Source organism: Gastrolobium bilobum, unplaced genomic scaffold, assembly GCF_033153095.1.
Source record: "Gastrolobium bilobum isolate Gb01-03AN ecotype WA unplaced genomic scaffold, APGP_CSIRO_Gbil_v1 utg8085, whole genome shotgun sequence".
In the NCBI taxonomy this organism is placed as follows: domain Eukaryota; kingdom Viridiplantae; phylum Streptophyta; class Magnoliopsida; order Fabales; family Fabaceae; genus Gastrolobium; species Gastrolobium bilobum.
The window spans coordinates 201,551-261,910 of record NW_026899665.1 but is presented as its reverse complement, the minus strand read 5'-3'; the positions used below and the strand labels follow the sequence as shown (position 1 = coordinate 261,910).

The 60,360-nt window shown below is 34.1% G+C and overlaps 7 protein-coding genes across 7 annotated transcripts in view; 4 read left to right on the top strand and 3 right to left on the bottom strand.

Annotated features, from left to right (window-relative positions):
* Nucleotides 1-4,254: 4,254 nt before the first annotated feature.
* Nucleotides 4,255-12,395, top strand: LOC133292447 (histone deacetylase 14, chloroplastic). Its single transcript, XM_061490854.1, has 9 exons — nt 4,255-4,375; nt 5,418-5,674; nt 6,938-7,012; nt 7,573-7,674; nt 8,322-8,393; nt 8,571-8,627; nt 9,707-9,958; nt 11,210-11,391; nt 11,626-12,395. Exons 1-9 carry the CDS (start codon nt 4,333-4,335, stop codon nt 11,924-11,926), a joined length of 1,341 nt encoding a protein of 446 aa, XP_061346838.1. The 5' UTR covers nt 4,255-4,332; the 3' UTR covers nt 11,927-12,395.
* A 2,790-nt stretch (nt 12,396-15,185) lies between these two features.
* LOC133292481 (NAC domain-containing protein 104-like) lies at nt 15,186-16,416 on the top strand. The gene is made up of 3 exons (XM_061490898.1): nt 15,186-15,392; nt 15,679-15,950; nt 16,063-16,416. The coding sequence occupies exons 1-3, from the start codon at nt 15,233-15,235 to the stop codon at nt 16,246-16,248; spliced, it is 618 nt and encodes a 205-aa protein (XP_061346882.1). The 5' UTR covers nt 15,186-15,232; the 3' UTR covers nt 16,249-16,416.
* Nucleotides 16,417-17,745: 1,329 nt separating this feature from the next.
* LOC133292435 (cation/H(+) antiporter 15-like) lies at nt 17,746-20,558 on the top strand. The gene is made up of 3 exons (XM_061490838.1): nt 17,746-17,955; nt 18,117-19,115; nt 19,251-20,558. Exons 1-3 carry the CDS (start codon nt 17,746-17,748, stop codon nt 20,556-20,558), a joined length of 2,517 nt encoding a protein of 838 aa, XP_061346822.1.
* An 18,537-nt stretch (nt 20,559-39,095) lies between these two features.
* LOC133292423 (U-box domain-containing protein 26-like) lies at nt 39,096-40,301 on the top strand. Its single transcript, XM_061490824.1, has one exon. The coding sequence runs from the start codon at nt 39,096-39,098 to the stop codon at nt 40,299-40,301; it is 1,206 nt and encodes a 401-aa protein (XP_061346808.1).
* A 3,163-nt stretch (nt 40,302-43,464) lies between these two features.
* On the bottom strand, nt 43,465-45,911 carry LOC133292478 (uncharacterized). Its single transcript, XM_061490891.1, has 3 exons — nt 45,411-45,911; nt 43,962-44,100; nt 43,465-43,877 (listed from the first exon to the last, which is right to left on the bottom strand). The coding sequence occupies exons 1-3, from the start codon at nt 45,786-45,788 to the stop codon at nt 43,693-43,695; spliced, it is 702 nt and encodes a 233-aa protein (XP_061346875.1). The 5' UTR covers nt 45,789-45,911; the 3' UTR covers nt 43,465-43,692.
* A 1,902-nt stretch (nt 45,912-47,813) lies between these two features.
* On the bottom strand, nt 47,814-52,655 carry LOC133292452 (ras-related protein RABC1-like). Its single transcript, XM_061490860.1, has 7 exons — nt 52,546-52,655; nt 52,262-52,406; nt 51,539-51,607; nt 51,314-51,379; nt 49,925-50,046; nt 48,534-48,662; nt 47,814-48,124 (listed from the first exon to the last, which is right to left on the bottom strand). Exons 2-7 carry the CDS (start codon nt 52,395-52,397, stop codon nt 48,017-48,019), a joined length of 630 nt encoding a protein of 209 aa, XP_061346844.1. The 5' UTR covers nt 52,398-52,406; nt 52,546-52,655; the 3' UTR covers nt 47,814-48,016.
* Nucleotides 52,656-55,857: 3,202 nt separating this feature from the next.
* Nucleotides 55,858-60,360, bottom strand: part of LOC133292470 (GDP-mannose transporter GONST1-like) — a 4,604-nt gene continuing 101 nt past the window's right edge. Inside the window, exons 1-9 of the mRNA XM_061490878.1 lie at nt 60,323-60,360; nt 59,837-60,189; nt 59,579-59,718; nt 58,886-59,015; nt 58,150-58,248; nt 57,248-57,402; nt 56,842-56,958; nt 56,541-56,638; nt 55,858-56,426 (exon numbers count right to left, since the gene is read on the bottom strand). The exon at nt 60,323-60,360 is cut by the window's right edge and continues 101 nt beyond it. Of these exons, the coding sequence (XP_061346862.1) occupies nt 56,368-56,426; nt 56,541-56,638; nt 56,842-56,958; nt 57,248-57,402; nt 58,150-58,248; nt 58,886-59,015; nt 59,579-59,718; nt 59,837-60,055 (1,017 nt within the window). The 5' untranslated portion in view covers nt 60,056-60,189; nt 60,323-60,360 and the 3' untranslated portion in view covers nt 55,858-56,367. The remainder of the gene's footprint in view (nt 56,427-56,540; nt 56,639-56,841; nt 56,959-57,247; nt 57,403-58,149; nt 58,249-58,885; nt 59,016-59,578; nt 59,719-59,836; nt 60,190-60,322) is intronic.

Sequence of the window (60,360 nt, the reverse complement as noted above, 5' to 3'; positions counted from 1 at the left end):
TCTTTACCGATTTTATATATTTGGACACAGAATGCTTGTATAATATACGTTACTAATATTACTTGTTAGTGAGTAAAATATACATTTAACAAGATTTCATAATATATTAATACTTATTCATTAATATACTGAAATGAATGAGTATACTAAATTTAGACATTCATATCTGGTTTAGACGTGGAACAAAGAATAAAAAACGTGGGTGCTACTGCTCACTGTTTTTGGTTTCTCATTGTTTAGTGGACAGCTACACATTTAACACAACTTCATGGTGGTTGCCAACAGTAACTGTAAAACAGTTGGACTTGTAAATGGTTTAAGTCTTTTGGAGCATAGTTAATACATGCATGAAGTTAGCATTCGCTGCTCATCAACCTGCTCGACAGAATATTATTTTTGTGTATTTTATGAAAATTGATTTGGTAGAGATCAGAAAAGAAAATAATAACTATGAAGGGCTAATGATGTAATTATTGAAAAACACAAAGGACACACCAGTAGCATTTTGGAGTCACATAAAAGGACACTAGGATTTGGGAATTAACAAAGTAGCGGTGGTCCCTTTTGGTCCTCAAGTTTGTGGCTGAAATTTCACAATGCTCCAGAACGAATCAAAACCTTCCAAAACCGTTTAATTTAAAAAGCTCATCAATTTTCATCTTTGTCTTGAAGTCCAAGCATTAAGTACATACAATTGCATATTCCTCAGGTTTCTTCTAATTTTATCTTGGGGACCTTGATAAAATCATTCACTCAATATATATATGATTATCTTATCCGTCTTGTTAATAAAACTAGAAGAAAAAAAAATCATTTCCAAAACCAACAAAATCTCCATATCGGTGAAATTTGACGGGGTCATGTATTTGCTTGAAAGAATTCGTAAAATATAATGTGATTATATCTTCTTTCTAAGATAAGTAACACTCCGTGAATTCACCTTGGAATTGGGCTAGAGTCTCTATACATCATTAGGAAACCAGAAAAACATTCTCAACAAACTATAGTCGAGCTTAATTAACCAAGAAAATAGTTGTTGGAACATCTTAAGAAAAAGGAATGAATTTGAAAATGATGGTCATAAGAATGGAAATCCACACAAAACGTTAGAAGAAATAATGAGTAGTGATCAAGTTTTGTGTGGTTGAAAGCAAGAGTTTTTTTTTTTTTTTTTCGTCAGTCTATACTCTATAGATCGTTATAATATCTTTGTTATTTCTTTATTTAAGGAGCTTGTCTGGATTCCAATATGTGATTCAGTGTCACAGAGTAGCAGTAGGAACCCGTGAACTCTTTGTGGTCAATTAGGTACATCCGAACCTCTCACTTGCCACTTGCCCCACCTACAACAACTCATTATCACGTATAGTAATATTTAGTAGGGATGTCGTTGAATCTCAGACAACACATAAAAAAATTACGAGATCCATTCAAGAGAAGAAAAAAATAAAATAAAATGAATCTCATTTATTTTTTATGTGTGCATGAGACAAAATTATCTCGTACAAAAAACATGTTTTTTATTTGGGTTATGAAAAAACAAAATGTAGCTAGAAAAACAAAATAAATTAAATTAAATTAAAAAAAAAACTTAGCTAGTCCGTGAACCTCTTCCTCTCTTTTGCTATTCAATTATTCAACGCACAATCCCTCACCACCAAACAAAATAAAGTTCTTCAACATCAAAGTCCAATCCATTCCAAGTGGCTTTAGAATATTGGATTTGAATGATTGGATTTTTATTAGATTAGGAAGTTGTCAAGTTTTAAGTTGATTATTATTTTTAATTACATGATCCTTTTTCCCTTCGCCTTCATTTATGAGATGTTACGGCCTCTTCTTTCATCTTTGCTGTGAACAGTTTTATACTTCGACATATTTACGATGTGGCCCTGCATATAGTGCACACAGGATCCGATCTAAATCTAGAGAACAAGCAAATGTTCCTGTTTAATGCATGTTGTCTTTTGTAGCTTAGCAAAGCATTAAGTTGTCCCAAAAAAGTGACATGTATAAGGGGAAAAACATACATACACCTTTCATAATCAACCCTCTACAATTACTACAATTTTTCATCTTAATTTTTGTTTAACACTAAGACCCCTCTTCGTGTTTGGCTAACGGTAAAAGTTATAGTTTCCATTAATTCAAACGGAGGGTAGCGATTCCTTACAGAAATTCACCATCTGTGGAGAGGTTAAAAGTTATATTTAACCGGAAGGTAAAATATATAATCCATTAATTAAAATTAATCCAAATTATTTAATCCATTAAAGAATATGAGTACGAATAATAAAAGAATGTGAAAAGTTCACAAATATTTTTGTGATTTGCTTCAAAATCACTTGTGCCCTTATGATTTTTTTGTTTATCACGTATCCTTATATGATTTGTAAAAAATAAAAATTCATATGGACATACATGATAAAAAATATATCCTTTTACAAATTATAGGAGCATATGTGATAAAAAAAGGATATAGATAATTCTGAAGTAAATCATACGTAAATTGGTAAAAGATATCCTAAACTCACGTGAAAGTATCTCTATGGAGCATGCTACTACTTACAATAGCAGCAATATTCACTAATATAAATGGGATATGTTATTTTTATATAAGTGTAATAATAAGAAATTTTATGTTTATTTTTGACATTTAATTTACTTGTATCTAATAACTCTTATTTTTTAAGAAATCAAGAGAGATAATTTGTCCTAGTTTGCATAGATTTAATGGCGGCAATTGATAAATCATTTATTTAATTAGATGATACAATTTTCAAGGAATTTATTTTGTATATTAAAATATGGAAAAAAAATTTAAATATTTCTTTTTAATTAATATTTACAAAAATAGTCATTTTAAATATAAAAACGACTCTATAACACTCAAACATGTCCACAGAGGACGCGACCTGATGGAGAGAGACGCCTCACAGGGAAACACATCTTTGGTGCTACTGGAGTATGTACTCCTTTACTAAAAGTAGAAAAGAGTGATAGTTTTGGAGAAAATAACCATACAAGGAAGGGTTAAATGGTAAAAAATATTATATTTTTCAAATTAAGTAAATGATGTATGGAGTCTTAATACTCTTGTAGTATTGGAGATATTTCTCTCACAGGGGGCATGTTTTAGGAGAGAGACATGCCCCATAAGGGGCGTGACTAACCAGGTGCTAACACGTGGCAGAAAAGTCAACAGTTTGACCGTAAAACTTTAGAAGGCCATAACTTTTGACTCGGATGTCCGAATTAGGTACTTTTTTTTATTATACACAACTTTTCGAGATCTACACAATTAGGTCTCATTGAAGGGGATTGGTAAATTTTTTTTCAAAATTTTGAATATTTTATCGTAAAACTTCGGAAGGCCATAATTTTGGCTTCAGGTGCTTGAATAAGTTTTTATTTTATTCCACATAATTTTTCGAGACGAACGTGTTGGTACGTTCTCGTGGTCATTTTTTTTTTTCCATAAAATGCTTCCTTGTGCTCTGTTTTACATATTTTATATTTGTGAGTGTTAACGATATTATTTAAGTTGAAGTTTTGTCTCCTATAAATATAATTTCAATTTGCAACAAAAGTACCATAATCATAAGGATCTTTATGAGGAATGTTTTTAATCATGAGGTTTTCTCTTTATTAATCTGGCTTTAAATATTTTTATAGAATCATTGTTGTAAATTCGAACTTTTTCGTGAAAGACAAAATATGCCAAATGAGGTGTCATTGTGTATATCTCAAAAAGTTGTGAGGAATTTGTAAAAAAGAAAACATGGCCTTCCAAAGTTTTACGATAAAATATTCAAAATTTTGAATTTTTTTTTTCCAAATCCCTTTCAATGAGACCTCATTGCGTAGATCTCAAATAGTTGTGTGGAATGAAAAAAATACCTAATTCGGACTCCTAAATCAAAAGTTATGGCCTTCCAAGTTTTACAATCAAACTGTTGACTTTTTGTGTCACGTGTCAGCATCTGATGAGTCACGTCCTTGTGAGATGTGTCTCTCTCCATCAGGTCACACCCCCTATGGAGCGTGTTTCAGTACTATAGATTTGTATTTATATTTAAAAAGATTATATTTTCATAATTTTTTATTAAAAAAATAATATATTAATTTTTTTGCCATTAAAATATATTTTTTAAGAGTAATTAAATTCTTTAATTTTTCTTTTCTTTTCTTTTCCTTGACACAAAATTTCCACGCGCTTTAGAAAATAATAAAATAAAATGGCGCTGCTTTGAAGTTTGGGATAATTGGTGAGTGTGAGTGAGGAGTAACGACCTCAAGTTCCTGTTGTAGTTACTTTGCAAACTCGTCTCCATGCACTTCCAGAAGCTTCCACGCTCTCCTCCTTCTTCGTCTGGTACTGTTTCTCTTTTCTCTACATAAGAAACAAATTAATTTCCATTCATTCTAACGCAAATCACATTTAGGAGAGATTGCTAAGACGAGGTGTTCTGTTTGATTGATAGAAGTGTCTAGTCAATGACTAGTAAATTTATATAAGATCCTGATACTCTCTCTAAGATATCTATAAATGAAAATATCTTGAGATATTAGATCACTGCGCGCGCACAGTTGAAAATGGGGATTGTCAAAAGGGTGATGTATGCGCACAACCTAATAGTATAGGAGAGAGATTTGTCGATACCTATAGCTTTTACTTATTTTTTATTTATAGAGTTTACTTTGGGTAATAGAATTATGAGCTTTTAATAGTATGTGGGCTCTATATGCCACTGTATTCATATCATGATAGGATTATCATTAATAAGGGGATTCTTTCCTGATGTGTATGATTATTGGACCTTCAAATATATGGGCCTTGTATAGGTCCTATGTAGCACCGATACCGACACAGGACACGATACGACACGATACTCCGACACGTTAATTCTAAAAATATTAGATTTCGACACGTCAGGACACGTTTTGATATTAAATATTTTTATTTTATGTAATGTATATTATATTTAATACTCAATAATTTAATAAAAAAATGAAGTTAAACTTCTAACACCCATCAATTTTGCAAAGAAACATAAGATATCCCAAATATTACATTAAATTCAATAAAATGGTAATCGTAATCCAACGAATCTAATAGTTGGAACTAAAAACGCAACGCAACGCAACCTACCTTTGAACCTTTTTTTGAGTTTTTACAATGCGTGATAGAGTGCCAGGGAGTGTCGGAGAGTGTCAGGAAGTATCGGACACGACACGTTAGAATCTTTGAAGTGTCGGTGCTTCATAGTCCATAAGACGAAGGTTTCTACTTTTCTTTACAGCAATTTTGCACTCTCTCTGTGTGTGATGCCAATTATGCTGTGGGATACGGATTTAGCATTATCAAAATTAAAATTAAAATGCTTCTTAAGGACCTAGAATTTTGCTTGTATCAGGGAATGTGTTCTTTCTTGTTGGTCATCATGTAAGCAACTGGAAGACTAGTAATGGATGTGACTTGGACGTGAGAGTCTTTGATAATAGATTATTCCGTAAGAATCAGAGAGGTGGCAAGAAATGTTTTGTGAAATTCTTAGGAGCATCCATATCCTGTTCTGCCGGTGCTAGGAATGATGCTCTTCTGCCTTCTATTGAGCAACTAAGTGATGCACGGGTGATATATTCGGTTGCTCCAGCTATGGGCCACAACCAGGTATATTCAGCTGCATTCTTCTTTATTCATTTATCTGCAATTGTTTTGAATTCGAAATCATTGAGTTGGTTTCCCATGTTCTTTTGGATAACTTGGATTTCTAAGTTATTTCATGTTCTTATTTCATTCTTTATAAGCTTGTTTATCAGGGGATTATATATTTGTATTCTAGCAAAAGAGAAGTTATCTGTGAAGGAAAGCACAGAGTTGGAGGATTAAGAACCCTCCTAATAGCAAAAGAAAGAAGAAGAATAAAAAAGAGAAGTAAAGAAAATCACAGCTTGAAAGAGCTCCCCAATCTCTCTGCAAATCTTGCTGTGATAACCCCCCCTTGAAAAAACCATGAACACAAAGCTACATAGAAGCAAGGAGTATCTTAACCTTTTCGTAATCATCTTTTGTGATCATGTATGTATTATGTAGATTACATTAACCATTAACTGTTACATAGGGCAATGTTATCTATAAGAAAGAAAATGTGCAGTATTTCCTAAGTTTCAAATGTATGTTCATGTATGTATGTATGTATGTATGTTTGGGATTCCTTTGTTATCCTTTGTTTTTACGAGGGCACCAATAACATTATCAATTAGTGGCTAGTATTTAGCTGTGTCTAATTTAATTGAAATATAAATACAGCAATAACTTGCTCTGTTTGTATGCCTGCGTGTGTATAGATAGGGCTGGAACACAATAAGAGTCTTGAGAATTTAGAACGATAAGTGATTATGTTATTGGTGAGAATTTAGAAGAGCCCCGAATTTGGAACGTTTATAGCATGCTGTTAATTCTGCCAGTCCAGTTAGTTAGACAGCAGTTTAGTTAGTTAGTCAGTTAGCATGTTGTTGTTAATAGGTGGCTTCCCCGTCATGTGTTTAAAGGGGGATCGTCCCCTGTTTTAAACTCCCTTTTAGTTCTATTCTTTTAGAGTTTTGTCGTAAGAATGAGGGTGCTTAATGAGAAAGGGAGAGTTCCCTTTGTGATGAGGTTCACCTCTTGTGTTCTTTCATCGTTTATCAATAATATTTCCTTTTTCCTTCATTTTCCTTCCTTTCCATTTCCCCTTATTCCCATTACATTAGTAGTTTCTTGCCTTAAAGAATCCAGAGCCCTAACCGATTAATTATGTTGGAATATTATCATAATCTTTTCTTCCCTAATTTTGGTTAGAAACCAGCAGAGATTGTATGTGTTGCCACTGGCCACTATGTCTGAACTTATCACATTATTGTGATTGTAATTTGGATATACCACTTCTAACAGGAGTCTCATCCAGAATCACATTTTAGAGTTCCTGCAATTGTGAATGCTCTAGAAGAAATGAAGCTCGCTTCAAAGGTACTAATAGCAATGGACATTGTGCTTCAGAATCTCCATCTTTGTCATCTGTATGTATCTTGGTGATATCTTCTTACAATGTATTTCTTTTAAAGGTTTGAAACTTTGAATATAAATTATAATATAGACATTGGTATTAGAGAACTTAATTGTTTCTAAAATTCATTAAAAAAAAAAAACTGCTGCATTCTGATGTCTAATCTTTGTTTCAAAGATGAAACCGTAAAAGAAAAAAAGTGTTCACTAGATAAACCACATTTTTTTCCTGGTATCAAAATAAGCTACATTTTATTATCTAGAATAGACCACCATCTTCTTTTGGTAATTTGCAATGATTCGCATTTGATTTAAAGACATACCAACTTCCCCAGGCAATCTATGACCATAGGTTTGTGAACGAGTCAGCTAGAGAAAGCTTGCCAACTTATGAGAAAAGACTGACTTAACTCTTAACTGGATGATAATGTGGAACTGCATTATGATTAGCCATACTTGTATAGTGGCATTGAATAGTAAAGTATTTTCATTTCCACAACAACTTCGTTTTATGTATGGTTCAGTTCCGTGGCTCTGATGTAATTGAACTTCAACATTTTGAGCCTGCTTCAGTAGATGACATTGCAAGTGTGCATGCAAGAACCTATGTTTCTGGCCTGGAAAAGGTAACATTTTTTTTAAAGTTGTCCTTTTCTTCATTTATTCCTTTAGTTAGAGGTTGTATTCTCTGAATTATAGTATTTTTAATTTTACATTATACTTTATATTTATTGCCTATGCTTTCTTTTATGCCTTCCATTTTCTTTCCAATTCTTGCTGTTGTATTTCCAGTAATACATGATGCATCACATGAATTTTTAGTTGTTAAATTTGCAGTGTGCTTTGGCATCAATTTACTTTCGCACAATGCATGCTTTACTTTAGATATATATATATTTTTGGATACAAGTGAGAATTGAACACATAACTTAATACAACTTACGCATATCCCTCACCACTAGATCAATCCTAGTGGCTTGCTTTACTTCTGATTTGGTGCACAGTGATGATAAAACATCAAATCAAGGATTGCTGCTGCGCACTAAATTGTTCATTGGGTATTTATGCTTAGATAGATGTCTTACTAATGTCTTCTGATTAGTCCATTCTCCATTGTCCTAGTTTTTAGGTCAAAATTTCACCATCACTTGCCATTGGCATAGTTTTTGTGATCCTTAAGCCTTTCATAATTTCCTATTTTATCTAAATTTACCATGGCACTGAAAATTCTTGTACTGAAGTTTGAGATATTTCCTCTTCTGAATTGTTACAGGTTATGGATCAAGCTTTGGAGAAAGGCCTTATTTTCATTGATGGTTCTGGACCAACATATGCTACTGCCACTGTAAGTGCTATGCTCAGAGCTTTATCTTCTTCCCCAGGCTCGTAGTGTTTGTGGAAAGTCATTCTATTCTAGACACTTTATATTTTAGTTCACTCTGGTACAAGATACATTTATCCAGTGAAAAAATTATGATGGTGGTTGTGTTTTTGCATTCTTATGGTAGTGTTAATGATGCAGACCTTCCAGGAGTCAATAGTTGCAGCTGGTGCGGGATTAGCCTTAATTGACTCAGTGGTGATCTCTCAACCTGGCATGTCCATCTCTTGGTGATAATCTGTGTGTTTGTGTGTGTTTTGGGGATGGGTAAGTCAGTGGATATGGATATATACATATCTGCTTCTTCTAGTGATGTGCATACTGGAAATGACTATTTCGTTCTTTGTTGGAAATTTGGATCTTTGCTTTATCAGAACTAGATATTGTCTGAAAATTTCATATATCTACCTTTCTGTTTCTCTTTCAATGTTTTGGGGAAGAGGGGAGTCACAAATATAACAAGTTTTGAAACTAAAATTGTGTGTTCCTGATTGGCCTTTTTAGTATCCAGTACATTTTAAGTTGTCAGAAATGTAAACATTATTCCTAGGTCTCCACCTAAGCTTAAGCTTTTAGAAACATGGTATAAAAGTCTCCGTGACTAAGTGATCAGGAGTTTGACCTTGCTACATGTATTCTTCATAAGAAAGTTGAATTTCAGCACAAAATGGAGGTCTTATGGTCTATGCTTCAAGTCCAACAGACTCTTGCATGAGGAGCTGTGTTAGAGATATAAAAATATTCCTAGGCCTCCACCTAGCTTAAGCTTTTGGGATGGTTTGCCTTTGACATAAATGTTTCAAGAATTGTAGGGAACTAGGGATTGTAATTCTTATTTGGATATTGGTGTGCCTCTAAAATGTGGCAGAAAAGGAAAGAGGAGCAGAGCCAGGGTCAATGGGCCAGGTCCAGCAAGACAATTGAGCTCAGGTCCAGTAGTGCAGGGGGGCTCGGAGAATGTGGGTTCAGAGAATGGGACTAACGGTTTGGGGAGGGAAATTGGGAGGATATAGTGAGATTGTGAGCGGGGGTGAGGTTTTTCATGCATGTACTGACTAATGGCTGTAATAGGGTTAAGAGGAACTGCTGACAGTTCTCTAGTATGCTTTTCTGGTGTTAATTTTGTGTTTCAAGGCGGTTCTCAGCCATTTTAGCCCACTGCTTCAGTGGATTGGTGTCTGTAAGGAGCTGAGTATCCATTGTTAGGTTTTCAATACAATACTCTCTGATATTGGTTCCATCAGATATAAATTTCTCTTATTCAATTTCATATTCAGGTTGCAGCTTCAAAGATAAAGAGAGATCCACCCACTGGTTTTGCTTTGATAAGACCACCAGGACATCATGCTGTTCCACAAGGACCTATGGGCTTCTGCGTTTTTGGAAATGTAGCCATCGCAGCTCGTTATGCTCAGCGTGTTCATGGACTAAAGCGCGTGTTTATCATTGACTTTGATGTTCACCATGGGAATGGAACAAATGATGCTTTCTATGATGATCCAGATGTATTTTTCCTTTCATTTCATCAAGTAAGCTACAAGTTTTCCATAGCTTTGATCATATTAACTGTGCTGCTTCATTGATTCTGAAATGCCATCTGTTATCAATGCTTCTCTTTTCCTTTTGCAATGCGCGCTTATTGAAGTTTTAGAAGCCATGTTAGTCAGATTTATCTTTGGTTCAAATTTGTTAAGATTCTTGAAATTTTATGTCTATATCAAAGTAACAATTCTGGATTATAGCTCAATTTTATTTTACTTAGAGCTGATGCTGTGTGGTAGAAGGAAATGTGGTACTATAATAAGATAGAAAGATTAGGCTGGTTCTGATGCATCATCCACCCTTCAAGCCTAATGGGCTCTTGTAGAGAATAATTTAAACCATTAAAAAACTCTTTACCCAACGGCTTAAACTTTCGGGTTGAATTGTTTCTTTAGACATATTTTTTCTAATTGGCATTCTTGCCAAACCTTGTCAATTTGCCAGTAGCAGTACATTCCTCAAAACATTCATCCTTCATTCTCCTCCTCCTCTCCCTCTATATTCTCACTCCCCTCAACAGGATTCGCTTCCTTTCCCACTATAACTTCTGCCAGCTCAGCATTTTGTTATGGCTCAAACCCATGGAATCCATATTTTCTTCAATCTGTCATATCCTCGTTTCCTACCAGTGCAGCTCCACTCCCTCCTATTTTCTTCTTTCTAGAATATTGCTGATAAGTAATAAGGGTCTAACATGGAATATCTATATGTTTATTCTTGACTTAACTTCATTTTCCCCTTATCTATCAATGTAATTGCAGTGTCTCCCCTGATCTTTGATTTAAGCATATTATCTTCTAATATACTAGTGCACATTGCAAATTGCATTCCTCCATGATAACATTATTTATACCGTTGGACAAATTGAATTAGCCAAAACTTCTCAAATCACAAATCACAAATCGCTAAGAGAAGAGCTAATCAAATACCTTAATTTCCCCATTCCTTACATATTTGCATATAATCAACTGTATTAAAATCATACACATTACTCCCTCCCCCCGTTAGCACATGCCATCATATCATATGGTAATGTAACGAGGTACTAGACACATGATATGGAAGTTCTGGTTTTTTAAGTGGCTCAATATGGGGTGGGGTGCGGGGTAATGCGTGAGGTAAAGAGAGAGATTTCGTGAAGATAAGAATGGTATGGGAGATATTGGTGTGCTAAAACGTGAAGAAAACGCGTAGTATGACTTTGAGCCTTGCTATATTTAATAACTTTTATGGCTCAGGATGGAAGCTATCCAGGTACTGGTAAATTCGATGAGGTGGGTAAGGGAGATGGTGAAGGAACCACACTAAATCTGCCTCTTCCTGGTGGCTCAGGTGATACTGCTATTAGAACAGTTTTCGATGAAGTCATTGTACCATGTGCCCAAAGATTTAAGCCAGACATCATTCTTGTTTCTGCCGGGTGAGTCTTTCTTTGAATAATTCTCATGAAAGCAAATACGGAATAAAACTGTTAGTCAATTTCAGCAAGTTGCGTTCCAGCATACCTGGTGAATTGTTAGGTTTTCAAGCACACCAACAAATTTGATTCTACTATGAAATTTGGATTGGATTTTTAATGCTACAAATTATAAAATAAATTGTCGCCAATCTGTTTTTTTCTCCGTTTGGAATTTCATGTGATTTCATTTGTCAGGTATGATGGCCACGTGTTGGATCCACTAGCTAATCTCCAATATACAACCGGAACATATTACATGCTTGCGTCCAGTATTAAACAACTAGCAATAGATTTATGTGGTGGCCGGTGTGTGTTTTTCTTGGAGGGAGGATATAATCTCAAGTCTCTTTCATATTCAGTGGCAGACACATTCCGAGCTCTTCTCGGGGATCGAAGCTTGGCATCTGAGTTTGATGACCCTAACATTTTGTATGAAGAGCCATCAACAAAGGTTAAGCAAGCAATTCAGAGGATAAAACACATTCACTCCCTGTGATGTTGAATATCAAAACCTGACATGACAAATATTTATCTAGTATTAAATTTTCATTTTCTGTACGCTCCAACCATAAGTATATGTCTATACCCCTTGTGTGGGCATTGTCCCACTTATCACATAGAAGAAGCCAAGCCATTGTACAGGATTGCTTGTTGTCTTTGAACAAGAACTCCAGTTATGAGATGCCACGCAGCCGTATTGATCATGCAGAGTCATTATACGAAGTTGAACCAGTCTCAGCTAAGAGACATTATGTACTAAATGTAAAGGGATAACCCCTTACTTTTTTTTTTTTTTCTTGTTGGTAAACAACCCCTTACTTTATATCTTTACCTCATTTGTCTCCTTCAAGATATTTTTAAGTGCTCTGCACTTACCCAGTTGAGTTACCCCAGCCAAAGAAATAGTCACGTCTGTTGTGCATGGTGTATCACTGTGTCTCGCTTGAATCGTTCATTTATCAAGCTTAGAAGTCTGGAGCAAAATTTTCTGCATCGAAGTACAATTGTTCAGATACAAGTTCTTATTTCATGCTACACAAGAAACAGTTAGGCACAATTTTAATAGAATTTGCAAATTCAAAGCGAGTAGGGATCATTTATTTAATCGAAAGTAAATAAAAATGTTAATTCAATTATCAAATATTATGACAAAATAAACCATTTTTAATATTTAATTGGTATGAAGTAAAAAAAAACTCATTTCATCAACACACAAGAATTTATGGTTTAAATCAGAAAGTTATCACTTGCTACACCCTCTCTTTCTAATAATCTATTTTTGAAAAAATATTATTAACTGATAAAAATATAAAAAAATGTCTATGTTAGTATTTTAAAATTATACTTTTTTTATAAGGTTTGTCATTTATTATAAAAAATATACTTGTTATGAAGTTTATCATTTATTTATAAATATATCAAAGTGGTCATTTGATAATAGTTTTAATCTTTTCATTAGCGATTCGTACGTTAATCACTTTAAGGATTAATTTGATGTAATATTTTGACATTAAAGAATTTTTTTAATATATTTATAAATAGAGGACGAGCAAAATGAAACTTATATATTTGGATGCTTAAAATTGTTATTCTGTAAAAAATATTGCAACTAAGAAAGAGGTTAACACATTCATGGGAGGAATAATTTTTTACTGGTGGAATAATACGTAATTCAATTCCATGCTCTATTGCTCTATTCTATGAAATGAGGGATCTCATTTTTTTTCTAACAGAAAAAGAAAAGACATAAAATAGATTCCTTATCTCATTTGATAGTTAGGAAACAAAGCGGTAAAATTGCAGTAATTGCATACTTTATGAAAAGCAATTTTAATAATATCATTTATAATATTGTGTTAATACATTAGTATTTAAAGTAAATATTTTGTGTTATCAAAAAAAAAAAAAAAGTAAATATTTTGTCAAAAATTACAAATATATCAATACTTAACTTTCCATAACTAAAGCTTTAACACTGAACTTTCAACATCAAATTTTTAATTTTGTTAAACACTAGTGTAGACATATATAATCGTCAATTCGAAAAGGATAGATGATAGAACGATGAAAAAGCAAGGCGTCCAAGTTGACTTTTTGGTGGGCTGGTGATAATAATAAAATGACATAGAACGTGAGCTTAAATCTTTCTTGTGGAATAAAAAGTAAAAGCAACAAAGTCTTCATGTCAAAAATTGAAACGTGGTAAAAGCTAGGTTAAAGAATAGCTTGATAATTTCCAAAAAAAAAGTAGCTAGATACTTTATGTATTTTCACATTGAAAAGGCGCTTTCAACTGACAATATTCCCCAAGTGGCAATGGGTTCCAGGGAGTTTAAGGTTCAAGTGCCATGATGATAAAAGGACACTGAGTTAAAAGTTAAAACACTTGTCTATTGATCAACCTAGTGTTGGCTAAAGGTATTTGACCTACCAACTATTGCATGACGCTGGAGCTCATCAACTTTTATCCTTTAGCGAAGCGTAATGATGGTTAATAAAAAAGCTACGTACTAAACCATAAAACCCGCCATAAAATGATGGTCAATGAACAAAGGAAATTTTCTCTTAGTTTTGAGTATTTAGGTGTCATCAAAACATAAGAAGAATTATTCCAAATCTCCAATTTGAAGTGATATTCCATTAATGTGAACAAATAGAATAACAGGCATTCAGAGCATCAACAGTTCAACATCTAATTAAATCCTCCTTTAACGTTGTAATAATTAAAATTTCAAATGGGTTACCTTTAAATTTAATATTTTAATGATTTGAACAGCTGGGAAACTTTGTTGATAGCTACTGTTAAAGTGATTCATTCTTGTGAACACACGGCGAAAGTGAGCAAGAACCTTTTTTTATTTCTTTTTATTTTACTTATGTTTTTATTTTTATTTTACTTCAAAATGATTTGAGACGCGAAATATATCATTCCCCATCATCGATGGATGGATTGTCATGACTCATAGACGTGGAGTTCTCCAGTGTCAAGCCATTTACGATCGTGCCTTCAACTTCAAGGACTAGCAAGAACATTTAGATTCAAGTTATGTGATAAATATTAAAAAATATAAAATTAGGGTTTAAAATTTCTAAAGTTATTTTAGACAATTTTATCTAATATTCATCAAAATACACATAAAAAATGTATGAGGTTCATTTTTTTTTTCTTTCTCTTCTCTTCACATGGATTCACATAGACATCCTCCCCACACTTTTTATATGTATTTTAATAAATATTACATAAAATTATCTAAAATAACTTTAGAAATTTTCAACCCATAAAACAAGTATGAAACCATATTACCTATGTCAAATTCTGCATGCAAATGGAAAAGATTAATTGATGGGAAACCTAATCGTGATGGGATTATGCCAGCAAAGCAAGGGTAAGGAAAGAATTGACAGTTGATAAAAAGGAGGAAACACATGAACTATGCAGATAAGACACGTTTCAATTCTCATAATGTATATCGTCGCTAACTTAAATAGTTATGCACCATAGTTTGATGTTAACTTAAATGGTCAATTACTACGTAACTTCTATTGTTAGCATCCTTGGCCGGCTTTCTTGGCCCTACTTTCTTATAGTGGTATTCCACGCAACGCCGCCTTTCTTCTTGCAACTCAATTCTTTTTCTGAATCATATAATCTATCAAAATCTCAACCTCTCTCTCTCTCTCTCTCTCTCTCTTGCTCTAAGTAACTATATATATATAGTGACAAACTTGACCCAAATGCCAAAGTCTATCTTCCATACAAACTAAAAGAAAGAAAGAAAGAAAAAAAGAAAAAAAACAAATAATGGTGGGTGGAAGTGTTAACCTTCCTCCAGGGTTTTGCTTCTGTCCAACAGATGAAGAACTTGTACTTCACTTTCTCTATTCCAAAACTTCTCTACCAACCCATCCCAACATCATACCTGATCTTGACATGTCTCTGCTTGATCCTTGGGAATTAAATGGTATGTCTCAATATCCTCACTTAATTGGTGTTTTTTTTTTCTTACTTTTTTTATTTTTTTATTAATTCGGTTTGATCCGGTTCGATTCGTGCACTGTCCAATTCATTTTCTTTATTCCTATAATTAAAACTGGATTAAAGAAACAAGTTTTTCACTACTTGAAGCAATAGTTGTTAGTTAAGTTCAATTAAATTTTTCAATATAGAAGTGATATAATAACCATATGCATATATGCATGGATCAAACTACATGACTTATATCTATATATGTATATATACTTGCATAGGTAAAGCATTGTCAAGTGGAAATCAACACTATTTCTTCACCGAAGTGAAGGAAAACAGATCCACAAAAATTGGATATTGGAAGGAAATAGGAGTCGCCGAAACTATTGTCTCAGCCGGTGATAAGAAAGTGGGAATCAAGAAGTACCTCGTGTTCAACCTCGGGGAATCTCCACGTGGCACTGAAACAAGTTGGGTAATGCAAGAATATCATATTTGCTCATCTGGGTTTAACACTGCATCTTATGGAAGTTCTCGAAGAGGACAAAAACCTGTAAGTGATTTTATTTTGTTAAATTAAGCCAATTATCCTGGTACACATATATAACATGCATGGGAAGCTGAAGAACCTTAATTTGTATTAATTCTCCAATTGTGCAAGACAGGATGAAAGTAGGAGCAAATGGGTTTTATGCAGAGTCTATGAGAAGAAGATGTCACAATCTGAACAAGGTGCAGAGTGTTATAGCGATGATGACGACAGTGGAACAGAGATTTCATGGCTAGACGAAGTTTATATGTCGTTAGATGATGATCTTGAAGAAATATATAAGCCTGCAAAATTAAATTAAATATATATTAGGATCTTGTATACAATTTCTCAATTACATGTATTTTGACTGGTAGATTAATTAAGGAGTCTATAGTTAGTTACATGCAGGAGAACAAAGATGAGTACCATTTTAAGTAATGACTTTTCGGTTGACGTCCTTATATGTACGTACACCATATATATACATAGATAGAAAACATTTTGCGTGGAACTTCATTACTACTTTATACTTTATATAGATAATTTTACTAAGATGTAAATTATATTCTTAAACTTGCCCGTTGTTATCAAATAATGATAGTTAGTTCAGTTGGCGTATGAGAGCTGAACAGGTGAGAATCAAAGCAAGTTCAATCCTCCTAGTATCATCTTTGGAAGAGGTTTAAAACCTTAATCATATACTCACCCCAAATAAAGTTAATACTTGTGATTTATTCAAAGAAAAAACTTGGCCGTTGATCTCAGTTTTATCATTTTACTTCTAAACCCATATATAAAATGTCTTTTTCTGTTTTCTTAGTTAATTGCACCGAATGCTATAAGTCATTTCTTAAAGTTAATCTAACAGTTTATAATTTAAGAAAGCTTCAATTGATCTTTTATCTTTGACTGGATAGGATCCTGAATTTAAAGAAAACGAAGAGTAAGAACAATTGGGAAACAAATTATTAAATTTGTTGCAATGATGATTAAGATATTTAAGATTTACACGTAGTGTCATTATAAGCTCAATCAAGACAGATAACCTGTGTGACTGTGTCGACCTAGATATTGCTTTGTCTCTTTTTTAAATTTAATTTCTCAATTTTAGTATTTTAAAATTATTTTCAGAACAATTTTTTAAAAAAAAAATAATTCTATAATATTTACGCAAATAAATCTAATACACATAAAATATATAACTTTCCTAATACAATTTTTTGAAATAAAAGAATAACACAAAGCAAATGGAGTGGATCCCGATCCCAATCCCACGTGTGGGATACATGCACTTCATCTTTGTGTTCCCCAACTAGCTAGGTGTCTAGCATTATTGTTCTTAAAATAGAGACCCCTGTGCACAACATAAGCCATGGAAATTAAGTATAACTCCCACTTGGAGTGGACAACCACCAAAACAAAACGAACATGACTTCTTTTCGCTTCCCCCTCCTCGCATTTCTAATTTTCATTAAAAGAAAAAAAAAAAAAAAAAAAAAAAGCAAAAGAAAAGATATTCCTCTCTTAATTTCTCCCTGCATCTTCTCCATTTCTCACTTTCAATTTATCTGTTACCCCAATCAAATCATATATTCTTTTCCAATCAGTTTTTGCATGCAAAAATCTCATTGATGATGTTGCATGCATACATATATACTATATATATATATATATTATATATATATATAGCTGGTGCCTTGGTAAAAGTCAGGTAATTAATGCAATATGACACATAAAAAAGAAGCCTCAATATATTGGGCTTGCATATAATAAAGAGGAAGATAGCGTTGCAGTGATCAAGGAAAGGAAAGAAAAGATGGAAGATATAAAAAACACAACATTAGAGGAGATAGTGTGTTATGAACCATCTATGATAACAACAGATGGGATATGGTCAGGACAAAACCCTTTGAACTATGCTCTTCCTCTCTTCCTCTTGCAAGTAGTTTTAGTTGTGACTGCCACCCGCATATGCGAATTCATACTCAAGCCCATTCGCCAGCCACGCGTCATTTCTGAAATCTTGGTTAGTTTCTCTACCACACCACAAAGATTTTCCATTGCATGGCATGGCATGGCAATATATAGCATGCATGATTTCATGATATATATAGCTAGCATTATATATATGTTATTTATATGGTTACCATGCATGCGCATGCGCATGCATTGATTGAATTGATACAGGGAGGAGTAATATTGGGTCCTTCGGTGCTTGGGAGAAGCAAAACATTTGCTGATGCAGTGTTTCCTCTAAGAAGTGTGATGGTGATTGAAACAATGGCAAACGTTGGTCTCATTTATTTTCTCTTCTTGTTGGGAGTGGGGATGGATGCATCTGCATTACGAAGGATTGGTAAAAAATCAGTGACCATAGCAGTTGCTGGTATGATCTTGCCTTTTAGCATTGGAGCAATCTTCTCCTTCTTTCTGATTGGAGATCATAAAGGAGGAACTACCAAAGGCTCTTACATCATACTCCTTGGTGTTGTTCTCTCTGTCACAGCACTTCCTGTCCTTGCTAGGATCCTAGTAGAGCTCAAACTCATCAACACAGAGATGGGAAGAGTTGCTCTTTCATCTGCACTCGTTACTGATGTGTGTTCTTGGGCGCTCTTGGCTGTATCCATAGCCTTGGCCGCAAATGAAAAACCTTCCTTGGCTTCCCTAATGGTTTTGTTGTCAAGCGCATTGTTTGTGGCCGTTTATGCTTTTGCAGTGCGACCTGCACTCATGTGGATCGTAAGGAATACCCCGGAAGGTCAATCATTCAGTGATTTCTATATATGTCTGATATTAGCAGGTGTCATGATCTCAGGTTTCATCACAGATTCTTTTGGAACCCATTCTGTTTTTGGAGCTTTTGTGTTTGGTTTGACAATCCCAAATGGACCACTCGGTCTTGCTCTTGTTGAAAAGCTCGAGGACTTCATTTCGGGACTTTTGCTCCCTCTCTTTTTCGCCATCAGTGGACTAAAGACTAATTTAGGTCTCATCAACAGGTTATTCACTTGGGCAATTTTAATCATTCTTGTTGTTCTGGCTTGCATTGGCAAAATCGTTGGAACTGTAATCGTTGCTCTCTCCTATCAAATGTCACTTAGTGAAGGAGCAGCACTTGGCTTGCTCATGAACACAAAAGGCCTTGTTGAAATTGTCGTGCTTAATGTTGGTAGGGACCAGAAGGTACTATATATATATATATATATATATATAGCCAACTATATTATATAGTACATACATGTGCCTAATGCCTTAGTTCCTCTCCGTGACGTGAGTCATCCATCCATACTCATGATGATCAATCACAATTGCTTGCAGGTTTTGGACGAGGAATCATTTGCAACCATGGTGATTATAACTGTTCTAATGACAGGAATAATTGTACCTGGCATATCAGCTTTATACAAACCATCAAGGGGGTTCATATCTTACAAAAGAAGAACCATTCAGATGTCAAAACGAGATGCAGAGTTCAGAGTCCTTGTGTGTGTCCATACCCCTCGGAATGTATCAACAATAATCAACCTCATTGAAGCCTCTAATCCAACAAAGAAGTCTCCAATATGCATCTATTTGCTCCATTTGGTCGAACTCACTGGCCGTGCATCTGCATTGCTCATTGTCCACAGCTCTAGGAAACCAGCTGATCCCCCTGCCTTGAATAGGAATCAAGCTCAATCTGAACACATAATCAGTGCCTTCGAAAACTATGAGCAACATGCTGATAATGTCTCAGTCCAGCCATTAACAGCAGTATCCCCTCATTCCACCATGCATGAAGATATTTGCAATTTGGCCGTGGATAAGCGTGTTGCTTTCATCATCATTCCTTTTCATAAACAACAAACAGTTGATGGTGGAATGGAAACTGCAAACTTGGCTATTCGCACTGTCAACCAGAATGTACTAGCGAAAGCACCTTGCTCAGTTGGGATTCTAGTTGATAGAGGCTTAAATGGCTCCAACCGCATAGCTGCAGATCAATTGTCTAATCATGTGGCTGTGTTGTTTTTTGGAGGGCCAGATGATAGAGAAGCATTGAGCTATGGATGGAGGATGTCAGAACATCCAGGGGTAACCCTTACCATAATGCGTTTTGTTCCAGGAAAAGAAGTGACAAGGCCAGTGTTGCAGCCTAGTACTGTCAACCCAGATGAACCGAGGATACTTAATGTGGAAACAGATCAAGATACAGAGAAGCAACTTGATGAGAAGCTTGTAAATATGCTTATGATGGGTCATGAATATGATGACTCAATTGTTTACATTGAAAAGGTGGTTAACAATGGGGAGGAGACAATGGCAGCAATAAGGTCAACGAATGATGTTCATGACCTTTTCATAGTTGGGAGAGGCCAAGGAATGATATCACCACTCACAGCAGGACTCACTGATTGGAGTGAGTGCCCAGAGTTAGGAGCAATTGGTGATTTGTTAGCATCATCAGATTTTGTAGCAACTGGTTCGGTGTTGGTAGTGCAACAATATGTTGGGGCAGGGTCAGAGGAAGATGAGTTGGGAACACCAGACAATTCAGGGATGACAAATGAAGAATATGTCAATCAGATGAGCCATCATTCAACACCTTCAAGGGGACATACTGTGTTCAATACAGATCATTTGTGAGTAAGCTCTTTCTGTGCCTAATAAAACTTAAAAGAAAAGGCCACAACAAACATTTTCAAATCTGCTTCCTTCGTCAATTCCAAGAAATTTCTTTTTTATCTACTTTATCTTTATTATTCATTTTTGTATTAGGTCTTTGGCCTAGTCCTTCTTTTATTTGTACCTTCAACTCTCGTACAAAATGTACATACAAAATATACAATCTCACACATTTAATAGAAGTACTTTTTTTTTTTTGTACATAGTAGTATATTTTTTTGGGAAGGATGCATTTATAATTTTTTTTTATAAATTATCCTAAGTATGACCGGTCATACACTATTGATTGAAGTATGACCGGTTATATACTCTTGATTGAAGTCTGACCGGTCAGACATAGTGTAGTTTGTAAGAATTTGTAAACAAAAAGTTTGTAAATATAATTTTTCTATATTTTTGTAGTCTTGTGTAAGTGAATTTGATAAGATTAGATTCTGATATGGTATTCCTTATTCATTCTCTCTTGAATGAGAGCTTCACTTAAAAGTCGAACAACTAAAGAGTCTAAGAGCAGCCAACTACAAAGATGTATTAATCACAACCTATCACAATACCAACTGCAATATCAGAAGTGTTCCATTTATCATTTGACAACATTTAAGCTGAGCATAAAAGAGAAGAGTAAAATACCTTCAAATTTGAGGTGGGACAGTCAAAGTCATGAATGGAAACGACCCTGTTCAGACTCCAGGATCTGATCTAAGCCTTTTAATGCATAAGTGTAATGCTGAAAATGTAAAATTAAGACAATTAGAGTCGACGCGTACCAGCTAGCTAAATGAAAGTTATGCACAAAAAGTACTCCATATAGAATAACAATTTATACTTAAATTCATCATTAGTTAATTAACCTTAATCAATTAAGAAATATAATTAATTAGCCTAACAAAAACTTCATTTAAGTATCCACAATGACCTTCAAGAATTCCAAATGAAATTCACAATAAACTGATGGAAATTTACTAGGTTGGCCTTAAATTAAAGATTTAGAATTCGATTCTTGTCATTCTTATTATTTTAATAATGTCCTGCACAACTGACAATAGTGTCACGCATTTGAAAGGATTTTGGAACGGAAATTTTCTTTAATTTTATATTTATTTCTCTTTTAATGATTTTTTTTTATAAATTTTAATACAGGCTTACTTATTTAATATTATAAAGAAGCATTTTAACTCAAAAGCTTAAGATAGCAAGTGATGAGTTTAATTTCAATAGTTTTATATTATATCTCTCTAACACACGCTAATGCAATAGTAATTGGAGCTTGAAGGTGGATATTTGACAGACAAATTTTTTTGATTCTATCTTGTGCTAACCTAATTCCCCTAGAAAGTGAGTTGCGAAAATAACTCGTGATCCCGTGGTCAATTTATCTTTGATGATCGCTTCACTTTCAATTGGTTCTTTACATAGTACCAGAGCCAAGTGACCACGGCGTCACGGATTTGAACATTACCCCCCTCATTTTCTAGTGTAATTAAGTCAATACAACATAGACCAAAAAAAAAAAAACTTGTGCAATTTTCAAGCATCAAGCTAAAAGAATCTTGTGCAAAGAGAATGTGTTAAAGAGATATAATATAAAAATGTTGAAAGTCCATTATTTATCAACTTAAGTTTTTGAGTTAAAATAATTCTTCATAAATATTTATTAATAAAAAATAAACATTAAAGTCTTACATGATTTTATTTTATAAAAATCTCACTACGGACAACGGTCATCTATTCCCCTAAGAAACGCAGCTTCTGCTGAATGAGATTGAGAACAACACTGACGGGGTCTGTTTCCATATATTAATGAGGTGGTCCATATCACTTCACCAGCTTGGAAATTTCTGACTTTAAGTTGAGGCCACCCGAAACGTCTGCATGCTTGATAAAACACGAGCCTATGTTGCAGGCCCAGCATTGGGAACATGCAATGGTTGAATTTCTTGTAAACCAAAATATAGCATATTCGACCAAGCGATGAAAGTTGACTTTATGACTATTGTAGTTTTTATTTAATAATTAATTATTAAATTGACCTTGATTTGAAACTATTTCAAAAATTTAACCTTTCTAGAAAATATAACACTAATCTACCCCTGTTTGACCATTAATCATCAAGCCTATCCGGGTATCCCTCCTTATCCGGATATATTTTGAAAATTTTACCATATCCGGATAGGGAGGGATAGGGGTGTAAATAGGCCAAGGCAGGCAAGACTTTGGCCTTCAGAGCCTAAGCCTACATAATAAAATGGTCAGCCTATCTGGCCTATGAGCCTATCAAAGGCCAGGTTTAAAGGCTAAGCCTGCCCTGTTATTTAAAAAGAAAAAGCCTACATGGCCTATGAGGCCTTTTAGGCCTACCATATTGCAAATTAAATAAAAAATAAAATAAAATATCTCATTCATTAAACAATATTTCCAGCATGGGTCCAAATTATAAAAATTCTACAACAGGTTTTTTTAACAAGAATACAGATTATAAAAATTCATGACAACAAAGATTGAATTTTTGTTGGAACATCACAATCTTCAAGTGAGCCTTGTTATCTTCCTCCTACTTTGATATACTTCCTCACTTTTTTAATCTGTGAAACATCATTGTCCTGCAAAATAAAGTTACCAGAGTGAGCCACTTAATATCATTATCTAATATCAATATCTTTTCGAACAAGTATGAGCCACTTAAATGAAGTTACACAAAATACAAATGATAAAGAGAAGAGTCATACAAGGCAGATAGGTGATTAGTGATAAAAAAAACGACACCTAATTGGAAGTCTAAAATGCTCAATACATTATACCATATTTCCTAAGGAGGTTTCAAGCAATAATATTCTGAAAGCTACTAAAACCCTTTATCTTATAGCACCAACTCTAAGTAGCTTAATTATAGACCTTTTCAGCCAAGCTAGCATTTTAATAACATTATTTACCCACTCTAAGTAGCAGTTTAATCTGTTAGTATGATTCCTTTAGTTTAATCCCCAACATATAGAAGCTAACGCACACCAGCTAGTTGAAGATTCCTTTAGTTTCTTTTTTTGGAAAAAATGATTTATAAGAAATTAACACAGTTCTACTATTTGAAACCGAAATGATAGGTGAAATACGAGATATTTATAATTTTGTAATACTAAAGAGATTGTAGGACCGATATAATGGAGGATTTGTCACATTTACGCGAGACCACTGCAAGTGGTGATACTGATAATGCATCTAATTTTGAAAAAGAGAAAGTGGTGGAGAACGAAACTAAAGGGGGTTTTGGTCCTAAGAAGCAAATAGAGCTTCCATATCATGTCATAGAAATCAGAAATCAGAACTACATGTTACGTTGTTCCAACAGGGCAAAAATAAAAAGCATGCATGTTGATGAAACAGATGAAAGTGGTCTATGGTATTTCAAAATTCACATCCAAAAAACAAGAAATTAGATCAAGCAGGGATGGAAGATCTATGACAGATGAAAGTGATAATGACATGGATGAAACAGGAACCCATCAAAGAGCTTAGAAGAATTCCAGATCTAACACACGCAAGCAAAGGTTGATGATTTGATGATAAAGCTTCAGCATGACTACTCAGAGACTAATCTTACTGAAGCAGATCTAGCACCAAGTGAAGAACCATGACCGTAGTAAAGAAAACACATTGGGATATCACAGCAAAGAAAAAAAAGAGAGTACCTTGATAGATGAGTGACCGGCAGTGAGAGTAGATGAGTGACCGTCGACGGCGGCGGCGGCGAGAATAGATTAGTGACCGGCGGTGGTGACTGGTGAGGGACTTCAACTGAGGCGAGAAAGAAATTGGAATGTGAGACTTGTGAGACTGAGAGTAGGAGCGGCGCACACCAACAGAAAAGAAATTAGGTTTAGACGTTTAATAATTTGTAGAATAGAAATTATATTATACAATAAATATTTTTTTATTTAAAAATTGAAGCAGGCCAGCCTACAGGCCAAAAGGCCGGGCTTTTTTTATTTGGCCTACGGCCTTGTTTTTAAATAGGCTTACTTCCTTCACCTATTCTAAGTACTGTGAAGGCTGGGCCGGGCCAGGCTTTTCATAGGCCAGGCTGTAGGCCCCTGTAGGCCGGCCTGACCCATTTACACCCCTAGGGAGGGAGATACCCGGATATTTTTCATAAATTTGGAAAAACACTTGAATTATTTACTCGGGTAGGGAGAGGACTACCCGGGTAAACAATTCGGCCAGATAAGAAATGCACGATTTCTACTCTTCTTTCTCCCTAAATTCAAACCCAAGTATTTTTTTTCTCTCACACAAAGCACCTACCTCAACATGTCTTTCAGTTTCAGTGACCTTTCCAATAACAACAATAACATGTCCTTTGATGATAGATGGGGAACTTCGCAACGTAAAAATGATGATCATTTTGGACTTGAAGTTCAACCTTCTTCAACTTACCCTTCTTATTCTGATTTTCCTCCTGGTTTTAGCCCAACTGAGTTATTCAATTCACCTTTGTTTCTTTCATCTCCAAATGTAAGTCATACTCTCACTTACAATTGTTTATATTTTTATGTTTTTGTCTTTTTGTAACACTCCTATGTCATGTTTTGGGTCATCACTAATTGTGGGGTTTTCTTGGTTTAGGTTCCTGCATCTTACACAACTGATCCTTCTTCTGGCCAGTACTTCAACCGAAGAAACAAGAAACAGTTCAACTGAAGACCAACAATGTAACATGGAGGAAGAGAGAAATTACCCTGACCTCTCTTTCCAAATCGAAATAAAGCATGTGCCTCTCTTTCAATCTTCCACAAGCATGTTTTAATCTTCCACAATCAATCCCGTAGGAAATAAAGAAGGAAATTTACCCGGGTAGCCCCCTCCCTACCCGGGTACGGTAAATTTTTTAAAATATACCCGGGTAGGCTTGATGGTCAACGGTCAAACAGAGACATATTGGTGTTATGTTTTCTGGAGAGGTTAAATTTTTGAAATAATTTCAAATCAAGGTCAATTTGATAATTAATTATTAAATAAAGGCTACAGTGGTCAAAAGGACGATGAAAGTTCATAGGAAATTGAGCACATGACTATGAAAATATATGTTTGATTTTTTTAATATTATTTAAGGGAGAAGTTTAAAATCTAAATTTCGAAACTTAACTCGAATCAAACTAGTCGAGTTTTTTTTTTTTTTGATATAATCGGCTACCTCTCATTGGACCGAGCTTTGTTATCGGAGGAAGGATGAGACTAATCTCTCCTTCGAAGAGAGAGACGCATCCTCTGACCTCTAAAGATTTTCCAAGAATTTACTTTGTGACAAATATTTAAGGGGTTTTAGTTTGTCCTTTAACATGACATGGTAAAATTTCCTACACACAATATTTTGTGGGGTCTGCATTTTTTGAAGCAAAAAAAAAAAACGAAATCACGGAAAACGAATCTTAGTAACATGACACAATCACTTTTCCTACAATATAACTTTTATAAAACTCAATATTTAAATCTCTAACCCAAACAAACCCTAACTGAGCTACCCTTGGGTTTAAACAAATAAAGTTTAATAAGTGATGAGTGTATGTATTTTTATTTTTATTTTTGGGTAATTTACAAAGAAATTTCGTCATTCAGATACGACGATTGTTGTTGTCACGATGGTCAGTTGTTTAATTTGACCGTCCAATTTAATTTATCTATCCAATTTGACCTTTGTAAATCTAGAAGACTAGAACTCCTATGTGGAAAATACATGTATAATGAGAGGTTGTCTATTTAAACTCTAATTATCATTACTAGATATCATTCAAAGAGAAAGAGATCCAATATCTGAAGTTTCTGTTTGTATATTATATGGATGATCCGATCCACAGGGACCCGAATCCATTAGTATGGAACATTTTCGTTTCCAAGTGAAATCCCCATTTGTCAAGTTGTCATTCAAGTCTCGCCGCTTGACCCTCAAACAAGACAAAAGTATATGGCATTGTTTGATTTCAGTTCTTAAAAATAGTTTTTTTAATTTTTAGAATAAAAAATTTATTTGGTAATATTTAGTGTTTTCAAAATCGGTTCGAACTGGGCGGGTCGACCTGGATCTCAGTGACCCGATGTATTCCGTGGTTCGAGCGGCTCTTTGGATCGTTACACAATCGATTCGGTTTGGACTGGTTGATTCGGCTTGATCTCGGTGACCTAGCGAGTTAAATGAAATCCAGTTTGGACCGGTCTAATGCTTTTTTTTTTTATAAAAAAAAGAGTTATTTAAAAAATGGATTGGTATAAGTTGAAGCTTCATGTTTTAATTTTCAAGATGGCTTCTTTTGTCAATTATTTGGGCACTTAATCCCTATTTCGACATCATGATAATGATAATGTCAACCACCGTCCATTGGACAAGAAGCTGAGAATTCACTTAGATACAAACCTTAGAAATTAATAAACAATGGTGGCATGTGAATACTATCTTGGACCTAAACGTAGACAGCTTAGTTGGGTTAGAAATTTTGGAGAGAGCATGTGAATCATATATGAATTGAATAAGTTATTGCTATTGTGTATTTTAAATTTCATTGAAAAGAGAAAAAGAAAGTTCTTTTTTTTATACATAGAGAAAAAGGAAGTTGACTGTGAGCAGGTATTTAGTACATTGGAATTAGGGGTGTAAATGGGCTAGGCCGGCCTAGCCTATTACAAATAGTAAAATAGAACAGGCCTAGGCTTTTAAAAAAATCTATTTAAAATTTTTTCTTGTACATGTCGGGCCGATAAGCCTACAGGCTGGCCTATATCATATATTTATTTTAAATAAAATAAATAAAATTATTATTTTAATAATTTTGAATAATAAAGTAATATTATTTTAGTTATTCTTTTAATTGTTGAATATTTAATAGGCTTAAACAGGCTAACAGGCCGAGGTCAAGGCTTTTATTTTTTAAAAATAGGTCAGGCCAGACTTGTAATTTGGGGCCTACACAGGCTAACAGGCTAAGCCAACCCAATGTTTTTTACACATGCCTGACCTATTTAAGCTGAAGCCTAGCCTAGCCTAACCGATTTACACCCCTAATTGAAATTATCATGCTGGTCTTTAAGAATATCAAATGCTTGACTTCAATATCACAATGTAAGTTTGTTCACCATCTTGTGTACTATCTAATCCATCGGGTTATGACAAATGAAGTTGTAAATATAATTAACAAGAAGAATTATGCAAATATTTTAGATTGATTATCTATTATTATTAAGATAGATATATTTCCTATCTGTTTCCTTAGATTTAGCTTTATTTTAGGTAAATAATTACTGATATATGTATATATAATGCAAATAAATTCTATATGTTGCTCACCAGAAATAATATTCAAAATATCTACCAAGTTCTTAAGTAGGTCTGAGGTGGAAAGATTGCAGACATATAAAACATATATAGGGGTATCCCTCACCAAAAAAAAAAAAACATAGAGGTATCTTGCTGGTTTTAAAAATAATAATCCTATTATTGATAGTTTTCTTCTCTGAATTTTTAATATAAGTAATATATTTATATTTTTTTAATATGTGAATAGTATATCCGGTTGAACCAGTGACCCAGTACTCTGACTGAGTCGATGAACGATCCGAGTTTTAAAACACTGGTAATACTTATTTTGTAAAAATGCTTCTGAAAATTATAATTATTTTTTAGTTTTCAGAATTAAATCCAGAGAACATGTCTGTGTTATTTTTATTTTGTGTTTAGACTTTTATTTTATTTTTTTAAAAATCAGAAAATACTTATTTCATTAATTATTCTACAAAATAATTTTGAGGACAAAAAAAATAGAACACAATCAAATAGACCCTATATTGATACTGAAAATGTGCACCAAGAACTAAAATCGAATGGTGGATGTGTAGTCTGTCTTCATATATATATATATATATATATATATATATATATATATATATATATATATATATATATATATATATATTTAACGTCCTATACTTATTTTTTAATAATTTATCGTCCTTGTGATATTTTTTATCCAAGTTCATTTTTATTGTCGTTAAATATTATGTTAATTTGTCCATTTTGTCTTAGTTAACATGCAAAAAACATGAACAAGATAAATGATTAAAAAATGTACAAGGGGATAATAATAAAATATTAAAACATAGGGAAATCATTATCTCCTTCTACATGAGATAAGAACTTTTTCCTACACAAATTCGTTTTCCGTGCCAATTAATTTTTCTTTTCTTTTTTAATTTAAAATGTGGGACCCACATTTAACTTATCTCTACTTTTTCTCTCTCCTACTATCCTACAACATAAGAAAATATGCACCCTAAAACATAAGGGGAATTTTTGGACTTTTTCCTTATAAAAATGAAAAAGATAAAATAAAAAACTTAAAGTTAGGAACAATATGAAACCAAACAAGCCAATGAGGTATATGATCAATACAAAAAAAAGAGTCTTATGCTCAATATCCACTATAATTTGTAGCCCAAGAAAAAAGTATGAATGTTTCGCTGTGAAAAAAACATATAGAATTGAGATAATTATCGTTATATATATTTTTGGACACTATTGCGATTTACTTAATTTAGGATTAAATAGTATAAAATTCTTAATTCTTTTTGTAAAATATAGTCAAATTTGTCATTGGTGCTTTATTTCTATTATTTTAATCTTCTATCTTTTTCAAACATTATTTTAAATTTATTAAAGAATAAATACATAGAATTAAAATAAAATGAAAAATTAAACTACTAGGATAATAATATTTTTTTCTTTAGCAGCAATCTATATCTATAACAATGATGCATTCAAATACATCAATACCCTTTTTTTACAATGTTTATGTACCTTATTAGCTTATTCAGTTCCATATTGTTACTCACATCATTTTTAAAAAAATATTATTGCAAAGGAAAAAACTCCCTATATGATTTAATATTTTCTCACTTACCCCATTAATTACTTCTCTTTTTTAATCATTTATCTCCACTATATTTTTTTCACTGTTCACAGGGGCAACATAAACAGGTTAGCCCAATATTTCACCGCGTTAAGGGTGGACTTGGATAGAAAAAATCACTAGAAAATAACTGATCAAAAAAATAGGGAGTTAAATTATTTTAGAATAAATCATAAGGATTTTTAAACTTTTCACTTGATTTTATACTAATGTGATTGGATCCTTTCATGTGTTATTTAATATGACCATGTTATATGAGAGAATCATAATCAATCAAAAGTGAATGAACAGTGATAAGGGAAGGAAGAAAAAATATATTAAGATATGTAGTTACAAAATCAACTCATTGATTCACCCTTATATGATTTAGATTATCTCAAATGACAAGATCATTAGTGGTGGAACCACATTGGGTGGAGGGGGTACCTTGACACTAGCTTATATTTGAAAATTAGCCACGTTTTAAACGTGGCTAAATAACCTTCCATGTTTTAGTGTTTAACCCCAATTAAATTCTCTTTGACCCTGGGTTAGGAGGTTGGCTCCGTCACTGATGATCGTATTAAATAATATATGAGAGGATCGATTTGCATTCCAATAACAGAGAAAACTCCGCTTAACTAAAGACATTGAAATTTCGTTGAATAGGTTTGCAATTTTTTTTTTTCCTTATCATATATTGATAAAACGCAATGTCAACATGTGTCATTTTTATTCAACAACAACATACATATATGCATGGGGATCAGCTTAAATTAATGCAAGTTTAAAACTTTTTATTCTATACTTATCTTAAATAAATTAAAATTTTATATATGGATGTGCATAACAACCATTCTATTTCCTGGTACTGTTTCTGAAAAGAAATAATTTCTTTCTATTTTTGTGTCTTAGAACAGTTTCTGAGAAAAAAAATATGGTTGATAACATGTTCTATTTTTATTCTGAGAATGAAAATTGTGTTTGATAACATAGCATATAATAAAATAAAAAATCATTTCTATTAAGCATAAAATTTTTCCGAATTATCACTTTCCTTTTTATATGATGTGGTGGTGGTGGTGGTTATGGCATGGTGGTGGTGGTGACGGGCGACAGTGGCGTGATGGTGGTGATAGTGACATAGTGGTGGGGGTGGAGGTGTCGATAGTGGCTGTTGCAATGGTAGTGGTAATAGTGGCGACGGTGGTGGCAGTGACATGATAATGGTAATGGTGGTGGTGATGACGACAGTGACTGTGATGATGGTAGTAGTAATGGTGACGATAGTGGTGGCATGACGGTGGTGGTGGTGATGGTGATGGCGAGTGGCTACGCCGATAGTGATTGTAATGGTTGTGGTGGTGGCGTGGTGATGGTAGTAGTAGTCGTCGTGTCAGAATAATGGTGGTGGTGGAGAGAGATTAATAGAGTCAAGTATTTCTCATTTTATGTCTGGGAATAAAAAAATATAATTTTTTTTGTTCCTCAGTACATAAATTGAACCCATTTATTTCGGGAATAAATAAATAAACTAATTTTGTCAAACACTATTTACCCGAAAAAAAATTAAAAAAAAAAAATGATTATAGAAAGATTGTTATTCATACCCATAGAGAGAGAAACTGACTTGTTCGATAAACCAAGATAATGAAATCCTTGTTTGCACTATCTGAGCAGTATCCGGGGTTTGCGACTTTGTATGCTTTTTTATTGACTAGCATCATAAAATTAAAGCCATCATCAAAATTGCCCTTAGGCCTTACCTGGATAGTGGAGAGAATGGTAGACAAAATAGTGTTCAAAGGCCAAACATTCTTTATAATATAATCTTTAGCCTAAAGCTTTATTGATGGCCTTCTTTTTGACAAGTTGTCGTTTTTCTTAGAATTTTGTTATATATCTTTTTAAAACTCTCCTAATACATCTTTAAAAATTACTAAAAAACAGTACGTTTTTACTAATTAAGAGACTATTACAAAAATTAACTAAAGGATTTAGTTTTTTTTTCTTATTCTGATTTCTCATTTTGTTGCCAAACTTACCTAATCAGGGGAACATGAATTAATGAAGTTGGTTTTCTTGCCCTATTCACGGGACAGAGATGTGGATTATAAATTGGTGGCTGGAAAAGGGGATTAAAAGGACATAGTATTTTACTTTTTAAAATGATAAATGTTTTTTCCATTTTTATAATGGTAGTTTTGTATTTTTTTTATTTCTCTGATTTTTTTTTTTGATATTATCTATCGGTTCATCGATTATTTAGCCTGTCAGATTCAAATCGGATAAGACCACATGAATAGCAAAACTCAGTTTTAACACAACTGCATTCCTAAGGACTCGAATTTAAAATCATTAATTAAGTTGAAACAATTACTTATCAATTGATCTACGGTTGATGGTCATTTCTCTAATTTTGTAGTCTCAGCTTTTGTATTGCCATTAAGAATTAAGATTCGCTAGTTCAAATTATTTAAGATAAGGTAGGAACTCCTTAAATATATGAGTTTAAATTTCCTCTTAGTCAATAGTATAGCTTGGTGGTGATCTTTCCTTATTAGGGTTTATGGGGTAAGAAGTTTTTTTGAGTACCTCTACTTGCTTTCCATTATTCTAAACAAGTTATTGACGTCTAGCAGGGTTGGAATAATTTATCCTTACAATTCATTTTTTACAAAATAAAATAAAATTATAAGCTTAAGTGTATAGTTGTAGTATAACTAAATATTTAAAAAATAAGAAATTTTTAATGTAAATTAAATTAATGCACACATACACTAATATAACTATTATTGTGTTATAAAGTAATGTTAATTTACGGGGGGGTTTTTCATTGAAAAAATTTTAGAGAGCGAAAAATTGTCCTATTTCATGATAAAAAATTGTCAAAAGCTAAAGGTTCTAATAATGCTTAAAGATGTTTAATTAATAAAAATTAAATTTTAAGCTTTTCTGATCTTATCATGAATTAAACAAATTGTGAATATAAATATCCGTGTTGAAAGGGATTTTGGATCATATTTGTAGTGCTGTAAATTATTGAGAAAGGTAACAATTGTGAGAAAGTGTGGCCAGTAAAAAACTTGAAACATGCTAAGCTTTAGGATGAATGTGTGCTAAATTATACAAACCGAGAAATCCATTTAGAGGTTCTGGTTGATGCAAGCACATGGATATAAACCTGTACAAGCACATTGGCACCTTCTAGATTCTAGTCTATAAAGTTGAAAGTTTACTGTTGGGTTTTTGCAAATCCAGCCAAGCAGGCAGAACCACAAATTTGGTGTTTTTCTAGAACTTCAAAACATTTGATATTATTTTTGATTACATTGACTAACAGACACAGCCCTTTCACTTTTTAATAGAAAAAATTATTCTATGCTTATCACTCAAGGAGTTAGGCACAACCTAATTATATCGGGATATAAGGAATAAAGGAAATAAAGATGGTATTTATTTGTTCATAATTGTCAACCTGAAATTAATTTGGCAACAAAGATCTATATATTAACTCTGAAGAGTCCATCAATATGGCACTTACAATTTAGGGAAATTTTCAAAAAAAATCCTCTAAATTTCCTATAGAATTACTTATTCTTTTCTTCAAAATTTTAAATCATTTATTTCCTTATTTAAAGTTTCCTTATCACTTACCTCTCTAACTTAATTTTTCATCAAAAAAATAAAGTTAACGGAGTTAATTTTTTTAAAAAAATACCTTAACTATCCTTAAAATAAAATAGAACAAAATAACGTAGAGGAACCATTGATGTCATGTGCTGCGACTTGCATTGTCTTGTCTTCATCTGAAATAGGAGGAGGAGAAAAATTTGTAAGCATTGTTGTGTTGGATTTCGTAGATCTGGGTCGCCTTGTCTTCTTATGATGCACTATAGCCTTATTCTTTATCACTATAGAGGAAGAGAGAGAACACAAAGCACAACACTACACAACTCCAAAATAGGAGGGTGAGAAAAATTTGTAAGCGTTGTTGTATTGGATTTCGTAGATCTAGGTCATCTTGTCTTCATTTGATGCGTTGTAGCCTTATTCTTTATCACTGTAGATGAAGAGAGAGAACGCAACACACAACACTACATAGCTCCAAAATAAGAGTAGGAGAAAATTTTGTAAGCTTTGTTGTGTTAGATTTTGTAGATCTGAGTGTGTATCTCTATTTGTCTGAAGCTTATGGTTATGTGATTTATGTTATTTGTGTTTATTACGCCCGGCCACTTCAAGAATCAATGACTATCCTACACACTAACACGAGACTTTTCAGCTTGCTTTATCCTCACTCGCACACTTCTTTTTCCCAGGAGGTCACCCATCCCGAATTATTGCAAGTCAAGCACGCTTAACTATGGAGTTCTTTCATTATGTGCTACCGAAAAGTATATGCATCTTGTTAGTATAGGCAATACAACTTAATTCTTATAAGCTATCCCCAACTGTGCAGTTTCATACGGACTTTGAAATCTCTCTCTTTAGGGTATCGATTCGATTCATTCATGTAACCCCCGCTGGAAGCCTGCTAGGAGTCGCTCCTTGTCTATGTCCTTTTGCACCGGCGATCACTCACTGCCCTCGTCAGCTCTCAGGATGTTACATGCCCATCAGCTTCCGCCTGGTTCGTCTTCGAACCACTTCGTACTGGAAGAGAGGTCCTGCTCTGATACCACTTGTTTCGCCCGATCACTTCAAGAATCAATTACTATCCCCAAACAATAGCACGAGACTTTTCAGCGTGCTTTATCTTCACTCACACACTTCTTGAGAAAATTCATAGGAGGTCATCCCTCCTAGAATTATTACAAGTTAAGCACGCTTAACTATGGAGTTCTTCCGTTATGGGCTACTATAATGACCCTAACTGAAAAATCTTAGTTAGAGATTTAATTTAAGGATTTAAATGCCATAATTAGATTGAGTGAGCGATTTCGAGTATTTTGACTGTAATCATGACTATGTTATGAACAGTGCGTTCTGCCGGAGAATTTACAGTTTTGTGAATTAACCGGTAGAGCTTAAATGAGCAAAATAATTTTAGGAACATAATTTGAAAATTCTGACGACAAATATGAGTTCAGAACGAAAAATTGTATAGTCTGGCACTTTCCGTGAAAATCTCGTGAATAGTGTTTCTACCGGGTATTTTGTACTGTTGTTTAAGCAACCGGTAGAGCCCAGAAACAAATAATTGATGAAATAAGAATAAGAAAGTCCAATATATGCCAAGCAAGTCAATATAGGCCCAAGAAAATGATAAGTTTATAAGTTTAAGTTTCATAAGTAAATGAAGTACAATTAGTGATTCACAGTGCATTTCGTCAAAAACGGTGCAAAAATAATACTGTGAATTATGAATATTGTTTTGTAAGAATTAAAAAGTAATATAAATGATTTTAGAAAAATAAAAAAATATTTGTAGCTTTGAGTTAGTTCCGGGTTAGTTTAAGTGAAAATACGCGAAAGAAAAATACCCGGGTAAAAGGCCACATGTGCTCACCTTCTTAAGTCACTTAAGTCTCATTTCCAAATCAGTTTCTCTCTCCTCTCCTCACTCTCAAAACCGAGCTGCAGCCATGGGGGAAGGGTTTGGGGTTGTCTTCTTCCTTCTTTGATTTCTCCATGGTTAAGCCACCAAATCTTCCACCCAATATACCAATCTCATAGGAAATCGTCCAAGGAAGCTATTCCACCCCTCCATTTGAGCTGATTTCGTTTGTGGAGGGAGATATTCATCACTCCATTTTCGGATTACTATTCATCCAAGGTGAAAAAGGGGGTTTTTTGTGGAGTCTTGCTTGTTGGTCACCTTCTAGACCTTGTATAAGCTTTTGGAGGTAATGAACCTCTATTTCCATGGTATTATTTTGATGATTTGAGTTATAAAAGTTATGAGTATGTTTTGGTAGGAAAGCATTGTGTATTAAACTTTGATTTAATGATGAATCTTTGATGTCTTGGATTTAAGAAATGAAAATAAGCATTTGTATGTATGTAAAAAAAAAAATTAGAAAAAAATCCTATGCTTTCCTCTACATGTTCGGCCATCATAGGTGAAGAGTAGGTTGTTGTGCAAAAATTTTATCTTAAGTATTAAGAAGGTTTAATGTGTAGGAATTAAGTGGAAATTTGATAAATTAGTGAAAATGCCAAAGTGGGAAAAATTATATGAAATATGCCCTTAGGTTTAGGCCTTGTGGGGCTTTGGAGGGACTTTATGCTCCAAAAATTAAGTTGGAAACTTAAGAAAACATGTATTTGTATGTGTAAGTTACATGTAAGTGAAGAAAAAGAACCTTTGTCTATGTCCTTGTAGTGTTCGACCTAGAGGGTGGTATAGGGGTATATTTTGTTACATTTTATTGTAAATAAAATGTGTTGTAATTCATTGTATAAAATTGATGAGTTAAGAAGTGAAATGACTTGAAAAATGGTTGAAAAATACTTTGATTTCCTAAGGGTATGTCCGCGGCTTTTGAAGTAAAATGGCATGAATGATATTGAAAATTCTCAAGTGAATACTTGATTAAAATTAAAGAATGCTAACGAGTATAAGGTGGTCTAGACTTGTGTATTGGCATAACATTGGCAAAAGTATAAAGAAAGGAAGATAAGCGATAAAATGTATGCCTTATGGAAAGTCTAGGCATGATAGCATTTTATTGATTTGTATTTGTGGATTCTTGCTCTAGGTGCACCTAGGGACTAAAAAGGATCGGAATCTCTTGAAGACATATAAGTAACTTGTGCAACAAGTAAGCGTATTGGTAAAGCTTCAAGAGGTAAGCTCTATGTTTAAGGAGTCTTTTCCTGCTTGAGTGCTCCACCATGGTTAGTGAACTATGGTTGGACTGTATGACTGTGATTTAGATGCTTTGTATATATGCATTCATATAGAGTTATTTGATAACATGATATGTTTTGCTCTGATATGACTTCTGTAATATGATTTCTGTAACAATCTCTGGCCATTGATTGTATAGTACCCGGACGTCCGCTTTGGGGTCCTCCCTCGGGACTGATGGTGTACGCCTCTGATATGTCTGGTTCCTCTTTGGGGTCCTCCCTCGGGAACACGTGCGTTGATTTCCGCTTGGGGTCCTCCCTTGGGAATGATGGCGCACATCTCTGATATGATATGGATATATGCTCTGTTCTGTTATGATATCTGTTATATGTTGTATTCGTATACTTTGTATCTGACTTTCATGCAGGAGTGAGCCAGGGGTATGGAGAATTCTCTATAAACCTGAAGCTTATTGAGATTTGTAATCTCACCCCTCTTTGGGGACATATTTTCAGGTGCCCAGATTCCCGGTGAGTCCTCACTAGGCAGGGACACGACACGTGGCTGAGGCAGTTGACAGATCGGATTTTGAGTGGCTGTAGGCTACTACCTTTTTGGAGTGTTTGATGTATTTTAGTATTTTCGCATTTGATGGATCATGATATTGATCCTTTATTGTGTATATGGCATGTATATGTTTTGTACATGTCTGTCGCTTTGATGCATGTACATTTGGGTATTCAGGCACGTTATATGATGAGGTAGTATTCAGATATGTTTACGTGTTGGATTGCATGTTGTTAGATATAGTGGCACTGAGCCAAGTTATGCATGCGCCCATGGATGGCATTTGATTATATTTGTATAAACTGTTTATCAAGAAATGCTTTTGTGAGGGATTAGAAAATCCCCAGTTGTCCGATTTATAGAGGAAACTCTGCACGATTTTCGTTTACGACGAATGAGAATTTAAAAAGAAAAAGAAAAAGTTAGCTCGTATTTTCAGAAGTTAAGTCTTCCGTTGTTTTCTGTTTTATCATATGTATGTTAATTGAACCGACTCGAGACGGGGATGTTACAGCTACCAAAAGTAGATGCATCTTGTTAGTATAGATAATACAACTTAATTCTTATAAACTATCACCAACTGTGCAGTCTCATACCTGCACTATCTTTAGAATCTCTCTCTTTCGGGTGTCGATTCGATTCATTCATGAAACCCCCGCTGAAAGCCTGTCAGGAGCCGCTCCTTGTCTGTGCCCTTTCGCACCGAGCCCTTTCGCAGCGGCGATCACTTCTCGTCCTTGTCAGTGCTCGGGAGTTACAATGTTTATGCTTTGGTGACCCTTTTGACTTCTTTCCCTCCAAAAGACCTTTTTTTTAGGATAATTAAGGTATTTTTCAAAAAAATTAACTACGTTAACTTTATTTTTTGATGAAAAATTAAGTTAGGAAAGTAAATGATAATTTTTTTTAAAAAGTGTAAATAATTAAAAAAATTTAGAAAGGGGTAAGTGATTATGAAAAAATTTACCGAATTTTTTTAAAGTTTTTGTTACAATTTATTCCATAACCAATGGGTGAACCAAAGCTCTTCTTTCACTCCCCAAATGCTCTATATATACATAGAGGTGGCAAAGTGGGCGGTCCGACCTGCTCCGCCCCGCCAAAAATGAGCCAACCCGCCTTGTTCCGGTTTTGAAAGTGGACTCAAAAACTCAGCCCGCCCCGTCAGCCCGAGCCTATTTTACACTGATCCGCCTCGACCCGCCATCAACCCGCAAAAAAATGAGTCTGCCCCGTCCCGCTTTAGAGTTGGGTTGAAAAACTCAGTCCGTCCCGTCCTATTTAGCGGGTTGGACGGGTTGGCCCGCCGAACTGAGCCCGTTTTGCCGGCTCTATATATACATTGTACCCAAATAATAATAAAAATAATAATGCTTCTCTCGTGAGTCGTGAGCCTTATAATCACCATTAAATTATGCTCTTCCTTTTATTAAACCGTCTCAAGCACACACCCTCTTCTTAAGTTAAGTCAAAAGCACAAAAACAAACAAAAAGTAAAGCCACAATTTTCTTGCTTCAGTGAATCACCATAGGTAGTAGGACAATAACAATATTTTTCCCTTTAGGTTGGTCAGTTTGACTGAATAGTATTTTTTGTGTTTCTTTTTTTTGGGGAAGGCGGTGTTCTGGTTTGACTGGACTGATGAAGAAGATGCTGAGGTGGGGACCATTCTCACAATTATTCTACAATATTAGTTGCCATCCCACTTGCTTTCTATATGATTAGAATTTAGATCTATTCTTTTGGCTTCTTTTCTGTTTTTTCCATCAAAAATTGTACTTTTGCTCTTTCCCTTTCTCTACAGTGCTGTCAATAACTAAGAATTGCAGAGTTCCCATACTCCACTTACTCTTTTCTGCTGCCACTATGGAATATGGGACCTCAACTTTGTAACTTTTCTTTCTTTTACTCATCACTTTCTCTGGATGCAATATTTTATGGTCCATTTCTCAGTCCTCCTCCATCCCTTTTATCATTGAGTCACTACACTACTTCCTAGTTTCTAGTATGAGGAATTAAAAAAGTTTGCTACTTTCTGACACCCATCTTTGTGGCTTCCTTAAAACTGCATGTCTTTGTATTGCCTACACCTAAAGCCTCAATCTTTAAGACATGCATGTCTTTCTGTCACTTTGAAACTTCCATTAGAGATCTATATTCTAACATTTATTTGCTTCTTTGTTCTTAGGAATCTTCAGTTTCTTTCCATGAATGAATTTGAAGATACCATTCCCCACTTATTCAGATGCCCGATCAGTTTAGATTTGTTTGAAGATCCTGTAACTTTATGCACGGGCCAAACCTATGACAGGTCAAGCATAGAAAAATGGCTGGCTGCAGGTAACTTCACATGCCCTGTCACAATGCAGAAGCTTCATGATCTATCCTTTGTTCCAAATCACACTCTTCGCCACTTGATCGATCAGTGGCTTCAACTGAGTCTCCAATTTGACCCTGGTAACTCTGCAACTGCAACTATCTATTCTTTAGCTGCTCTGAAACGCACCCTTGAATCTCATGAGAGCAACTTCGAGAACAAGCTTCAAGCACTTGAGAAAATCAGTGTCTTATCTGATGAGTATTGTTCTTTTAAGAAATCATGTTTCCTCCAATTGGATTTCTTACCACTACTCTTGGAACTAGTTTTTGGAAGAGTAGATGCTCAAGTATTAAAAAATCACATGGTGTTTATAGAGCTAGCACTTTGTTGCATTCTAAAATTGCTTCCTCTAGGTAGTTTGGATCCTCTAAATATGATCAAAGATGAGTCAAAATTAGCCACATTTATTCTATTATTTCAAAAGGGAACTAGCTCGGTTAAGATTAGCTTGTGTCATCTTATAGAGTCAGCATCATCATCTCAGACAGAAGAGTTATGTTGTGTTCTTGGAAACTCTCGCGTACTAGTGCATGAGATTGTTCTAGTTGCTAGCCAAAATTGTGAGGCTTCTGAGGATGCAATTAAAGGCTTATCTGCACTGTGTTCTTTGCAATGTAACAGAGAGAGTTTAGTGAGAGGAGGAGCAATAGATGGGATCATAACATACATTTCCTCATCAGGTTCTGAAAGAAGAAAGAAGAAGTTGGCACCACTGGCAATGGCAACAGCAGAGAAACTTTTGGAGCTAGAAAGTGCTAAAGTGGCATTGGTGAATCACCCAAATGGTATTGAAACTCTGGTGAATATGGTTTTCAGGGTATCTGATCAAGAAAGAAGTGAAAGTGCTGTTGAGCTACTTTTAATTGTTTGTGGTGATTTTGGGCGTGCAAGAGAGGAAGCCATTGGGGCCGGAGTTTTGACTCGGTTGCTATTGCTTCTGCAGAGTCAGTCTAGTACCACAACAAAATCAAAGGCAAGAATGCTGCTCAAATTGCTAAGAAACAAGTGGAATGAAGAGCCAAAGCAGACGTAGACTCTGAATGATAATAATAATAATAATAGTAATACAATTGATGTAACAAAATAATAATAATAATAATAATCATAAAGACCAAACATATATATATATAAATGTTTGATGACTTTGTGGGGTCTCATTGTTGTTGTGCCACTGATAGATTTGTTCCCATATACCTGTAATCTTTGAATAATTGAATATCATCAGGAGTTCAAAACTCAATTTTGTCCTCATTATCGCGCACACACAAGCAAAGCCAATAATTAAATATCTAAACTGGCTATGGTTTGAATTCAAACTTAAGATTTTTGATGATGAAAGAATATGCTAAAAGTGGTATTCTCTCTCTCAAAGCATAGTTTTACCTTTTACTGGAATGAAATGAAATGACAAACTAATCCAGATGTGCTTTAAATAGAGCGAGAAATGGCATAGATGGGTACAGAAATAAATTATTAAAACCAAAATAATATTGCAGATATGATCTGTCCATTATCGATCAATTTAAGAAGTCAGATAAAGTGACACCAGTATCAAATGAAAAATTACATTTGACAATAATGAAGTCACTTTATGGACTATATATTGGTTCATAGAATGCTTTTATATAAACAGAATATAATAGTATTAGTAATAATTTGAATGCTTTAACAAGAGATCTCACTTGGACACTTTCCTAGAGCCTTTTTTCCATTTCTTTGACAATTGTGAGACGAAAATGTTGCATTCAAATCCCGAGACTAATGAGTAATGGTAGAAATTAGTTGATAGCCATATGTATTCATTTCCCTGGCCTTTTAACTCAATTAAAGGCATTTTATTTAAGGGAAATATAAGTATTATATTATAAGAATAAGTTTTTTATTCTCCAATCTTTTTTTAATTATGTATCGAGGATAATATATAATTAAAATATTAAAATTACTGACATGAATATACAATAAAAAATGATTGCAGGATGTTCCATAACACAAAAACAAAATACTACCCCCGAAACAAAATGGAGTCACATCCTTATAATTCGAGGCTGCTAAAAGGTACCCTGTTCGTCTTTTGACTTTTTAGGTTGAATTGCGGGCATCAACTCAATGATTTCAGAAAATAGAAAAGGACAGATTCCTTTTCTATTCCATCTATTCTTTTCCTTTGTTTATTTTCTCCTTTTAATTCTCCAATCAAATCTCGGTTCCAGGAACCATCCTTATAGTGATTTAACTCAAAATGGAATTTTTTTCAAACAGGCAGGTAAGATATGCAGGACCATGTCTGATCAGTGCTGATTTGCAAGATTCTTCGAAATATTGTGTAAGACAAAGTTTTACATCACATCTTGTACCACATTATTTAATTACATGAATCATCATTTTTTTGGGTCAAATATTTACTAGTTATAATTGTTAAAATATTAAATATGATCGTTAAAGTTAAAGACAAATGTAATAAACATAATAAACAGAGAGTATTCTTTTATAACAAATGTGTCTAAGAATGTTTTGTGGTAATTGCTAACCCTCTCTTGCATATTTAGATGAAGAGTGATGTTATATTACTTGAAATAGTCAACAAATTTAATTACAAATTGTCAATTTTAAAGATATACTTAACAAAATGTTTTGTGGTTTTTTTCTGTTTAAGGTTCATCAAAATATCATTTAAATTTACATGAACTACTCATTTTACCCTGTTAACAAAATCCCTTTTCTATATCTAAATCCTTTTGATTCTCTTAATCAAATGTTTTGGGTTAGAATTTTTGAAATGGAAAAAATGACCTCAGGAGAGCTATTCCTGTATGAATCCAATCATGTTCAAACCAAATCAAATAAGGTAATTAATGAACAGGAGAAATGGACCAATACCTTTCTAGCAGTTTTTTAATGGGAGTAAACTGATATTTTTGTTGGAAATGGAACGAGGGAGCCCAAAACCCTTTGCAAAGGGTACATCCACCAATGGGCCAAATGACAAACCATAATAAGTGGGCCGATACCACATCTCAACCCAAAACCTTAAGGCTGTAGGTTTATGGGTCTTTCACACTTATATGGTCATCACATACTTGATTATTTTCAACATCCTCCCTCAAGTGTGAGGCCTAATATCATTCTTACCCCAAGGGCAACTTCTGCGGAAGTCTTTTTTTTTTTTTCTCTTTTAAATATTAGTGTCACACTAGCCTTGGTTCAGAGGCCTTCCAAACACTTGGCCCAGATCGTAACGAGGGAGCCCAAAAATCTTTGCAAAGGGTACATCCACCAATGTGCCAAATGACAAACCATAATAAGTGGGCCGACACCACATCTCAACCCAAAACCTTAAGGCTGTAGGTTTATGGGTCTTTTACACTTATATGGTCATCATTTGGTCTATGTCTAGTCTATGTAGTACTTCTTTACCACTTATACTTGATTATTTCCAACAATTTTGGCACAAGCAAAGACGAGATGACCAATGCCATGGCTTATCACACATCCTAAAGGTAAAATGGCTTATGTTGTGTTTAACCACGTTTTAAGTGGGAACAGTGACCAAAATGCCACGTTTTGGCAAAAAAATTACCAGAATGCCACGCGAACAGTAAAATTTTCCAAATTGTCACGCGGGATAATTCGCTACACAGTGTACCGAATTATGTATGCAAGTAATTCGCTACACAGTGTAGCGAAATATGCCACGTCAGAATGCACAGAACCAAAAAGTGTCATGTGTCAGAATTGTTGAAATTCGCTGCATAGGGTAGCGAATTTCAACAATTTTGACACATGGCACTTTTTGGTTTTGACGTGGTATATTTCGCTACACTGTGTAACGAATTACTTGCATGCATAATTCGCTACATTGTGTAGCGAAATATGCCGCGTGGCAGTTTGAGAAATTTTACTGTTCACGTGGCATTTTAGTAATTTTTTTGCCAAAGCGTGGCAAAATAGTCACTGTTCCTTTTAAGTGAGCTTTCGTGCTTGGAACAGGAAACAAAAATAATAAATATAAACATTAGGGTCATGGCTAGTTAGTAGTTAAAAAAGAAAGAGAAAGGAGAAGATACCATACTAATACTTGCTCAGTGGCTTAGAATTCATATAAGTAACGACTATTTTATTGAAAGCTTATTGCAAGATTACAACAATTTAATATGAGAGTTGAACAATCCCCGGCTTAAGAATTAAGAAACTATATCATAAATTTGGGAAATACCTTCCTCTGCAACATTTAAAGCAAAAACTTATATCACAGTTGATTTACATTCCAGAATTAAAAGAGTAAAAATATAAATAAAAAAAGTTAAATAAATAAACAAGGGTTCACATCTTAAGTTGTAAACTTCCAAACTTGAGAGAAGGTCTTCATATAGCTGGCATTGCTTAGTATGGATTAAACAACACGTATATAAGTATCATGTGAGGTCTTAAGATAGTGTGATGAAGTGCTGCAGAGAACTAACCAAACTTGGAGGCCAGTGCTTAGTGTCTCTAACATATGAAAGGTCTGTAAAATGGGGATCAAGAAGAGTTGCTATAGTAAATTGGTTTTCAGCAAGCAATGAGGCATGCTTATCTGCATATAAGGCTGCTGCAAGAGCTGCATGTACTTCTGCTTAGGGGAAAAAGTAGTATTAGAGAAAAGTGAGAGTTCCCTTTTCAGCATGATTTTAGAATGCAATGCCTATGAACATACCTGGATACCCTTTTAGAGATATTGAAACATCTTCCATCTCTGCAATTGCTTCTTCTCTATCACCAACTTCATACAGGGCCAGTGCTCTTCCTACCCTTGCATACTCTGATAATGCCAAGTCTTTGTATCTTTCAACAACCTGAAAAAATGAGCAGGCATGTATACCCGAGTAAAACTCAGTCATAATTGAACTATTGAATATGAGAATAAACTCATTGGCAACTAGAAAGTGACATGTGATGCCTTGAAATAGCTCAGGTTGAGCCTTCAAATACAAATTACAGAACAATATCAAGAACTGAACTCTTGCAACTTCCCAACTCTCAGGCATGAATTTTGCATGATACTCAATTTATTATAAGTGCTTCACAATATTGAGATTGTATGATATCTTTGCTTAGATATTCCCGCTTCCAATTCCATACCCTGTCTTTTTTTATGCTTCAATATCAAAATTAGAATCTTTCAGGAGTATAACGAACCGACATGATGCCTACACTTAGGCCATACAAATGCAAGAAATATTCTGCATAATTTTTGGCAGGTAACCATATTGGTTTGCTTTCCAAAATTCAATAAGTTACTGCATACCATGCCCTAAAGCCCTAAAGTGGCAGATCAAATATCTGAATATAAATGCAATGACCATTAAGTTATGACAATCGTTTACATCTCCATATCCCCTGTAAATAACTATGGCAAAATTAGTTTCCAAATAATTGAATCTATAACGTTACAGTATCACATAAATATTTCATCATCTTATAAAAATATTAAGTCTTATAATCAATCTTTAACAGTTATTCTACTTACATCTAACAAATCTAATTTAATTTGTTAAATGGATTAACGATAGAGGTTCGGAATCTAACTTCCATAAAATGATAAACACCCCAGCCCCAAACACAGATAATAGGGTTTCACATACTTACAAACTATATTATATCTGACCGGTAAAACTCTACACAAGAGTGTCTTACTGGTAACGTAGTTTGTAAACAGTAAATATAATCTTATATATATATGAGTTAGGATATTTTAACTATCAAAAATTCTTATTACTAACTTACTATCCATCACATCACCATTGGATCAAAGAGAGAGAATGTTAAAAAGTTTTTGAAGAAAGAGAAAATGTTAATCTAATGGTGATTAGATAGGTAATAAGTTGGTAGTGGAAAATTTTGATAGTGAGAATATTCCTCCTCTATATATATATATATATATATATATATATATATATATATGCTCTTTATTTAATTAAACGAAGGGGAAAAGAATTCTCATGTTACATGAGAATTCTTTCTCCTACTAAAGAGAAATCGAAACGTGTGCAACAATTTTTCATCACTTATTGTGTCTATGGTAGGAGAATTTTTTCTCCTACAACATGAGAAAAGAGGGACCTTAAATGAAAGGATATTGGATAACTAAAAAAGTGCACATCACCTGAGAAAAGTAGTCAAGAGCGCCATTAAAGTCACCAAGAGCCTGTAATTCTCTTCCTTTCTCCAACAACTCCACTGCTTGAGAAACTCTTTGTGAGATTAAAGCACTGGCATCTCTTTCAGAAGGACTTACTGGGTCATATGAAGAAGACGCAGGTTGAAATTTGTTGTTACTAATGGCACTGTCACCAATACCATCACCAAAGCTGGGAGGAACAGGAAGGAGAAGGAAACCAGAGAGGGGCAGAGAGAAGAGTAACAAGCGCCTCTTTGGAAGTTGAGCTCTGAAAATGGGTGGTGAAGCTTTGCTATGAGAATTCTGAATTCTGGTTTTGGAAGGAAGATGGGAAATGAGTGGTGCTCTGAATGCACCCACCATTGTTACTGAGTTAGGAACCAAAACCTGAGCTTCTTCTTTGTTTGCAAGGAATCTCTGCAGCCATAATAACCAAACCACTGCTAAGGACTTCAGAATTCAGATAACTCCCAATCCCATGCTTTTTTATTTTATTTTTCTCAACGGATTTTTCACATGAGATATTTTGTATCTCCTTGTGGTCCATTTTATTACTACTCTCTTTAAAAAATTTATTTTATTACATTTTAAAAATTATGTATTAAGTAATAAAAGTTATATATTAAAAACAAAATTATATAAATTTATATTTTTTATTTTTATAAATATGTAACTTTATTCATACAATTTCTATTTAAAAAAAAAAAGCTAAAAATAGTCCTCGATATTCAATTGATAAAAATTGTATTTTTTTTATTTTACATGGCGAGTGATATTTTATATTTTATATTTTATATTTATTTCTTCTTCTTTTTTTTACTTGGAAACATTTTAGATTTATTTCAGTTACAGTTTATACTACTTTCTTGAAAGAATTTTTATATATTTCAATTTTGTGCGATTAATATAAATATTTAAATTAATTAATTTAATATTAGTACTGAACTATAAATTAGAAAAATAATTGCGTGTTAATGTTTGATATAAGAGCATCATATAAACGGAATAAAAAAATTATATTTAGAAACAAAAAATATTTAATAAATTCTTAATATATAATATCATTGAAAATTAAATATTCTAGCAATTACATACATGCATAATGAACCTGTTCACCACACTTCCTGGATCTCTTTGGTGTGATTTATGTTTCTGCATTCACTCCCTCCTATTCAGAAGAATATCATACTATTAATCCATGTCATTACTCAAAGCATAAAAAAGTAAAATGAAATGAAATTGAGCAAAAAGTATATGTCACTTAGATTAAGAGTACCACATTACCAGGTGCTATATGTCATCTATACTGGACATGTTTTCATTGTTCTCCTCTGTGTCATCTCCAATCAATTAGTCTTTTCCCCAAAACATCATACTATCAGTTAAAAGACAAATCATTATACAAATATCTAACTCACTTTTACATGTTCAAAACATAAACAACACATATTATATTTGAATTTCAGAAAAGTCATAGTTCTATATTTAACATTTTTATAAAGAGGCTAAAGTGGCCACTGAATTTTTTTAATTGGAGTGAAGCAACCACTGAGTTTGTAATATGTGATTCGGTGAGAATGTTCTTGATGGAAAGAAGGGCTTTGAGATCCAAAGGGTTCATCTTTAGGTGGTGTTGAACAGATGTGACTGTGAAAATGAGAAAAAGAAGTGAAGGGTACAAGTGAAATAACAGAGTGCGATGCGGGGTGGCCATTCAGTGTTCGGGAATGTGAGTAAGAGAAGATGAGGAAACTCAAAAGAGTTTGAAATTGCAAGAGAAGCAGAAAGTGCAGAAGCTGAGGAGGATCAACTACTCAGAGATTACAAAAAAAAAAAAAAAAAATGACCCCAGGTACATTACCACTCTAAGGTTAAGTAAATTTAGTTCTTTTGAAAGGTTCAAATATAAATATTAAAAATAAGATTACGTAAAAAGAATCTATTCTCAATTTGACAATTTAAACGGCCAAACGGAGAAGACAGAACGATGACGAATGTCATTATTATTCAGATTTCCCACCATTTGATCCTTTTCAATCTACAATGCCTATGTTGAAGACGGGGGATCGCACATTATTACTCATATTTCACGCCATTTGATCCTTTCCAACACATTGAGATGACAACAAACAATCCTCATAGCAAGCTTATCCAACAAATTTACATCATATTATTTGATTGTGTTCAGTACTTGCTCTTTGCTAAAGCTCAGGCACATCGACAGTTGGAACAATATCACTGCCTAGACATTATATACAATTTAAATTGGATTCCTTAAAATACTCTATCAGATGATATCCATGATTTTTTTTAAAAAATAAAATAAAATTGCACGTCTACACAAAAAATTAAATGTGTCTCAAAGACAAACAAGAACTCCTAAGAAAATGCTGACAACCATCATTATTATATTACATCTAATCTAATATTCAAGACAAAACAGGAACTTGAAAAATAAAAAATGGCTTCCGCTGATGTTAAATAACCAGCAAATTATGTTAGATATCTGATTCTGAAAGTGGATGCAACGTCCTTCTCTTGGAGATCATAGTTCTTCAAATGCAGGTTTTGAGCGAAATAGCTTCTTAAAATCAGCAACAACCACTTGTGGATGCATCAGACTGGGGTGGCTTGTCCTTAAAAATGTTCTTTTTTACCCCCTTACAGCCCTCGGCTAAGAGGCTAGGTATATCCAGAATCTGCAAACACCCAAAGAAAAATAAAAGAAAAAAGCAATATCATGGTCATCATCAAATGTAGCTCAACACAATTCAAAAAATGTCATCCATTTCAACATGCCCCCAAAACCAATTTTTCTTTAGGCCTCAACCCGTGTCTCTTAATCTATTTATTGCAAGTCATTGACCTTATGTGAAAAATACTACTTTCCCGAGATTGCATTAGGTAATTTTCTTAGCCAAACATTTCTGCCTTTCACACCACTCACTCAAGCAAACACATACACATATAAGGAGAGGGAGAGAGAGAACAGAGAAAGATTCACCATGGCCATCTAAATATGATAGTATGCATAATGAATCTTTGCAGCACACTAGATAGTGACCAAAATTATGTAAGGAAATGGGCATTATATGTCACTTGACATACCTTCAAGACCAGCTCCTCAAAGCATTGTTGTACGTTAACTCGAGTTTTAGCACTGCATTCAATAAATAGGCAACCATATTCCCTGGCAAAGTCTATTCCCTCTTTCTTTGTCACAACTCTATCACCCTCCTGAAAAATATCACCAACATGCATGTCAAGTCCTCTAATGAAATACAAGAAAAAGAAAATTCAGTAATAAGCTCTGATATGATGTCGAAATCAGAACAAGAATAAATATGAAATGTAGCTGAATAGACAAATCCAAGAGTTGAAGCAAGAATCGTAAAACGGGGGCCAAAATGGAGTTCATGCAATTCCGGATTTGTACTTGCTTAAATAACATGTAAAAGCATGCAAACAAGCATATGCTTCCTCATCATCTTTTTGTTAGTTTTCAATATGCTTTCCATTAATGATCTCCAAAAATTATTATTTCAAGGAAGATAAGCAATCCTTTTAGAACAAACAAGACAAACAAAAGACAAGTACACTATATCAAAAGAGTTCTCCAATCTCTTTGTACATCCGTAATAGAAATTCCTCTAAAAAGATGTGTGCTGACAGTCTGACACCCACATGGAAGCGAGAAAGACAACTCTGTTCCACAACTGATGGGGGGAGGAAACTTCTGATTAAAACTCATGTGTTACACTCCATCCAAGAATATCATAACCCCCAAAAATAGAGCACAGCGCCAAAGAATTTCATCCCCTTGCAGTGAAAATCTCTAAAATGAAAAGATACAAATTGGTTAAAAGATACCTGATAGTATTTTCTATGTGCTAAAAATTCCTAATGATTAGCTTTGACTTGGAATCTGTTAAGCCTCATATGACTAAGGTTTACAGTAGGAGGTACAGGGGATCACACCCCTAAATTAACCCATGCTGCGTGACTTGGATTTTGGAGGGAAAAGTTGTTACAAAAGCTTTGGGAGTGAGGGAGGTTAAGAGAGAAGTGTGAAAGGGTATCAAAGATTGTAGAGAAGTATTGGGAGAGACTAGAGCATCTCAAATGCTCTAGGCTATCTTTTTCTTCAACAACTTTCCTTACCTTCACAGGATATTCCACTGATATCTGAGTTCAATCTATACTACACAAGTTTCTTTCCTAAATTCTAGAGTGATCTCTCTCAGTTCCTTACAGAATCCAAGGTCTGAAGAAAATTTAAAAGTACTGGAATGACATTGATTTTGAACAACTCAAACGTGGACATCCTAAAGAAATATAAGGGGAACAGAGACTATTGATTTAGGTCAGCCAGAAACACATGCATAAACTAATGTACTCGAACATATATATAGACGTAACTAGAATACACGGGAAGGTGAATTTACGTTAAAATTAAGAAACCGAGAGCATATGACTGTAAACTTCTTAAAAGAAGGTACCTTATCTACTTTGTTACCAACAAGCATCTTGATGCAGTCTTGACTTGTTGAATAAAGGTCAATTTCCTTTGCCCATACTTCAGAAAGATTTGTAAATGTTTCTCGCCGGGTTACATCATAAACTGCATTAGTTAGAAAAACAAAATGGAGAGATTACCAGCTAATCCAAAACTCAAATTTCAACATTACGTCAACTTGGAGGAGGGGACATCTTCCAATTTCCAAAGCCTTTTCAATATATTGCATCTAATACACAGATATGGCAGCCGTTTCACGGAGAATCCCACCAATAACGGAAAGAAAACTCCAGTTTGATCATTGAATTGCCACAGGCCACATATCAATCAGACAAAAGAGCAATTCACTAGCAAATCAAATGACCCCAGGATGTATTCATTAATATTCATATCAGTGTTCAGGGCATAGTTAAGTTTTCCCAAGCAACATGAATAATATTCAATTAATCAATTCTCACAATGATCCAAATCAATAAAATTTATATTTGATAAGAGATATAGAAGTAGTATTGAAGGAGAGTCTTGGAGCAGCAATAAGGTTGCTTTTTGTGATCGGAAGGTCACATGTTCGAGCATGAGAAACAACCGTTTTACAAAAATATAAGGGTAAGGCTACGTATAATCGACCCTTAGCCCTACCTTCACAAATCGGAGAGCCTTGTGCAACGGGGTTTACCTTAAATATAGAAGTAGTATTCTAAGAATCAAGATCATCAAGTCACCAAACTTCCCCAGCAGAGGTCAGGAATGTGACTTAAAAGGTCTAAGATGTAAATTAATTTGTAGGGAACCACATGCTTTGATTATATGAGGCAACAAAAAAAGCCTTAATGATAGATGAAATAAGCATGTAATTCTATAATAACCTAGCATGTGGAAGTTTTGGCTTTAACTCCTCTCAGCAAAGAACTAACTACCTCAAAGCAACTCACAGAATGTACCAGATTTCCCAAGTGTAAGGTCATATCATAGGTTTACTTTTAAAAGAAAGCCAAATGGCTTACATCTCTTTATACAAAAGGCTACCATCCAAATTGAAGTAAATGCGTATTAATTTCAAATTTTATTTTCAATGCATGTAAAAATATCAAAGAAGGGAAGAGCAGTGATGCATATATATATGCTATTTCAATGTGAATAAAGAAAAGGTCGTAATTCTTACCATCCTTTAACTGAAACAAATGGCTAAGATTTCAAATTTACTGGAATTCACCATAAGTACTGCCAACAAGAATATGTGAACAATGAATAGCATCTATCCATTGAATATATTCTAGTCTAGTTTGTCATGAAAATCCAAGACATTTCATCTAATCCATAAATGTATGATTGGGAGGATGGAGAGTCAAAAAAATGGAGAATAGAAACTTGCCCATGATGATTCCTTGTGCCCCTCGGTAGTAAGAACTTGTAAGTGTTCTGAATCTCTCCTGACCAGCTGCATTATTAAAAAAAAAGTAGAGAATCAAATATGGTATTGGCCACAACAACTCTGACAATTAAAAAGGTCACCGTAATCGGCCATATCTAGAGTTAGTCACTAATATACAAGGATTAATATAAAGTGAAACAGTAATAAATATATACAAATGAATACCGGTATCCCAAATGGCAAGCTTCAGCTTTTTACCCTCCATCATCACATATTTGACCTTAAAATCAACACCTGCAAGAGGACATCAAATAAGACAAAAAAGCAGGAGAGATGGACAAGCTCCCCATCTCAATAGCAATTTCTTTGATAAAAAACAACAGATGGACACAATAGTTGAAGCTAGAAACTCGAAATAACAAAGAACTTAACCAACGAAAACAATGCAGGTTAGTGAGCTAGCCTACACCACACTATTAATGTTATGGCTACAACAATCTATGTAGCTCCTATACCGACACTCCGACATGTTAATTCTACAAAATGTTAGATTTTGATATGTTAGGACACGTTTTGATATTAAATAATATTTTTAATTTATGTAGTGTATATTATATTTAATATTCAATAATTTAACAAAAAAATGAAACTAAACTTATAATATTCATCAATTCTATAAAGAAACATAAGATATCCTAAATATCTATATTAAACTCAATAAAATAGTAATCGTAATCCAACGAATCTAATAGTTGGAACTAAAAACTCAACTCAACGCAATTTTTGAACTTTTTTTTTTTTTTTTTTTAATTTCTACGCGTGTTGGAGCGTCGGATACGACACGTCCTAGAAGTGTATGTGCTTCTTAGATTAGATTACAATGACATCTCAAATCAAAGGACAAATCAAATAACAATTGAAAAAGAAGAGAGTAAATAAGAAAGGGACCAATAGTGGGGGAGAGATCTGCAAAATCATCAGAGGTGAAACTGAGAAGTAGACTACTCTTGCCAACCCCAGAGTCCCCAATCATCAACAACTTGAACAAATAATCGAACTCTTGCTGCCCCGAACTCGAATCCATCGCAATCAACTGAATCAGTCACACACATAATAACGTTAAAAAACCAATCGTCGCACAAAATAATAATGCACATTGATTTCAATTCATCGAGAATAAGAAATATATGATTTTAATATATAGTTAATAACGAGTGAGATTTGTGTAGTACCCAATAAATTAAATCCAAAAAGGGAATTCAGAATGAAATGTTAGCGAAAGAAAGAAAGAAGGGGACGATATTAGCGGGTCGGCGATCCAGTTTCTTTTTTCGAATTGTTACTGTCACTTTTTGTTTCAGAAAACCACTAACGTGCGCTTCCTTAACGAACAAGCATAGCTGAAATTAAACTGGCACTAAACTTATAAAAATAAATATTAATAATTAATTTTAAAATGAGTTTATTATTTGTCATTTTAAATAATACAATTTTGAGTCATTTTAAAAACATAATTTCATTAAAAATGATAGAACTTTGTATCATTTAAAATGATAAATATCTTTTCCTTCTAAAATTATGTCATTTTAAAAATTGAAAGAATCAATGAAAAATATTTTAAGAATTACATTTATTTCTTTGTTATAGAATATTTATCAAAATAACTTAATATTGGGATTGCTAGACATATGGCAGGAAAAATGATAAACTCATAGTTAATAAATTGAAAATTTGAAAGAGGATGTGTGAAATAGTTCAAATATTGATAATTATTTTTCTTTTAAAAATATAAAACAATTAAAATACTCTGTTGTTATTGTCAAATGTGAATAGGGATGGCAAAAACGACTCAATCCGTCGGGTTGGCTCGCAATCCGTTCTAAATGAGTCGGGTTGGGTGGGCCTAAATGAGCTGTCAACCCGACTCAACCCGACCCGATACAACCCAGACCCAAACGAGCCAGCCCGCGGGTCAAACGGGCCAGCTCCCGGGTTGGGTATTTTGTTTTATTATTAAAAAAAAGAGAAAGATATTGTGACAACCAAGTTGTGTTACTACCAAGTGACTACCAATTAATCTCACCGTTAGATCGATTATGTGGATCCAACGGTAATATTTATTTCCATCTTTGTATGGTCATGATTTTCTAAATTTAATACTTTATATTTATTTTCACCTTTGTAGGGTTATGATTTCTCATATTTAATGCTTTCACTTTAAATATGGGAAATCATAACCATACAAAGATGAAAATAAATATAACCGTTGGATCAACATAATCGATCTAACGGTGAGATTAATTGGTAGTAACACAACTTGGTTGTCACAATATCCTTCTCCTAAAAAAAATGACTGTATTAAAAAAAAAAAATATATATATATATATATATATATATATATATATATATATAATATGAAAACTCCAAAACTCGCTCACATCGTCGTCCTTGGATAGCAAAAGCAGAAACGTCTTTCTTTGCTTGATACAGATGGTAAAAGTTTTCATTTCTCTTGGAATATATTCGATTTCGATATAGAACTTGTAACTTTGTGGTAATAGTTCGTTTTAGGCTTTTTGACCACTATAGCCTTTTTTTAATAATTAATTACCAAATTGACCCTATTTATAAACTATTTCAAAAATTTAACCTCTTCAGAAAACATAACACCAATCTGCCCCTGTTTGACCGTTGACCATGAAGCCTACCCGGGTACACCCCTACCTACCCGGGTAAATTTTAAAATTTTTTACCTACCCGGGTACACCCCTCCCTACCTGGGTATATTTCTTGAATCTGAAAAATGTTTGAATTATTTACCCGGGTAGGGAGGGGTGTACCCGGGTAAATAATCATAACTCAAGCTTTTCTCTTCTTGCTTTTCTTCTTTGTTTCTGGTTTCTTTTTCAAACCTTGCAGAGTCATTTTAAGAATGGCCAATTTCTGAGCATCTGAGACAACCCTCTCCAACATCTTCCTCTTGCTATCTTCAGTTGTCTCTTTTACAGTTTTCCACAACTCAAGCTTGTCAACGCCCAATTCCTTCACCTCTAATTCTGAACATTTTTTTGAATTGTCTGACTGGTGACATGTAATAGCATCCTTTGTTGGAGCAGAACCTTGATTATTTGCTTCACTAATCTCAGGCATATGATCCAGTGGAATATCTTTCATCAATAACCTGTTTTCAGATTTTGTTCTCCATGCGTTAGTCCTTCAATTTAGAGATTTTCATTTGCTGTTCACACAAAGAGGATGGGCGCACACAACCAGTTTATGATTATTTACCCGGGTACACCCCTCCCTACCCGGGTAAATAATTCAAACATTTTCCAAATTCAAGAAATATACCCGGGTAGGAAGGGGTGTACCCGGGTAGGCTTCATGGTCAACGGTCAAACAGGGGCAGATTGGTGTTATGTTTTCTGGAGAGGTTAAATTTTTGAAATAGTTTATAAATAGGGTCAATTTGGTAATTAATTATTAAAAAAAGGCTATAGTGGTCAAAAACCCGTTCGTTTTATATTTATCTGAACTCATTTTTTTTATTGGAATTTTTTAGTTGCTGGGCATGTTGTGACCTTTGGACCCATGGATCTGGTTTGTTGTAGAACATTGCAGGGTCATACAGGAAAGTGACAAACGCAACCCGCGAACTTTTTTCCGAGCCAATCCGCGAGCTGATTATCGAGCCAACCCACGAGTCAACCCTAACCCGGCTCGGGTCGGGCTGGGTTGGGTTTTCTGGCTCGTTTAATTTTTCGGGTCAACCCTAACTCGACCCGTTTTTTACGGATTGAATGCGGGTTGGGCCAGGTCGAGCCGGGTTGGCCCGTTTTGCCAACCCTATGTGAAATAGCGAAAAAATAAAATAAAATTATGATGCTAAGTAACGGAAATTGATAAAGCTCTGAACGCGTAAGGTGTATACCCATTTGCTCACATTTAAATATATAATAAAAGAGAAAACTATTTACCCTTTTAGAAGATAGGATTATATCATTTATTTTAAGTGAGAAAAAGAAATAAATTAATATTTTTTATTTAAATTTTAAATTTAAAAAAAAAATCACTCACTTTTTCTTTCATGATTTTTATTATTTGTGTCTTTTTTTCAATTAAAATGACACAATTTTACATCATTTTTTAAACGACAAACACCAAACTCATAATAAAATTATAATATAAGTGGATAAAAAATTGAAACTAGATCAAATTGTACAGGAAAAAATGATTTATGTGGAAGTGTTAGTGACATTATTCAACTCTACGAAAGCATAAGAGAGAAATCATTATTTGTGTATTTTCCCCACATGTTTTCCGTTAATGTATATATTTATTTTACATTATTACCCTTACTTCTATTTTACTTTATTTTGGCTTCACCTGTGTATTAGTTACTGCCCCACATTTAAGTTCGAAAGAAAGAAAAAGGAGAGAAAGAATGACCTAAGATGCAAGACAAACTTTTCCATTTCCAAGATAATTTTCACATTCAACTATGGGGATAAGATAATACACATAAAAGTGTACGGGGCCGTATTTTCTTTTTCTCTTTCTTCTTCTCACATGCCTCCATATAGACCCCATATACTTTTATCTGTATATAAATTATCTCCTAAACATTAATCCCTTAAACTAATCAACAAGCATACTGATACATGGGAACATTGAAGTTACATGAAACAGAATCAAACTGAAAAAAAGGTTAGTGGCAATTTTTTCTCCCAATGCGAGCTATTGCCAACCCAAGAAGCTACTCCCCCCAGAAGTTCCATATGAACATGAACCAAAAACCTCCGAGTCCCAAGTTCACATTTTCAGTGAAAGAAATGCTCAGTATGGACAAGAAGCAATAATCATCCACCCCAAGTAGCACACCCAAATTGAGTATTTAAAGGGTGGTGGAAATTGGTTTAGCTGATCCCAGCTCTTGAGGATGCCAAACAGACCTGCATTGAACTTCCACCTTCACCCATAACTTGAAGGGGAAAGCTTCCTTCAAGTGCGAAGTGCAAACTTATATCATGTAAAAACATAGCATTTACAGCTCTTCAGGATTGAGTTCTGTCCCGCATTTTGGCTCTGGCAAAAAAGACACCTGCCAGAAGACCTACATATTGCAGTTCTACTATCAGTGGCGCAACAAGATGCGATACAAACTCGTGCATATGCACTCTTATGTAATAATAATAGCGCTTTCAGATCAGTTGATGAATGAACTAACCAAACAAAATGCTAGCAGAGTTCTGCAAACTAGTAGGAACTTTAAAGAGAAGAATGCCAGCAAGTGAAAGTGGAATCTTGTTCAACGAACCTACAAGGCTGCAAATCACAATGACATGTAAAACTACTTTAGACACCAATTATACATGTCGACACCTGCCAGGTTGTAACAGCTGTCCTAGTTTAATCTATGTCAGCCTGGCAAGCTGATGTTCATGAGGCAGAATTCTTATTTCAATACTGATACGGAATTGTTATTATACTTGAAAGCAACTGTTAACAACAGTTATTTCTGATCACACCTGTAAGTTGTAGCCCCTGTCTGATGAAGAAACCACAAGGATGTGAAGCTGATTGCCAGACCCAGAAATCCACTAAAGGTCATCACCAACCATAAACTAGGTAATCTCAGAAGTGGCCTGCCAGTTGAAATTAATTTAATAAGATTGAAAAAGAGTGAAAAGCTTTCTGATTTAATAATCAACATAAACTAATTACAACACAAAAACACATTTCTGGAAATTCCAGATAGGTGTGTATTTGTGTAAAGAAACACAAACATAGAGAAAAGAGAGATAAACTTGGGATGTCCTCTTGATCATACATTTAAAGTTTTGAACTCATGAGATAAGACAGCATGTTCAAAATATGACATCATGCAAAGCACATAACATTAATTTCATTCACACATTGTGACAGAAAACTCACGTTCTTAAGAGATAATCCACCTCATTGAAAACAGCAATCAGGAAAATTCCCAAGGGCAAAGAAAGGGTGTTGTTCAACAAAACCATTGAAAACTCGTTTAAATTTCCAGATTTTGTAACTTGCTTTGCCGTATCCATGACCCTTTGTAGGGTCAGCTGCATCAACAAATGTAAACAACCAAGTAATCAGTGAACTTAACTAAAAGCCTATTATGAGGGCTTATCTACATATATGCACTGGAATATAATATATTATCCTTTTAAACCAACGCCAATTAAACCTCCCCTGTTTAAGGTACAAAAAGTAATATGAATCTAGAACTTCCTCCAAGCAAGCAACACCTCAAACCTCAAATGCACTGAATCTACTCTCACCAGGAATAAATGAAGAATGGTTTTGTCTTTGAGAAGAAAAGTTTGATTGAATAAATTGATCACTCGACATCACCCACAGTGAACTATCACTTTACATAAATGATAATAAAGAAACTAATAGATTTTAGAAAGACAAAAACATGACTGAATTTATGTGAATACAATGATATTGGATTTGATATGAATTATCCATACCGATGCCCCAACTCCCAAGTCAGTGGATTAAAAGTTATACATGCAGACAGAAATAGAAAGGAAAGAAAACTAGAATTAGACAATAATGAAACTTACTACATCAACGCAACTTAAATTCACAAAACATCTAAAAAATGGTGGTCCAGTAAACAAGGCTCCAACCATTGTGCAGTGTGGGAAGGGTAAGATGTATGCATTATGCAACACTACCCCATAAGGGAGAGGCAGTTTCCACAACTAGAACTCATGACCACCAAGTCATGAGGCAGCAACCTTATCAATGCACCAAGGCAGCAAGGCTCACCCTCAAAATCCCAAAACATCTATACTCACAGAATATGATGCAGTCAAGAAACAGTTAAGTATCTGCCAAGCATAGCCAGTTGCATGAAAAGAGAGATCAGTAATCCCTCCAGTTATTGCTGATATGATCTGCAAGATAAAAAAGGAAACTCTTTCAGGTTATCTTATTTAAAATTTCATGATGTTTTGTAAAGCTAGTATTCAACTGATGCATATCTTCAAGAAGAGCATAACAGTAGACAGTTACAAGGGTTCAGCAAAGTAAAGATGTCTAGAATAAGTTGGTAAGAGTAAAAATGAATAATCCACCTAGAAATACATGCAAAGCAACAAAGGACCTTGCAAAATATTCCAGAAATGGAAGACAGCATATGTGACAGTCTGCAACTCCAATGTGTTGGATTTAACTTACTAATTTTAGATCAGCCTTGTCGTGATCCTAAACTCTAAGACTAACCCCACTCCAGACATTGGTTGCGTTCCCTTAAAAGTAGGAACCAGGGAGGGCTAAACAGTAAAGCAAAAAAAAAAAAAAAATGTAATGGAATAATAGACAAATAACATATTCCCCGACGTTATTACATCCTTTTGACAGCTACAAGAAAATAATATATTGGCAAGGGTAATGGTTGTAGGAAGATGCAAGCAAGAAACTAGAACAAGAATACATATAATATGCAGTATCCATTATTCCATCAAAATCAGTGTCTCAAACAGCCAAAATCCCACGGATCATGAGATTCATATGTCAACCTCTTGAACATACCATTAGAAACAATGCAGTCCAGACCTTGCTGTCATGGTGCTTCTTAAACAAATACATTTCACCAAGGGCAGTTATGACATTAGTAACATTCTTCAACACTGTCACCATAGCTACATTAATGTATTTCAAACTGCACATAATAAAAGTTATGATAAGCAAAATAATTCAAGCAGCAGAGGTTGGTGGGGAGAGAAAGAAAGAGAGACACAAACCGTGCTATTGTAAGCTGTAATTATTTACTTTATATTATATGTTTTTGAGTTCATAAACTCAAACTGTCACAGATGGTAGACGTCTAAATCACATGTATGGCAATAAAAGTTAACATTCTTCAGAACTCTGACACTCCCAAAATAAGAATAATTTTTCCGTTAATATTCTGCTTAATGTTTCCATTTCAAGATCAGACCAGATTACTCATGCAAACACATCTCTTGGAGCACATTCCTTAAAATATTCGATTTATTACACTCATTAATTCAACTGTAAGGCTTACAATACAATTTTAATATCTAACATTAAACATTAATTAGAATAAGACACAAACCAACTAGAAGCATATAAAACCTTCAGTGGTAGAAAACCAGTAAAAAAGTATCTAAATCCCATTTGGAAAAATATCAATATATTCTAATGATGCGTGAAAGAGAGAAGGAAAGCATTATAACAGCCACATAGTTGAAAACTGCATACCTAAACATACTCGTGATGAGCATTCCAACAAATATAACATTCACAGGCAACCAGACCTTAATCAATCTCCAAGTTAGTGGTTCAGTTGATATTAAGCCCAAAAGGCTCAATGTAGAAACAATAATCACTGAAATAAAATTCTGCAGCCACATAAGTTTCATGTCAGAAGCTAGTATATACATCATTGTACCAGATGGGTCTACATGTTAGAGAAGATAATTTCATAAAATAAAATGGGAAAAAATTGAAGGGACTTACCTGATAAAACATCAAGAATATCCCAGCATTAAAATCATAACTGGAAAGTACAAACTTGTTAACCAATATCATGCTGCAAGAGCAAAGGCAATAGGCAAGGCCAGATAATAAAGCTTGATTGTGAACTTTAACTACCCCACTATTTCTTAAAGGCTTCTCACTCTTCTTGTCCAACTTGCCATATTCCAAGTCAAGTCCACTATTGGTAGAAAGTTTCATTTTTTTTTTTTGTGAACAAGATAGAGCAATGGGATCTGGGTATGGCTTCAAAAGTGAGCTTGCAGTGAAGGGAGCAAAAAACTGCAGGGTTCACCAACGTTCAAGCTATGGGGTTCAGATCAATAACATGACGCCTGAGAAATGTGAAAAGGAAAAAAAATTTAGCCACGTTGTCAATCGAGATGAACCCATCAGTGTTCCCAAGTTGGAAGAAATGGTAAATGAATTTAAAGAAAAAGAAAAAAGAAAAAGGATCAGGGCATGAACCTAGAAACCTTGGGGATCAATGGATTTCAAAGGGAGCA

Coding starts and splice junctions, on each gene's coding strand:
- LOC133292435 (XM_061490838.1), top strand. CDS start 17,746: ATGGAAGATATAAAAAACACAACATTAGAGGAGATAGTGTGTTATGAA. Junction 17,956..18,116: donor GCGTCATTTCTGAAATCTTG/GTTAGTTTCTCT, acceptor GAATTGATACAG/GGAGGAGTAATATTGGGTCC. Junction 19,116..19,250: donor ATGTTGGTAGGGACCAGAAG/GTACTATATATA, acceptor AATTGCTTGCAG/GTTTTGGACGAGGAATCATT.
- LOC133292447 (XM_061490854.1), top strand. CDS start 4,333: ATGCACTTCCAGAAGCTTCCACGCTCTCCTCCTTCTTCGTCTG. Junction 5,675..6,937: donor CAGCTATGGGCCACAACCAG/GTATATTCAGCT, acceptor CACTTCTAACAG/GAGTCTCATCCAGAATCACA. Junction 9,959..11,209: donor TTTTCCTTTCATTTCATCAA/GTAAGCTACAAG, acceptor TTTATGGCTCAG/GATGGAAGCTATCCAGGTAC.
- LOC133292478 (XM_061490891.1), bottom strand. CDS start 45,788: ATGGTGGGTGCATTCAGAGCACCACTCATTTCCCATCTTCCTTCCAAA. Junction 44,101..45,410: donor CTCTTGACTACTTTTCTCAG/GTGATGTGCACT, acceptor TCATTTTTTCAG/GTTGTTGAAAGATACAAAGA. Junction 43,878..43,961: donor ATCTCTAAAAGGGTATCCAG/GTATGTTCATAG, acceptor TCCCCTAAGCAG/AAGTACATGCAGCTCTTGCA.
- LOC133292423 (XM_061490824.1), top strand. CDS start 39,096: ATGAATGAATTTGAAGATACCATTCCCCACTTATTCAGATGCCCGATC.
- LOC133292452 (XM_061490860.1), bottom strand. CDS start 52,397: ATGGATTCGAGTTCGGGGCAGCAAGAGTTCGATTATTTGTTCAAGTTG. Junction 51,608..52,261: donor AGATCTCTCCCCCACTATTG/GTCCCTTTCTTA, acceptor GTCCTCTTGCAG/GTGTTGATTTTAAGGTCAAA. Junction 51,380..51,538: donor GCTTGCCATTTGGGATACCG/GTATTCATTTGT, acceptor TTAATAATGCAG/CTGGTCAGGAGAGATTCAGA.
- LOC133292481 (XM_061490898.1), top strand. CDS start 15,233: ATGGTGGGTGGAAGTGTTAACCTTCCTCCAGGGTTTTGCTTCTGTCCA. Junction 15,393..15,678: donor TGATCCTTGGGAATTAAATG/GTATGTCTCAAT, acceptor ATACTTGCATAG/GTAAAGCATTGTCAAGTGGA. Junction 15,951..16,062: donor CTCGAAGAGGACAAAAACCT/GTAAGTGATTTT, acceptor TGTGCAAGACAG/GATGAAAGTAGGAGCAAATG.